This window comes from Chelonia mydas, chromosome 1, assembly GCF_015237465.2.
Source record: "Chelonia mydas isolate rCheMyd1 chromosome 1, rCheMyd1.pri.v2, whole genome shotgun sequence".
Lineage (NCBI taxonomy): Eukaryota > Metazoa > Chordata > Testudines > Cheloniidae > Chelonia > Chelonia mydas.
Window position 1 is genome coordinate 4946711 of NC_057849.1, and position 72089 is coordinate 5018799.

Genomic DNA, 72089 nt, shown 5'->3' on the forward strand with positions numbered 1-72089 from the left:
TTTCTAAAAGAACTTTTGGCAGCTACAAACTCATCATCTCTGCCATGTATCTGGACCTCAAGAATTGAACTCAAGTCTGTATGTATATTGATCTTTCAACCAACGCTCTCTCTCTTTTCTTTTTTAATAAATTGTTGTTTAATTAATAAGAATTGGCTCGAAGTGTGTATTTTGGGTAAGATCTAAGTTATAATTTGACTTGGGTGTGTGGCCGATCCTTTGGGATTGGGAGAACCTTTTCTGTCATATGATGAGAAAAGATTTTCAGAAATGATCATCATCCATTTGACAGGTGTGCCTGGATGGAGGTCTGAGTCTGGGTACTTTAAGAGAACTGTGTTGTTTGGACTTCTGAGTAACCAGTGGAATACGGAAGCTATTTTGTGCTGGCTTGGTAAATCTAAATATTGGAATAGCCACCAGCTTTTGGGTTTGTCCTTCCCATCCTGTGTGCAGTTCACCCTGTTTGAGTCACCTCAGCTGGCTCCCACGGGCACCACTGTTACAACTGGGCCCAGCCGTGTCCCCATTATGAGGACTTTGCCAGCCTGGAGAGTGGAAGGTGAGTCCTTGAGGTCAGGCAGCCTTCTGGGTAACGGGAGTGGGAATGTTACTTTGGGGAACACACTTTCTGTGTAAGGTGAATTTAACATCACTGCATGATATGGCTTGCCAAAGACTGGTATCATATAAACCCTTTTTACTGTACTATTTTAGTATGGGGTTAGAGCAGTAAACCGGGCATTGTGTATTTGCCCTTTCGAACATCATAAGAAATGAAAGCTGGGTCAAGGAATTGACTACACTTGTGATCACCCACCAGTATGAATAACTCCTTTTTCACAGGCTATGTCTACACTGCTGCTTTCAGCGCTAAAACATTTGTCCCTATGCGGTGTAAAATGAAAACCCTGAGTGACAAAAGTTTCAGAACTAAAATGTGCCAGTGTAGACAGAAAAAGCTTCCACTCCTCATTCGGGGTGGTTTGCCTGTAAGGTGAGCTGTGTAGACATAGCCTCCAATTTCAGTTTCTCGACACAATTGAGGCACCCATAGAAATATGCCATTGAAACTTATGAGCCTTTAACATTAAAGAAATTAAGGAACATTTTAGTTTTCTTTTTCTCATTGTGCTCCAAAGAAAGATTCTGGAAATGGTCAATTCTGTTTCAAAACTGCTACAATGCAAAGACACTGACCTTTCCAAAGCAGCAGGATTACTTCCCAAAGCCACTGAACTTATAGCTACATTTCAAATTGAGTTCAAAGAAGCCAAACATTCAGCCAGTCAATTGTCAGAAAAAGGGGCAGACAAATCAAGTCTGAAGAGAAGTGCTTGAGAAAAGCAAAAAGGCAGGGGAGCAGATCAGGGAGATGAGCCGACCTGCTACTGACAGCTCCAGGGGAGATGAGCTGAGGGAAGGCAGAATCTCCCCCTGAACAGCTGCCCAGAGGTCCCTCCCTGTGCGAAGGGAGGGCCAACTGCAGGGACATCCTGAGAGGGAAGCATTCATCTCTCATACATACACTGGGCTTGACTGATCCCCTTTATTTGCTGTTTGGACACAGCATGGGAGAGACCTTGGACTGAGCTGGCCCTTGGAGATTGTGCCATACCCCAGGAAGAGGCACTTGCTGCCCCCCCAAAAGGAGAAATGTCTTCTTACATGCAGCCACCAGAAGGTGCCTTGGAGGTGATCAAACACCCTTCGTGCTGCCTTACCCCAGAAGGAGGCTGTGATGGGTTCAGTCACAGAGACCCCCATTGGGACTGTCACTTGATGTGCTCAAATTATCACTGAGCCCATTTTTCCTGGTAGCCTGGGCCCCCAGAATCCTGTCTTCTTGAGACAGACACACTAGCCTGCTATGACACAGACCCACCGTCTGGGCCTCGCCCCCAAAGCTGCAGCCCTAACCTGAAAACAGCCCAGGAAGGTACCTGTCTCCAGCTCTCAGGCCCCCAGCCCCAATGATGTCTAAACCCCAGAAAAATTCACCTAACACTGTATACAGTTTTAAAGAAGGTAAATTCATTAGTTTTTGCCCTCTTTGTCACTGAAAGAGAGAGATGCACAAACCGTTAGCCCCCTTAAGTAACAATTACTTACACTGGGTTTCAGCCCCCTTAGCTGAGTTACTCCAGCATCAGCAGGCTCAGCAGCAAGAGGAGTCCCACAGCTGGGCCAAGGGTAGGAACCAGACATCGACCAAGGAGCAAAGGCATATAAATGCCATAGGCAATTAAGTGGTGCAATGGCCAGAGAAGGAGAGAAAGTGAACGAGGGACACTAGAATCAGCAAAGTTGGGTCTCGGTCTTTCACATTGACATTGGAATATTACAAGACATTTTCATTTTTTGAGTACAGTAAGCAGGCAGATGCAGTTTTCTGCTTTCCTTGCAGACAGTTTTCCAGTGGTTTGAGAGACTTTCCATGTGGCAAAAATGGAATTAGACATTGGAAAAATATAAGAAAAAAGCTTTAGAAACATATACAATCTCCCACACACAAACACTGTTCTGAAAGGTGGCATTTTTTTCAAACAGTCAAAGGAAGTGGGCTCTATAGTGGCACCATTATCAAATTCTCAGAAGATGCTGTTACATAAAAAGAGAGACTACGCTGCAAGAATCACTAGTGTACTTCTTGAGCTGGCTAAGCAAGGAATTGCACTGCAGGGGCAGGATGCAAGAGAAAAATCAGCAAAAGGGGGAAACTTTCTGGGATTAAGCAGTTTGTTTTCACTGTATGATGAAATAATTGCAAAAAGAAATAAATCAATCAATAAAACCCCAGGAAACCCTAAGTGATCCTTTCAATCTCACAAGCCGCTCAACTCAAAATGAGCTTTTAGAAATGACTGCTGATATTGTGAAAAGCAGAATCATTCAGAAAGTTCAGGAAAATGGATTCTGTACTGTTCTTGGTTAGAAAGAATGCAGGTTTAACCAAGAAGAAGTGACAGTCTGTTTGAGACACCAGAAAATCTGCAAAACAACGAGGAGTCCTGTGGCACATTAAAGACTATCACATTTATTTGGGCATAAGCTTTCGTGGGCTGGAGCCCACTTCCTTAGAGGCATGAAGTGGAAGCTTCAGATTGTCAGGTATATATACACGTGCAAAGATGGGTGTGTTACATTACTATTTGGAGGACCAGTGCTAATTCAATCAGGTTGGATGTGGCCCACTCCCAACAGTTGATGAGAAGTTGTGAATATCAATATATATATCAATATCTATATCTATATATCTATATATATATATGCCATTACATGGTATGATTGAATGGAACTCTTTTTCATTTGACTGTTTCTCATCAGATCCTACCCACATTTTGTCATATTCCATCCTTTCCTTCTTATTAGGATAGAGAGAATCTCCATTAATAGATGTATGGTATGCTCTCCTTGAAACAGACTGGGAACTATTAAGATGTCTTTGTCAGGGTTCTACATACAATAGCTCCAAGATTTCACTCTGTGAAACGCTTTCTGAAAATCCAGACAAGACAGAGCTCTGGCCTGGGCTCCAGCAAAGCGTGAAGCTGAGGTGCAAGACAAGGAGGAGCATAAGAGAGTTATACATGAGATAGCCTCAGATTCCCCCTTCTGGTACCATCACCCAGCCTGGCATCCACCAGAGACTGGAAGGGGATACTCAAAATGCTATCATTTCTGCATTTGGCCTTTAGTTATTTCTGGGCAGCGTGGGACAATTGATGTGGCCCTGTACATTCTATCGGGATGTTGCCCCAGCAGCCCAGTGAAGATCATTGACCTTGTGAGCTATTCCGTTGTTAAAGATGGAGGGGTGGGGGAGTTTGTAGAATGACGATATCCACAAGCTACTGCTCGTGGCACCCAAGTTCTACAGAGGGGCAGCAGAGCCCACAGAGCTCCGAGGCAGCATCTGATCCCTCGGGCTGTTCACTGTCAGCGATAGGTTACTGAGCTAGACCGACTCTGATCTGATCCACTAGAGCAGGGTTATTACGTGAACATTTTAAAAGTGGGAAGTGCTCTCTGCAGGGGGGGTAAGTTGTGTATTAAGCCGTTACATTCCTGCTGAGCCCAATTTAAACCAGTGCCTTAGAGGTGAAAAGCTGAAAATAGTATCACCAGCCCTGTGAGAGACCAGGTCGATCTTGGGGGATAGAATATAAATTTCTTTTACAAATCCTATCAAATATTTAATTAAAGAGAATATCTCAGGCAAATGTCTGATACAGATAAATACGTAGGTGGAAAGTAACGAGAGGAAGAGGAACATTCACAGCTGCAGATTCTCTGGGGAGATCAGGAAAGCCTGCGGGGAACTGGGGAGTTATGTGTATATCACATATACTGCCACATGAGCCTGAGACAGACAGTTCCTGCACTTCGGCTGTCACATTTGTTTCTCTCCAGGACATAATTCCAGTAAGTGGCTTGACTCTGGGCACTCATAGTGATGATAATGGGAAGGGACTGGGTTACCAAGAAGTGGTTTAAAAGGCTGAGTTATTCCTATCTGTGAATTATCTGACCCTGTACAGAGTAAACACACACACACACACACACGCAATCTGGGAAAGTCCCCTGCTCTGTGTAAAAAAATCACCAGATTGCTCACTGGGTCACTGTACATATGATAAAGGCCTTCAGCATTGTAGTGTCATTTCTCCTTGGCCATCTGAAAGTGTAGCTTCTGTTCATCAAAAAACTCAAGAACCCTGTTCACATATGGACAAATGGAAAGCCACCTCACATCAGAAAACTGCGATATCTTCTGGTAGTTATGGAAAGGCCGAATGACAGCATTTGTGGGGCTGGGGCCTGATGGGTGACAATGAAAGAGGTCAGGTGATGGTCAGAGAGAGGGAACTGGAGAGAGAGCAGTGCTTGGTGATGGAGTGATAAGACAATAGGTGTGAGGAACTTCTCAGACTGTGAACATCCACACTACTCAGCTCAGCCAAACTGGGACAGAGCATCCTTGGTTAACAAGGAGATATCCTTTCCAATTCTTGCCACACAGGTTTAAATTCAGTGGCCCCCAGTAATCACCTTCTGTAGGTGTATTTGCCTCTTTGCCATAATACTCTTTGGTTTTGACCCCATAAATGATAGGGTTGAGCAGGGGCGGGGCTGGGGGAGGGGCGGGGTAGGAAATAGAAGCTGTTCAGGATTAAGTGAACGTGGGGAGTGATTCCCTGACCAAACCAGTGTGTCATGTAGGAGAAGGGGGCTGGAGGATAAGGCATCAACATTGTTTTCAGACTCCACCGGTGTGGTGCTCTGCTCTGTTCAATGTTGATAACAGCTGGCTGTGTGTGTGTGTTCCCTCTGTGTGCTGCCCCGGCTCTGCAGACAGCTGGCACAGCAGATCCAGAGAGAACCAATGACCACAGACTCTGATAAGGTATGAAGGCAGAAATTTCTTTGTTAGGGGAGTCCAGTCATGTTATAGAGAAAACCCCAAAGGTTCCTATGTTGATTCATTTGCTCAAACTGGTTTTCCATGCACACTTTCACTGGGTCTACAAGCCGAATGAAAAATTCAATTTTAAACTTGACTTCTGGTTTGTTAACTGTTTCATCTTCACATTTGTAATTGAATTGACACTTTTTATGATGGACTTGTGTGGCTGTAAAGTGTAAAGACTATCAACATCAAGATAATTAACAGTTGTCAGAGCTCCTTCATACCTGCCTTCCCCATATTTTATGATATAGTCAGGACAGGCATTTATAAAGTTTGTGTCTGCAACAATGTCAATGTTTTTCTCACACTGTATGCTTTTGCTCATGACATTGATTTGAAAGAGGATATCATACCACACCACATTGTAGACAAGAAACTTAAATTCATATGCCAGGGTGAGGGCTTCATGACAGACACCAGCGTCTGCTTGCTCCGATTCAGCCAATGTGATGAGGGCATCATGGACTTCAGCTGTTTGGTATCAATAGTGATCTGTCACCTCCCTGGAAAGTATGCATTGCAAATGTGCTTTCATTACTTCCTCCTAGTAAACCCACCAAACCCAAGAAGTTCCCATTGTTCACCATGAAGCCTTGGAAAACCGTATTATTTTTAGTAAATCAAGTGTTGTTGTCATGAACCTCTTCATAATGTTCTCCCACTATTTTGTCTCTTGGTTCATCACACACTGAAGCTCCACGTAGATGCATGTTTTATCCTTTGCTCTGCTTTAACCCAGGTTTGGAAGAAATTGAAATGACTATGTGACTTTTCATGACACATGAGAATTTGAGACGTGATTCCAATCATTTGACCCCTCAAATGCTAAGGATGATTTTGGATTCAATTTGAAGAGCTTGCAGAAACCAGAAACCTCATAAAGCAGCCAGCACCACTTCAGAACTTCACCATTTTCAAGCTCTCTGTATAAAAAACATAATAGAAAAATGGCAATTCTGTTTCTCCAGAGGAAAATCCATGTCCTTTACTTTTGGTGGCCTGTTGGCCAGTAGCAGATCTTGATTTTGGGGCATTCGATTGGGCCATAAAGCAGGATCAGAAATAGCATCACCAACACCTATAACGAGAATGGTTCCATCTCTATCACTAATGAAATCAACATTATTCTGGTCTAGATAAAGAATTTCTGTTTTGTTTGGGTCACTTTATTTCTCTTGCAATGATTCTTGCTACTACTGCACAGGTTGACATTAGCAGCTTTCAAGTATCTTTTCATTCTGCCTGCACCTTTCTTCATTGCTGTCATTACCTCAGCTTTTCTTTTCCTGTTCTACACACCTGGCATGTTCTTTTTATGTACTAATGACATTTTGTTTCCTTCCAAGTTTCCATAAATACCACAAGAAAAAAACCAAACCCCAAAGAACTACTAAGTTACCACACTTTTGTCACATTCTGGCATGTATTTGTGTTTTAACATCTCTGAATCTCAATTTCTAGTGTCATGAAAAATATTATCTGACCTCCCCCTATAATTTCCCCAAAATGTGAAAATTAAAAATTATAAAACTACAAAAAAGCTGGAAAACAAACAGTCGATATTACCTGTCAGTTATAAAAAATATAGAACCAGAATTCTGCTAAGCCTATTTGTAAGACACCAGAGTAACAGGGTGGGGAGGAGGTGAGGGCAGAGTCTGTCGCCACTAGAGTTATCTCCCTTTGAAGGGCCTGAAACCCGTAAATCACAACCCCACTAGTCCCGAAACTAGCAGCAGGAACCCCAGCCACTTCCAGAGGAGAACAGAGGTTTGGAGGGTGTGGGATTAAGTCAGAGATAGGAATAAAGAAAGGAGCTTGTTTATTGTTGCTACAATATAGAAATGTATACAACACTTTGCCCCACAGAAACTCTTGAACCAGGAGTTTCTGTGTTCTTTTAACTAAAACTGGTGGCAACAGAAACGGTTACAAACGGAAAGCCGGAGGGTGGGGATAGGCGATCAGGGATTGAAAGAAAGGGAGATGGGTTTCAAGGAGGTCACAGCAGGCAGGCGGCACCGACCTAATGGTTAATCTGCCATTGTTGGTTACATCCCTAAAACAGGGCACAGTGCCGTGAGTCAGCAAGCTACTCCCCTACCGCCTGTGGTCCCTGTGATAAATGATGGGGGGGAGCACCCTTTTATGCACACCCAGCCAGCCAGTTAGCTATAAAAATCCTTCTTAGTAGCTGTTCTCTACTTGCCTTGCCTCTAAAGGTTAAGAAGTCTCATTGAAATGCTTAGGTAAGAAGAAATCTGTTGGCACCTGGCCAAAGGATCCAATGGGAAGACTAGAAACTTTTAAAATTGAGAAAAAAACTTCCCCCTTTTCTGTGTGTTGTTGTTCTCTCTGCTGGAGAGACACAGAGCAGCAGGTATGCTACGAAGCTTGGGTCAGGTATGAAAAATCATCAGCATTATACCTAGAAATTACTCATTTGGAACCACAGATATGTAAGTAGAACAGGAAATGTTTAGTTAGACGTGATCAGGTTTATCTCTTTATTTTAGGTTTGTGGATTCCTCTGTGCTAAACACTGCTGTTTTTGTAACTTTTAAGCTGGAACCCAAGAAAGCCATTCTTGGTGTTTAATCTTTTCAGTTGCTCTTTTAAAATCTAGCATCACTCTGATTTTCCAGGTGTGTTTTCTTAATTTTTTAAAATAAAATTTACCTTTTTAAAGAACATAATTGGATTTCTGTGTCTTAAGAAGTCTGTGCATATATTTTTCAGTTAGCTACTAAGAGGAATTCAGCTGGTGAAAACAGCTGTTTCTTTTTCTTCCATTTTCTCGGCTCTTCCCCGGAGGAGGGGTGAAAGAGCTTGGGGGTACCACACAGGAAGGAATTCCCAAGTGCCCCTTCCTGGGCTCTCCAAGGGGGTTTTCACTTGGGTGGTGGCAGCATTTACCAACCCAAGACCAGGGATCTGTAACCTTGGGAGTTTAATACAAGCCTGGAGTGGCAAGTATTCATTCTTAGGGTCCTTGCAGGCCCCCACCTTCTTCACAGAGTGGGGAATCAGCCTTGACAGCCCCCATTCCTACTCCTCTTCACATGTCGGGGAGGCACATGCGGGAGCTGATCCTACACACATTTATCTCCTGTGCACCCTCCTGCCTGAATTTGGGGAGGCAGTCCCTGGGACCTAGAGGGGGAAACTTCTGATCCAGGAAGCAGGGATGACCCTTACCTGCTGATGGCGGGAGGGCACACTTTCAAGATTCCCCCTCGACAGCTCCAGTCATGCCCCACTGCCCAGCCAGCCTCCTACCTCTCCCTGTGGAGCTAAAGCAGCAGCTTCTCCCTGCAGCTCCAGCTATTTGGTACATGTGCTGTTTGTTTACCACTCTTGGTCCCTGGCTCCAGCAAGCTGTGTGCAGCGTGGGGGGGCTCATCAGACAAACCCTGGCAAAAAACGTTGGGGGTTATACGACCCTGCATGCCCACTCATGCGTTACCTCTCTGTAGCGGAGGGATGGGAGCAGGCTGCAGCCCCCCGGAGTTAGTGTGGTGATCACCTGTGTAGAACGACATGTGTACTCTGCTACCTGCCAGGAGTGCCAGGGAAAGACCAAGCTCTTTCCTGGGCAAGTGCAGGACTCATGGGATGATAGTGCAGGCCCACCCTCCAACCTAGATAGGAGGGAGGCTCCAAGCCCCCAGATGGGCTGTTGGGGGTAGAAATTGAGAGAGAGGGAGGGATCAACTCTGGAGGCAGGACCATTCAGTCTAGATCGCCGGTTATTGCATTAGAGTTATAACAAACTTGCAAGCTGTACTGCCCATTCCCCTCCTCCCTAAACCTGAGGAGTGAAGCCAAGGTTTGTTTGCATTCCCCTCTATTGTAAGCATTAGCCCTCCCCCTACCCAGGTGGGCAGTTCTGGTCTTGGTCTTAGCCCAATAATCATCCTCTAATTACCGTACTAAATTCTCTGTCCTTGTTTACTGTTTATCACTGCCATGACGTTTTGCTGCCTTACAGGGGTTGTTTTTGAGCACTTGAGTCCAGTAGCTTTTGCGTGTTTCTGTGTGCTTGCATCACAGAACTTTCCATATGTGTGTCTGTCAGGTCTTACGAGACAGATTCGAGCATTTAGCTGTTTAACAACTGCAAGCTTGTGGTTTCGGGGCTTCTGTTTGCAGGTCTACCAGATAGATTCAATGTCCGATAGATCCAGTCCCCAAAACGGGACACAGAGCTGCTGGCATACACACCCCTCCTCCTCCTTTCCCCCTCCAACCGCAGCTGCCCATCCCAGAGATCAGATTGGGAGACTCTTCCAACCCAGCCCCACTCCAGGCATGGCTTCTAATGCAGACATCCCTCTGTCCTGGGAGAATGCAGAGACCTGAGCACCTCTGATCCCACTGGAGGAGTGACCTGGCTGAGTGCCTGCCTGGTCAAGCTGCAGCTTGGGTCCACCTTTTCCAGTGCTGTGTGTCTCTCACCTGGCTGACTGGTTGCCTGCCGCCATATGCCAGCTGGCTCTTGGTCAGCAGATGACATCATGTGGGAGGTACCAAACCATGCCCCCTACAACACTTCAATATAAGACATCACCATCATAGAAGGCCAGCCCTGGGTTTTACCCCCAGTCTTATTTTGATCACTTAGGACACAGTGACCCACTCCGGGTGCTTTATCTGCACCAGCCTCTTCCCTGACCCGCTGATCACTGCATGATGTTAAAACCACATACCATTTATTTTAAAAAAATAAATGGAAAAGGTTAAGGGAAACAAGGAACCCCACTCTGTGGGCACAGGGACACGTTACCCGAAATTGGGCCAGCTAGTAAGCTTAGGGAGGATTAATGACCCACCAGAGTTTGGCAGAAAGCAGCACGTTTATTATATTGATAGCTAAGCTCCAAAGAAGAAAAGCGGGCGGGGGGTGTCACACTCACAACCGCATACTCACGCTCCCAGGGCAGGTGTCAGGATCCTTCAGGGTAAGTGTTCCACAGAGCAGCAATGGATGGTGTGATGAAGGTAAGTCTTCCCAAGGCACGATCGATGCAACGCAACAGACCACTGGCCAGGTAGTCCGGGCGAAGGGCCTTCACGGGAGGTAAAAGCTTGTGAGTCCACCCTTGAGCACATGGCCCCTTCCCCTTTTCAGGACCTGCTCCTCATGGTCTGCGACTAGAGATGACTTGGCCGCATCTCGTTGGTCACACTCCACCTCAGGCAGTGTCCATGCAGTGTCCATGCATTGGGTGTGTGATCACTGCCTAATCAGATTTCAGAGTAACAGCCGTGTTAGTCTGTATTCGCAAAAAGAAAAGGAGGACTTGTGGCACCTTAGAGACTAACCAATTTATTTGAGCATGAGCTTTCGTGAGCTACAGCTCACTTCATCGGATGCATACTGTGGAAATCGCAGAAGACATTATATACACAGACACCATGAAACAATACCTCCTCCCACCCCACTCTCCTGCTGGTAATAGCTTATCTAAAGTGATCATCAAGTTGGGCCATTTCCAGCACAAATCCAGGTTTTCTCACCCTCCGCCCTCCCACAAACAAACTCACTCTCTTGCTGGTAATAGCCCATCCAAAGTGACCACTGTCTTCACAATGTGTATGATAATCAAGGTGGGCCATTTCCTGCAGAAATCCAGGTTCTCTCACCCCCTCACCCCCCTCCAAAAACCACACACACAAACTCACTCTCCTGCTGGTAATAGCCTATCCAAAGTGACCACTCTCCTTACAACCTGCATGAAAATCAAAGTGGGCCATTTCCAGCACAAATCCAGGTTTTCTCACTCCCCCACCCCCATATTCATTGCAAATGAATTCCAATTCAGCAGTTTCTCGCTGGACTCTGGATTTGAAGTTTTTTTGTTGTAAGATTGCGACCTTCATGTCTGTGATTGCGTGACCAGAGAGATTGAAGTGTTCTCCAACTGGTTTATGAATGTTATAATTCTTGACATCTGATTTGTGTCCATTTATTCTTTTACGTAGAGACTGTCCAGTTTGACCAATGTACATGGCAGAGGGGCATTGCTGGCACATGATGGCATATATCACATTGGTGGATGTGCAGGTGAATGAGCCTCTGATAGTGTGGCTGAAACTGCTGAATTGGAATTCATTTGCAAATTGGATACTATTAATTTAGGCTTAAATAGAGACTGGGAGTGGTTAAGTCATTATGCAAGGTAGCCTATTTCCCCTTGTTTTTTCCTCCGCCCCCCCCCCTCCCCCCCCCGACGTTCTGGTTAAACTTGGATTTATGCTGGAAGTGGCCCACCTTGATTGTCATGCACAGTGTGGGGAGAGTGGTCAGTTTGGATGAGCTATTGCCAGCAGGAGAGTGAGTTTGTGTGTGTGGGGGGGGGGTGAGAAAACCTGGATTTGTGCTGGAAATGGCCCACCTTGATTATCATGCACATTGTAGGGGGAGTGGTCACTTCGGATGAGCTATTACCAGCAGGAGAGTGAGTTTGTGTGTGTGGTTTTTGGAGGGGGGTGAGGGGGTGAGAGAACCTGGATTTCTGCAGGAAATGGCCCACCTTGATTATCATACGCATTGTGAAGACAGTGGTCACTTTGGATGGGCTATTACCAGCAAGAGAGTGAGTTTGTTTGTGGGAGGGCGGAGGGTGAGAAAACCTGGATTTGTGCTGGAAATGGCCCAACTTGATGATCACTTTAGATAAGCTATTACCAGCAGGAGAGTGGGGTGGGAGGAGGTATTGTTTCATGGTGTCTGTGTATATAATGTCTTCTGCGATTTCCACAGTATGCATCCGATGAAGTGAGCTGTAGCTCACGAAAGCTCATGCTCAAATAAATTGGTTAGTCTCTAAGGTGCCACAAGTCCTCCTTTTCTTTTTGCCTAATCAGAGTCCCAGACACCTTGTCTACCTTGGAGCTCTTCCGAAGCAGCCCATTCATCCCACAAGCATTCCAGGAGGGAGGGGGAGGGAGAAAGCCACTTCACAGGTATTCAAAGAGGGAGAGGAGACAAAAGGGGGGTGGGGTGTAACAGACCTTTTGAGCATAGAAGTTATACATAGCATAGTCATACAGAGCATAGAGACCACTGCTGCTCCTACAACACCTAGTACAGATTTGATTTAAAAAAAAAAAAGAAAACTACAAGCCCCAGGAGGAGTTTATCCTCATAAGCAACACACATATGAGATAAAAGTCAAATTCAAAATCAAAACCTCAGTTCTGGTACTTGTATCCTGATTGAGGGTTGGCAGATGTTTCAATCAAAAAATGGCGAACGACGATGTAAAAAAGAGCCCAAAGTAGCCTAACATGTATGCAGTGGGAAAGGAACAATAACATTATTGTATTGTTTATTTCTACTTGCATTCAGTGATAGCAGACAATGACCATATTTGGAGTTTAATTAATTTGTTACTGTTTGTCTCTAAAAGGCAACATTTCACACACACAGTCTTCATCGGAAGTAGAATGCTTCTGCTGCTAGTCATACATATCAACTGTGATGAGTGCAATCATTTATTTCATTCATGCAAACCCTTCAAAACAGATTTTGTGTCATTACATGCGTGACGTTGCACTCTATATGATTTTATAAAGATATGTTAATGAGTGTGAATATAATGTAACTGGAATATGTTTCATGCGAAAGGTCTCTTGTAGGGTATCAATACAAAGTTTATAATCTACTGAGTGTGGTCATCCTATTTGTATAAATGTATCACTCTTGTATCTGAAACTAGAAATATAAAATATAACTCTGAGGTCCCATTGTAGTTATGCAAAGTGCAGGCCATTAATGGTGGTTTGGAATCTTGATGGCTCCCGTCAACCAGGACAACTGACTGTGGATGGCTCTGTTTGCAGGCAGGCCTTCCTGTGAGTCAGGCTGGGAGGAATGAGGGTTTGGAGACTTACAGTGACATGTGACCATGTCACCTGACCTGGAATCAATCTTTTACCTGGTGCTTTTCTATTTAGACGGAGGGGTGGGAACCCAAAGACGAACAGAAGGTTCCCGGCTTGTGCAAAAGATATATAAGGGGGTGGAACAGAACAAAGGTGGCTGCAATCATGAGAAATCCCCTAGTTACCACCTGAGCTGGAACAAGGGTTGTACCAGGGGAAAGGATTGTGCCCAGACTAGGAAGGCGTCCAGTCTGTGATAGAAGCTTATTGAAACATCTCTGAGGGTGACATTTTATCTGTATTCAGTTTTCTTAACGTATTAGGCTTAGACTTGCGTGTTTTATTTTATTTTGCTTGGTAATTCACTTTGTTCTGTCTGTTATTACTTGGAACCACTTAAATCCTACTTTTTTGTATTTTATAAAATCACTTTTTACTTATTAATTAACCCAGAGTATGTATTATTAATACCTGGGGGGTGGGGGGGGGACAGCTGTGCATATCTCTCTCTCAGTGTTATAGAGGGCAAACCATTTATGAGTTTACCCTGTATAAGCTTTATACAGAGTAAAACGGATTTATTTGGGGTTTGGACCCCATTGGGAGCTGGGCATCTCAGTGTTGGAGACAGGAACACTTCTTAAGCTGTTTTCAGTTAAGCCTGCAGCTTTTGGGGGACGTTGTTCAGACCTGGGTCTGTGTTTGTAGCAGGCTAGCATGTCTGGCACAACCAGGCAGGGTTCTGGAGTCCCAAGCTGCCAGGGAAAATGGGCTCAGAGGTAGTCTTGGCACATCAGTTGGCAGTCCCAAGGGGTTTTCTGTGATCCAACCTGTCACAGCATGCACACCCTAACAGGAAGAATGTTTTGTAAAAGTTTCTATTGCATTTTGTTGCATCTGAGTACACAGTCTTTCAAGTGCAGTGTTGCTAAAAGGTAGCAACACCAATGGAAGAGCAAACAAGCCACGTTCACTAAAGTCTTTGTCCCCAACGTTATCCATGTGTTCGAGACCTTCAACCCAAATCTGCTCTACTTGGTTGTCCTGAGAATGTGACCAGTGAACCATAGGCAAAACTCTCCACCGCTGCTGCAACAGTCCAAGGTCTCCAGAAAACGGTGGCAAAAATGTGATATCACCCAATCTAGTTTGTGAAGGACTGAGTACTGCAAGCGATTCAGTCACCTGGACATTTGGTGGCAATCTCTGTTTCACAAACACCAAGATGAAATCGAGACACCTACTTTTGAAGTCTTCGACAATGGGAATGGTTAGTGCGTATTTTTGAAATTTCCAGGTGAAAGCAACTACAAAATTGACTGTGCGAAGCGGTAAGTTATTGGATGCCAAAGCGATGTCCTAGTTTAAGAACCCAGAGCAGGGGCAACTTAACTATTTCACTCCAGGCAGTTTCAGGAAAAAATCATTGGGAACATAGTAATTTTGTCTGATCAAGGATTAAATGCAATTAATCATGCTCTTGTCTAACTATGCACTTTATTAGATATAAGCACACACAGACATAAGCAATAGGTTTAAACATCCCAGATATTTACCTAACATCTAGAATGATATTGAGCAATTAACTTCAGGTTCACAGTGACCAGTTGTTCCCTGGCTGGGTAGACAAGGTGTTAGTAAAAAAATGTCTCCAAAGATGGCTACAGAGAACTACTTCAAAGTGCACTGTTTAAGCTAATCCTTTATAACTTTTACAAAACACAGAGGTCATAATGATCACTAGTGGATCATCACTTTTCCTAACCTTCAATAAACTTCTGACATCAGAGGCATCTAGACTCAAGGTTTTCATCCTTTTTTCTTCTTTCATTCTCACTTATTTACTTATCTGTCTTATTTACCCACTCCTCCCATTCTGATTAGCAGAAACTGCCTGCTAGATTTTGACCTTGCCTCTAAAAACCTGCTTTCCAATAAACTGTTAACTATGGAGTATTCTGTTTTATGAATTCATAGTGGCTCATTGCACATCATATGCTTGCAATTGTCTTGATCACATTCTGAAGCACACACACTTCCAATCCAGGGTAATGAGTCCAGTTCTCAAAAACCCCTTGTGATGGGTTCGGTCACATAGATCCCTTTGGGACTGTCACCTGATGTGCTGAAATCACCTAGGAGCTAGTTTTCCCTGCTAGCTTAGGACTTCAAGAACCCTGTCTTCTAACACAGACCCAGGGTCTGGGCCACGCTCCCAAAGCTGCAGGCTTAAGCTGAAAACTGCTCAGCAGGTTACGTGCCTCCAGCACCCAGACACCCAGTTCCCAATGGGATCCAAACCCCAAATAAATCTGTTGTACTCTGTGTAAAGCTTATACAGGGCAAATTCATAAATTGTCCTCCTTCTATAACACAGATAGAGCTGTCATAGAGCACAGTTGTCTGCTCCCCCAGGTATTAATCACTTACTCTGGGTTTATTAATAAACAAAAGTGATTTTATTAAGTATAAACAGTAGGATGTAAATGGTTTCAAGTAATAGACAGAACAAAGTAAGTCACAAAACAAAATGAAACAAAATACGCAAGTCTAAGCCTAATACATTAAGAAGGTTGATGACAAAGAGATAACTGATTACAAGTAACTTCTCAACCTCAAAGATGTTCCAATAAGCTTACTTCACAGACTGAACTCTTTCCTAGGGCCCAATCCTTTCGCCTGGTACAGGCCTTGTTAGTTCCAGCATGCATCTCAGATAGTAAACAGGGGTTTCCTCATGACTGGCAGCCTCCTTTGTCCTGCTCCACCTCCTTTTATATATTTGACACAAGACAAGAACCTTTTGTCTGTGCTTGTCCCACCCCTGACTCCTCCATGGAAAAATACAAGGATTCAGATGGATTCCAGTGTCATGTGACAGGGTCACATGTCTCTGAGACCTCTAGTCTCCGTAATACCTGGGTTGGCCCTCATGTACACAGAAAGGCTTGCAAGTAAACAGAGTCATTCACAGTTCATTGATTCTGAAGCACCCATAATGGCTTCCACATAATATGTTTACATCAGTGATATAAGTTTATGTCTTATTCTCCTAACTCCAGATATAGAAATAATACATGGAAACAAATGGGATGAACACACTTAGTAGATTACAACCTTTCTAATGGCACCATATGTAACAAAGCAGCCTCTGACAGGACACTGTTGAGAGTATCAGTTTAGGACAAATTGCTTAGAGCAGGGCAGCCACAGCCCAAGACTGTGTGTCCTTTACTATTAAGGCATATCAAACCAGCCAAACAGAGAGGATTTCAGTTTTACCCCACTGGATAACCAGAAGTCATACAAGCAATTCCCTCAGATACTAGGGTTGCCTTATATCACCACCAGCACCACTCCTTATGGGGATGAATGGTGATGAAAACCAATACCCCAGTAAAAGAAAAAAGGTTCTCCCGATCCCAAAGGACCAAGCCCCAGAACCAGGTCAATATACATGTCAGATCTTACCCACAAATCACACTATTGCCAATCCTTTAGAATCTAAAATCTAAAGGTTTATTCATAAAAACAAAGAAATATAGATGAGAGTTAAAATTGGTTGAATGGAATTAATTACATACAGTAATGGCAAAGTTCTTGGTCCAGGCTTATAGCAGTGATAGAATAAACTGTTGGCTTAAGTCAAGTCTCTGGAGAACATCCACAGCTTGGATGGGTCATTCAGTCCTTTGGTCAGAGCTTCAGTCTAGCAAAGTTCCTCCGAAGGTAAGAAGCAGGATTGAAGACAAAATGGAGGGGTTTCCAGGGCCTTTTATATCCTCTGCCATGTGGAAGGAAACCCCTTTGGTCTTACTGTGGAAAATCACAGCAGCAAGATGGAGTTTGGAGTCACATGGGCAAGTCACATGTCCATGCATGACTCAGTTTGCAGGCAGCAGCCATTGCTCACATGCTACCTTGACCATTCCCAGAAAGTCTCCTCAGATGTGGATTGGTGTCTCCCAAGGTCCTTTTTCAGTTAAGTGTTTCTTGATTGGGCACTTACTCAGAATAGTCCTTTCTCAAGAAGCTGACCAAATGCTTCACTGAGGCTACTTAGAATCAAACACATTGAGATATAAGTACATAGCTAAAATTCATAACTTCAAATACACAAATGATACACGCATACAGACAGCATTATCATAACCAGAAAATTACAACCTTTTCACAGACATCTTAATCTCATTTGTACAAATTTTTTTGCAACTATTGGACCTTCATTGCAACAATGATCTATACGGTCAATATATGTCAATAACGTCCCACCATACAAGAGACCTTCTGCATAAAGCATATTACAGTTACATCATATTCACATTCATAAGCATATTTCCATAAAGCATATGGAGTGCAATGTCACACCCCTTTTGTCAGGCCGGGTTAAAGTAAGTTGTCCCAGGTGAGCATATTCTGTAGGTGTATTTGACAACTTTGTCACGAAGTTCTTTGGTTTTAACACCATAAATGATAGGGTTGAGCATGGGGGGAATGACAAAATAGACATTGGCCAAGATGATGTGAACCTGGGGAGCAAAGTCATGGCCAAACCGGTGTACCAGAGTGGAGAAGAATCCAACAGGATAAGCCAGCATCATCACACAGATGTGGGCTGTGCAGGTTTTGAGGGCTTTCTGGTGAGCTTCCTTAGAGTTGATTCTGAGGACAGCCCTGATGATCAGACTGTAAGACAGGGCAATGATTGTCAGGTCAAACCCCATGACTACAAATGCCATTACCAAACCATAAATCCTGTTGATTGTGATGTCCCCACATGATATCTTTGCTACAGCCATGTGGTCACAGTATGTATGGGGGATAATGCGGCTGGCACAGAATGGAAGCCTGATTAGGAGCATGGGCAGGGGCAGAATGAAGAGAACAGCTCTTATCAAACCCACTAGCCCTAGCTTAGCTATTCGTGAATTGGTGAGGAAAGTGGTGTATCTCAGAGGGTTACATATAGCAACGTAACGATCGATGGCCATTGTCACAAGGACAGCTGAGTGCATAATAGAAACCGCATGAAGGAAGAACATTTGTATGAGACAGCCACCCACAGTAATGTCTTTCAAATTGAACCAAAATATCAACAGTGCTTTTGGAATGACGAAGGTAGACGTAGTGATATCTGTGAGTGCCAGCATGCAGAGCAGCAGGTACATCGGCTTGTGCAGGCTCTGCTCTTTCCCTACAAGAAAGAGAAGCATGAAATTTCCCAACAGGCAGATAATGTAGAACACAGAGAAAGGGATGGAAATCCAGACGTGGGCAGCTTCCATACCAGGGATGCCCATTAGAATAAATGTTGAAAAGTCAGTGGGGGTGAGGTTGAAATCTGCCATGCAATGGTGGAAGCGTTGATTGGGCTCAGTAAAGCTCAAGGTGCCTGTGAAGGAGAAAAAGGAAAGTGAGGAGGGTTACACACTTTATAACAAATAGTGCATTGAATATTTTATAGTGATTACCAATTTAGAAAGAGGGGTTGAGCAGTGATGTGGCAACATTTACAGATGACTCCAGATTACTTAGGTGATAGTCAAGTCCAGAGGACAACTTAGAGGGAGCAAACCAAGCCAGGACAATGGGCAGCATGATGGCAGGTGAATGTCAATGTCAATAGCTGGAGGGAAAAGCTTGAACTCCTCAAACACCTTACAAGGTTCGAATTTAACTATCTGAACTCAGGTCAGGGACCTGGGCGTCACGGTACACAGCTCTGTGAAACCCTGCTCACAGTGAAAGCATGGACAGAAACTAAGCAAAACATTGGGATCCAGAAGGAGTCGGGTGGGAAATCGTACAGAAAATACAACGCCATGAGATCTGACAGTCAATGTTTCACCCTCATCTGGACTCCTCTGTGTAGTACTGGGCACCCTTCTCACACAGGACTCTGCAAAACTAAATGGGTTCAGGCAAGGCTGACAAGAATGATCAAGGGCTCAGGAAAACTCTCATACAAAGAGAGGCTGAAAAAACTTGGATAGTTACACTACAAGGGATATGAATAAGAGGGGTTATGAAAAAGTCTATAAAATACTGAAGATAGAAAGATAGTTGAGGCCATGAACAAAGCAAGAATCAGGATCAGTTTAGACATTTACATGGATCGTGAGACTATCCAGTTATGATAGTTACATCTTCATAAATATTTTGGAAAGCCTATATCTCAATGTGTTTTAGGGAGCAAGCCAATCTGTTAGACATAGGGTGACACCCATATCATAGTCAAATCACAAACACCCCATCTATCTACTACTGGGTTTCTTACACCGCTACTCCCCTCAGGGCATGCTGTCCAGAGAAAGCCTAAATACAGGGTTGATACTGAGGTCTCTAGTCATTTAACCCTCTTTAAAGAAGGGAAGAAGGAGAATGTGGGGAGCTACATCATCACGCCAGTCCCTGGAAAAATCACAAAATGTAGGTCCTCAAGGAATCCATTTTGAAGCACTTGGAGGAGGTGAAGGTGATCAGGAACAGTTAAAGTGGATTCACCAAGGACAAGTCATGCCTTACCAACATGATGGCCTTCTATATTGAGATAACTGGCTCTGTGGATATGGAGAAAGCAGTAGATGTGATATACCTTGACTTTAGCAAAGCTTTTTATATGGTCTTCCAGAGTATTCTTGCCAGCAAGTTAAAAAAGTATGGATTGGATGAATTGACTATAAGGTGGTTAGAAAACTGGCTAGATCATTGGGCTCAACAGGTCTAGTTCAATGGCTCAATGTCTAGTTGGCAACCAGTATCAAGCAGAGTGCCCCAGGGGTCCATCCTGCCACTAGTTTCCTTCAACATCTACATTAATGATCTGTATGATGGGATGGATTACACCCTCAGCAAGTTTCTGGAGGAAACTAAACTGTGGGGAGAGGTAGATACACTGGAGGGTAGGGATAGGGTCCTGCACATAGAATGGAAGAATCCCAGGCACTGCTACAGGCTGGAGACCAACTGCTAAATGGCAGTTCTACAGAAAAGGATTTGGGGATTACAGTGAACGAGAAGATGAACATGAGTCAGCAGTGTGCCCTTGTTGCCAAGAATACTAATAGAGTATTGGCTTGCATTAGTAGGAGCACTGCCAGCAGATTGAGGGAAATGAGTATTCCCCTCTATTCAGTACTGGTGAGGCCACATCTGGAGTACTGCATCCAGTTTTGGGCCCTCCAGTAGAAAAAAGATGAGGACAAATTGGAGAGCGTTTAGCAGAGAGCAACAAAAATTATTAGGAGGCTGGAGCACATGACTTACGAGGTGAGGCTGGGGGAACTGGGCTTATTTAGTCTGCAGAAGAGAAATGTAAGGGGGGATTTGATAGCAGACTTCAGCTACCTGAAGGGGGGTTCCAAAGAGCATTGAGCTTGGCTGTTCTCTGTGGTGGCAGATGACAGAACAAGGAGCAATGGTCTCAAGTTGTAGTGGGGAATGTCTAGGTTGAATATTAGGAAACACTATTTCACTAGGAAGGTGGTGAAGCACTGGAATGGGTTACCTACGGAGGTGGTGGAATCTCCATCCTTAGAGGTTTTTAAGGCCCGGCTTGACAAAGCCCTGGCTGGGATGATTTATTTGGTATTCGTGCTGCTTTGAGCAGGGGGTTGGACTAGATGACCTCCTGAGGTCTCTTCCAACCCTAATCTTCTATGATTCTATGATTCTATCCCGGGATTAACATCAGTGTCCCAGTGGCCCACTGTTTCAAGCAGCTGCTAGCAGCTTCTACACATGAAAACTGTATTTATCGAGGCCCTCTGTGACAGAAGGACAGTTCCAATGCCCTGGAACTGCTTGGTATAAAGCAAGCCAGGACTATCTGTAGCACGATTTCCCTCAGGGCACGCTGTCCCGGACAAGGACCCTGATTGTCTTTTCTGGTATAACCCCGGAGCATTCAACATCCATATTCCCACCATATACCTCCCCTTGGTGGGGGAAGACAGAGGGCCCTGCACCCCAATTCTGCACTCAGCAGTGACTCTCAGCCAGCACTTGGTTCACACACTCATTTATGGTAAAACTACAGACATCCCGAGATGTAGTCCAGAGTTAAGTGGCCCTTATAGATTCATAGTGTCCATTATTTATAGAGCATCTGGAGCGTTCTCAGGAAGCCTCACCAGGTGGGAGATAAATTTCTCCTAAGGCCTATTGTTTTCTCTAATGGCTCATTGCCTAGAATAGCTATCTAGACAGAAAGAATCTATGCTCTTGGGCATTACCCAGATATAACTACGTTTGAAGTAAACATATGTATTCAATATTCATAACTTCAAATACAAAAATGATACATACATACAAATAGGATGATCATATTCAACAAATGATAACTTTTCCAATGACATCTTACATGACCCATCGTGCATAAAATGTATCATATTTATGCTCTAATCATGTAATGATAATATAATAACATCTCTCTGAACAATATGGGTTGCAGTGTCACATAAATATCAATAAAAAGAAAAGGAGGACTTGTGGCACCTTAGAGATGAACAAATTTATTTGAGCATAAGCTTTTGTGCTGTAGCTCACGAAAGCTTATGATCAAATAAATTTGTTCATCTCTAAAGTGCCACAAGTACTCCTTTTCTTTTTGTGAATACAGATTAACACGGCTGCTACTCTGAAACCTGTCATAAAGATCCATGTTTTTTTTCTACCAGCGAAAGGCCTAAAGTAACATAACAGCATCAAGAACAACAACTGGAAAAAAAACCTGAGTAATGGTTGTGACACCCAGACTGCAGTTCTGTGGCTTCTCATGGCAAAGACACCCTGAGACTCCTGCAAATGCATTTGGCGCCAGGAAAGGTCCCAGCACTGGCCTTGAACCAACATTCATAAAGAAAAAATTAATTTCAGCAATGCTGCCCACCTGTCCGTATACATGCTGCTCCCTGCCACACAACCACCATCACTGCCCGTCTGTCCCTGTACACCCCCTCCTGCCCCCACATCCCCTGGCACTACTCACCCCCCTATGTACACCTAATTCTCTGCCCCACAACCCCGAGTGCTGGTGACTTGTCCATGTAGGTCCCCATCCCCAGAACTTCCATCCCTGTCACATAGTGATACCCCTCACCCAGGACCAAAACCACATGACAGACCCCACAGCGACAGCTCACAGAAATACCAGCACAGACTAGGTTAAACTCCGTGTCTGCCTGCACCAGGGAAAAGGGGGAGATCAGCATGAACTGCCTTTCTGGGGGTGAAGGGAGCCCCAGCAGCAGCTCTGTCTGTGCAGGAAAGCAGAGGGACAGACTTGGTGGGAGGGAGAGAGAACGTGGACACGAAAAGGAGCCAGTGTGGATGTCCATTCCCTCATTCACAGTTTCAGGGCTCTGTGGCACTGTAATATGGATACTCCATGACCCTCTCTCCCCTGCCACACACACATATTGTGATTTCTTGCACCTCCCTGGTGAGATTTCCAACACTGCCTGGTTTACTCTAAGCCAGAGACATGCTCTTATCTTTACAGCCTTTTGGTGGTTCCCATCCTTTCCAGAACCAGAGATGCAGGGGCACAGAGAGAGCATACCCCTTTCCCCACCTAAAAAAAATGTTACCCTCATTGTTTGAACCTTTAAGCCAGTGAGTTTGAGATTTCATCAACTCTCCTGTCAGTTCTTCTTTGGTCCAAACGAGCTCACCTCCATAGAAGCCACACCACGACTCCAGTTGAAATCACTGGAGGCTCATGGCCAGTGTAAATCAGGTGGATTTAGGGTGAACTCCTGGCCATGTTGGGAGTTTTAACATGGATCTTTCAGCTCCTGGGTCTGAAAATCAGGGCTTTGGGTCTGGCTACAGAAAGCACTATTCTATTAGGGTGCTGAAAAAGTCTGAAGGAAACCCCCAGCTCATGTGGTGTTCTGAGACCGGGCATGAAAGATCAGGGTTTCAAAACACAGCAACCATGATTTTCTTCACTGGAAGGCCAGAGTGAATTCTTAGTGGCGCACTGAAGGCAGAATGTGAGACCAGAATCTGGCCAGTGTGTGACCCTTTCTTCTTGTGAACAGTCTGGTAACGTGGATACCCACTGCAGAGGCTTTGGCTGAACTTCCTAACAGGACAATGGCATTGCTGATTTGGAAAACTTGAGCAAACCAGAGGAAAAACCACACAGCTGAAAAAATGAATCTACTCACACAGATAGAAGGACACAGTAAGAGACAAGGAACAGATCTTAAAAAGAAGAATTTCTCTAAACTATTTCCAGTACATGTGTAGTTCCAAATTTACCAGGTAAATCCCTTGATGTTTCTAACAATACTAAAAAGATCAAGTTGCCGTGATGGTGAATTCCTGCCCAGATAATTCTTGACTTGAACCCTGGGACCCTTCCTGAGCCCTCAGCACTAACTTTAATGCAGAAACAGGCAACTCACCAAAATCCCACTCAGCAGAGAGAGGAAATCTCCTTACAGTGACATGAAGGCAGAGCCCTGAGAATCAGTGTATGAATCTCAAATATCTGAGACTCAGCATGCCGGACAACGACCTTTATGATTCGCCTGAACAGACCCTGTGGATTCTCAGGTTGGCCAGGACTCACTTACAACTCCCTCAGCCCCCTGAGCAGAGAGTGGGAAGAGAAGAAAATAGACCCTGGAAAACTTCAGCTTGAGAGCCTCCCCTGGGAGTGAAATGATTTGCCAATTCCCAGGGCTCAGATTCTCAGGGGAAACTTAGTCTTCCAAACCGTTCAGCCTAACAACTGACGATTGTTTTCTTTTCTGTGTGTAATGTACTGACATCTGCACTATGCGTGGAAATGCTGCCACAACACAGAAGACCAAAAATCATTTTCAGCTGATCACAGCAGAGTATCAGTGCATACCATCAAGGCACTGGTAACATCCATTCCATTAGACTCTGAAATTCACTGCCACCCTGTGGAGGCCAAAAGATGTGATCCTGAATTGATGCAAGCCAAATGGCATGGAAAAGGCTTTCTTCTCCTAGGATTATGGCATCAGAGTTACTTGCCAGTATCCCTTTGTGAGGTCTAAAGTGGATATACATATGGCAGCTCCCAGCTGTTCTAATAGTTCGTCTACTCTCTGCATCAAATAAGCATAAAATTTCATTAGTGTGTTGATCTTTCAGAAATCCAGGCAGAAACGGGTTGTGCTAACCTGTGTCAGAAGTAGTACCAGGGGACTTCTCCACTCACTGTGTGATTCCTTTACCACTCCCAGAGCCAGAATGACCTGGAGTTCCTCTCACATTTTGTCCCACATTGTATGAAAGAACAGCCTTGGAATTTCACTAATCTGTTGTCCTATGGTGGTAGTTTAGGTAGCTGTGCCCTGCCAGGGTGAGAACATGGTGGGAAAGGAGTCAAACAACTGCGACATCTGGATCTTTTGTTTGGGATAAAGACCCTCCCCTGTGCTTGTGTCACAGGTGCCTGGAGGCTTAATGTGGGTTCCGAAGAGTATGAGTGTGACACATTTTCACCCTCAGGGTGCAGTCTGAGAGCCGAGGGAACTGCTGCACCCCTCTAGCCACCCAGCTAGGTTGGCCCTTTTTCACACTGCTTTGTTCACACAGTTTTTTCACACTGCAGCCGATGAAGTGAGCTGTAGCTCACGAAAGCTTATGCTCAGATAAATTGGTTAGTCTCTAAGGTGCCACAAGTCCTCCTTTTCTTCTTACTGATTTGTTAGTGATTCATCCTCTCCCGACCCTGTTATCACCCAACACGACAGCAGATGGCACCACACACCCAAATGAGCTATCTGAGGGCTTACCTAAGCCACCAAAACACAAAAAGTAGACACCAGCCAATTTGCCAGCTCCCCAGGCTCACATCTCTGACTGAAGTATAAACGCAGAATTATACTGTCTTGCATTTGTAGCCCACAGTCCAGTGTGCTTCAACTGCAGCCCTGGGAACTACAAGTTTTGGACTACAAACTGCAGCATGCTGTGAGAACTTCCTGGTTCCTGTCAGGATGTACCTCTGCCCCAGCCTGGGGTCTCAGAATTGACTGGGCCAGGAGCACATAGCAGCCAAGCTGAGAGGAGGCTGCTGGACTGTGATCCTGTTCTATGTTCTTTACAGAATAAAGCCATTTCCTGGTGGTTTACCTGAATGGGTCTGGTCTGAGGTGAACACAAATTGACACACAACGCAGAGCACACAAATGAGCCTCAAGCCCAGTTCCCTAAAGTTGTGTAAAAAGTCACAAGCAGGCTTCCCCTATCTCGAAGAACCTCATACTGGGCCAGTGAGGAGGAGTGGGGGCTACACGTTGTACAGGAATCTGTACAATGTAAGCTCATGAATAGAGTTTTCCCTCCCCTCAATGTGGGAAGGATATGCAACAAGCCTGTGTTAACCAAGCTGAGATTTTCCCCAGACACTTCTCTCAACAGATGACTGATTTAGATAAAACCAAAACAAGTTTAAATACAGAAAGAGAGATTGTAAGTAACGATAATTGATAGCAAACAGATCAAAGCAGACTACCTAGTAAATAAACCAAACAGCAATCTAAGCCTAAAAGGCTACCTAGATTGAATATGAATTAGTAATTTCTCACCCTGGCTGGTGATACAAGCAGTCTACCAGATTTCCACACACAGGCTAGAATCCATTTAGCCTTGGACCAGCACTTCCCCCAGTTCAGTCTTTGTTCCTCAGCTGTTTCCAGGAGTTCTTTTGTGTGGGGAGTGAGGCCACTGGATTTTGTCACACCCCACCTTATATAGATTTAACATATGGGGGGAATCCTTTGATCCAAACCAAGTTCCCAGTCCAATTTGTGGAACAATACAGATACCTAAAATGAAGTTCGGTGTCGTGCTTTGGTCACATTGCCTTGCATGCGCTGCTGAGTGTTAGTGGCCATTATCCATAGGCTGTCTGGAGCGTTCTCAGGAAGCCTCATCGGTAAGGAGATAAATTTCTCCTAAGGTCTATTGTTTCCTCTAATAGCCCATTAACCAGAATAGGCCTTCCAAACCCCTTCAGACTGAAAGCGTTTTGGCTAGTGGGTGTCACTCTGGTGTAACTGCATTTGAAATACTGATACATAGTCAACAGCTGTCAGTAGTAGCCGTGTTAGTCTGTATCAGCAAAACAACCGAGGAGTCCTTTTGGCACCTTAGAGACTAACAAATTTATTCAGGCATAAGCTTTTGTGGGCTAGAACCCACTGCATCAGATGTATGATGAAGTGGGTTCTAGCCCACAAAACCTTATGCCCAAATAAATTTGTTAGTCTCTAAGGTGCCACAAGGACTCCTCGGTTTTTTTATAGTCAACAGCAAATCATAACTTTTCCAATGACAGCTTATAAGACATATCTTGTACAAAATGTATTATATATGTCAGAATTATATCATAATCATACAAATAAGAAGAATATGGGGTGCAGTGCCACACAGTGGGGTTATGAGGAGGATCCCCTCTGTGGCTTTTAAAGATTCAAATGATAGCAATAAAGCACATTAGAAAACACGATCCCAGTTATGCATACAACATGATAGGATGTAAATTAGCTGTTACCACTCAAGCAAGAGATCTTGGGGTCATCGTAGATAGTTTTCTGGAAACATCTGCTCAGTGTGCAGCAGCTCTCACAAATGTAACAGAATGTAAGGAACCATTAGGAAAGGGATAGATAAGAACACAGAACATATGATGATGCCAGTATATAAATATAACACACCATGCATACTGTATGCAGTTCTGGTCACCTCATCTGAAAAAATAATCTTAGAAATGGAAAAGGTACAGAGAAGAGGAACAAAAATGACTAGGGTTATGGAAAAGTTTCCATCTGAGGAGAGATTAAAGAGAATGGGATTTTTCAGCTTGAAAAAGAAACAAGTAAAATGGGATAAGATACAGATCCATAAACTCATGAATGGTGTGGAGAAAGTGAATATGGCAGTGTTGTTTACTCCTTCACCCAAGGAAATTAATAGGTAGCAGGATTATAACAAAGAAAAGGAAGTAGCACACATAACAGACAGTCAACCTGTGGAACTCTCAGGGGATGTTGTGAAGGTCAAAAGAGTAATGGGGGTAAAGTAAAAGAACTAGAGAAGTTCATTGAGGATAGGTCCATCAATGGCTGTTAACCAAGATGTTCTGGGATGCCACCTCCTGTTCTGTGTGTCCCTACCCTCTGACTGCCAGAATATGGGAGTGGATGACAGGAGATTGATCCCTTCATAATAACCCTCTTCACAGAGTCTTGTGGCCATTTCTTAATTGAAGAATGTATTGGAGTATGTCCATCGCCAGGGGTCTTTGTTCTTCAATGTTTCTCCAAGCAGGTCTAGAAAGCCTGGAGGCTGCTTCCCAGACAGCACTTCAAAGGGGGAAAACTTGGAGGCATGAGGCACCTTCCTGATAGCAAAAAGCAGGTTGTGGAAGAGTCGGTCCCAATATTTGGAATCTGAGGCTACACACTTCTTTAGTGTCACCACTAAAGTTCTGTGAAATCACTCTACCAACCCACCAGTTTGGAGACGGTAGATGAACATTCTTAATGTCTTTACCCTCAGTAGTCCTTGATCAATATGTATTTTGGGGGCATCACTACTCAGGAATAGAATTTCATAAGCTCATTTGGTTCATACCCAGGGTGCTAGGACTATGACAAGAGGGCAATAAACCTGGCTGGGTGCTATGGGAGGCGCATATCAAAGGCAAGGGAAGGCATTGCCTTTCCACACGGCTTTGCTGGGGCTATGATGGCTCTGCCTCTTCCCCTCCCTGCCTTCCACACTTTGGATGTTTTTATTATAGTTAATGCAGATTGTGGGGTAGCTGGGAAGGCTGAGTAGCAGGTAGTGAGTGGCAGCTCACATTTCAGTCAGGTACACTTTCCCAGCTGCTGGCCTCTTTCTCATCCCCCGTCCCAGCTCCTTGGATTGGCTAAATGGGCTTTTTCCTCGCTTCCCCCCCTGCCCTCTCCCTGCTTGGGTGGCCCCAGCCCCAGCTAGTGAGTCCCCTGTCTCTGCTCAACTTCCCCCCTGATTGCTTTGTGTGAGGTTTCCTCTTCTCCCCTCCCTCATTCTCCCAGCCCAGCTGCTGCTCTCTGGCAGCAGATAGGGACTTAATTAGCCCATGCCTCATTTTCTCCATCCAAAAAACAGGGATAATAATACATGCCTGCCTCACAGGAGTTTGTGTAAATTCTTTTTTTTTTTTTTTTTTTTTTTGGTTAGGTGCTTTGAGGTCATCAGATGGAAAATGCTTAGAAGTGAAATTTTGCAAAGTGTTTTTGACAATTCCAAAACCTTTATGCTTCATTCATACAGTAGGCACTCCTCCTGCATCACAGGAGAATTTCAATTTTGGACTTTATGGGACTCTTCCTCCTCCCACTTGTGTGATACTGGAGCAACTTACCAGAAGGGGGTGGGGGAGCAGGGCCTGCCCCCATCAACACTTGCAGGAGGGCTAGACAAAGATGCAGGTAGGCCAGCCAGCCTTCTGCGCTGTGTGCAGTCAGTCAGGGTGCTGCAGGGAGGGCCAGATCACTTGTGGTAGCAGGCACCCTATGCTGCAGCTGAAAAACAAATGGCCTGGAGGAATGGAGCCCCCCCACACCTGGGCCAGAGCGCTTCAAAGCGTTCCCACGGGGAAGCAGTGGGACTGGGGCAATTAGGATTTTTTACTTGTTCAAATTTTGCACTGGGCGAGCAGGGGGACCCCTTGGCGAGGAGAGCTTGAGCAGCGGGAGACTGCGGGGAGAGGGGTATGGCGGGAAGGAAGGGGGGCACAGGGAGGAGGGATGTGGAGGCGGTGACAGGGAGGAAAGGAGGCATTGGTTGGATAAGACTCAATTCTTTTCTGTGGATGGGAGATTACATTTGCCTGATGGCCAGTTTCTCATGCAAGTGGGGCTGGAGATTTGGTTCCTTCACCTCTGGGGATATAGGGTCTGCCGGTCTGGTACCTAAAGCTGGCAGTGTCACCATCATGCTGCCTCAGTAGTGGGGCTTTTTGCCTTCTTGTTTCTGTGAGCTGAGTGGGTATTATTTTTGTTAAAGTAGCAGCCAGTCTTTATTTTACTGCCAGATGGCATGTCCCTTGGCAGTTCTTCTTCCTTGCCTGAGGTGCTTACTGCTGCTGAAACAAAAAACACAGGACGCGTTCCAGCTTAGTTTGTGTGAAGAAATGAAAATGAGGTGGCAGCTTTTGCAGTCTGATTCCAGCCATTTTCTTCCTGTCAGGGTGCAAATGCCAGCTGAGGGTGAGGCCTGACCCCCTTTTTTTACTGTGTGAAGAAAGGAGAGAGTTTTGTCAATTAGCTTTAACTGCTACCTGTCACTATATGTACCCCAGGATCAATGAGAAGGGGTCTCAGGGCACTTTTAAAGGCCTTTTTGGAGCCTGACTGCATGTCAGCTATCAGGGTATATCAAAAAAAAACCTGGCTGGCATTTTTTTTATTCCCAAATGTAGTGCTTTTAATTAGGTACCTTCTGCATGTCCAGTCTTCACAAACAACATCTTGCACACAGTGGAACACATGCTCCATTTTCTTTAGATAGAAATTGCAGAAAAGTGGAGGGTTTTTTCAAATATAATTTGCTTCGGTTCCGGGATTTGGCTGGAAGATGATTCACACGTGGTGAGCGGGGGGAGCAGGGACAGTATGTTTGTTACTGAACCGTTCCTGTCGTCATTCTTTATGAGCAACATCGAGGTCTGCTGAATGAGCAGGCTGCCTTGTCTGTGAATACTGATAACACTGGAGCTCCAAGGACGGAAGCACTGAGCAGCCAATACAGCGTTACTGAGGCAACGACATTCCAGCCTTCAGCACGAAACAACGGCCGGCTGACACTCTGAGCCCAGGGGTGAAGAACTCTACGGTCTGGAGCAAGTCAGGGACTGTTGTGCCTCCTGCCCAAAATTTTGCCACTGCCTCAGTCACTGGGGTTCCACCACTTCCCCGTTCACCGCAGCATGTTGTTCAAAGGCCTGAGTAAGGATAAGATTATATCACGGAAGTCATGGATTCCGTGCCTTTCAGAGACCTCCCTCACATTTTCCACATTAGCTACAGCAGATGGTGGGCTGGAGGGCCTTCCCCCATCCTGAAGCGGAACCTCCCTTGCCTCGCTAAACCCTCGCTAAATTTTATGTTGTATGCTTTTCTCCCATTGTCACAAAATGATCCATTTCTAATGTAAGCTTTTCCCACTGTAAGTGTGCTGCTGGTAATCTTTTACGTTTGTTTTAAATACTTGCAGGGAAACCACACGACCCACACAACAGACATCTGATGTGTCACAGTGACTAAAAGAGCCCTGTGCAGAACTAGAGCAGAGCCTCACAGTGCCCTATGTGGTTGCAGCTCCTGCTGTCAGCCTGGACTCCCGTGGGCACCCTATGATGACTGGGGCTCCAGCTGTCCCATTTACCCCCTCTCCAGGGTCTATACATCCCTTCTGCGTGAGTTGCCCTGCAGCAGCCTTTGACTGACAGCCAGGGCTCCTAAAATGAAACCAAACCAAACCACACAGCTTGTGCCTCCCTTTACACATTCCTGCACATCCCATAGTTTGAGAACCACTGCTGTAAACAGATCTGAATGAAAGCAACTCTCCGGGAAAAGCATGAGAAATATCTGTTGGAAACACTGGCCAGGTTTTCAGCTCCTTCATACTGATCCTCTGCACTTGCAGAATTAAGTGTATTTTGCTGAATGGCACTGAATTGAGGAGCTCCCCGCTGCAAGCTTTGAAAGCAATTGGAAAGTTGTGCATTTATTATACCGAGACACCTGTAAATCATGTTAACTTTGAAAAAAAAACTTTCTGAGTCAGCAAGTCTTTCACCTTGTGATAGCCATTGCTCAGGGTTGGTTGTCAGGAGAATGCTATTTAGTGGTCAGGACGTAAGCCTGTGATGTGCAGGGGGATTATTGGTAGAGGAGCCCCTGCCTTCCCACTCCACTGGGCTTTGACACAGAGACCTTTGTAGTCTATCAGTGCTCTGACTGCCGGGGATGAGAAGGCAGAATGGATGGGTGTGTGACTGTGGAATATGGGGAGACTGGGCCAAGTGCCAGAATCTCCCCCGGCATGCAGATCGAGGCCCCACCCCCTATTCCATCCCCCTTTCCCCATGTCCCCCGCAGCCCACCACTCTCGGAGTCCCTCCTGTCCTCCACCACCCTTTCCCCGTGCCCCCACACCTGCTGTTCACCGAGTCCATCCACCCTCTCCCAGGACCCCCACCATTTGCCGAGTCTCTCCATCCCCATGTGAGCAAGTGTTAAATTGATTGAAAGGGCACTTGCATATTTACTGAGCAGTCCATCAATGCCCTCTGGATCACATTTTAGCCATGCATCTACCCTTTTAGCTGTGTCCATTGACTAGGATGAAAACCTGTGATTCCATTCACCTAATAGTGCATCCCACGCAGGAAAATACAACGGTCTGCCCTATTTATCTTTAGCACTCTCATTTTTGTCTGGCTGATATTCACATTGTCCGAGTGTGCTTGTAATAACTGAACAGATAAGGAAGGCTGTTTTTTTCACAGGTTGTTTGTGAGCACAGTCTTCCTCTGTGCTGGGATAAGAAGGACATCATGCAGCTTACAGTACTTCTGGGCTTCCTCCCAAAGAGCTTCCAACTTGGCCTCATTGCAACTGATCCTCCACTTGGTAAGGTAACTCCCATCTTTTCATGTGATAGTATATTTATACCTGCCTACTGTAACTTCCACTTCATGTATCTGACGAAGTGGGTTTTAGCCCACGAAAGCTTAAGCCCAAATACATTTGTTAGTCTCTAAGGTACCACAGGACTCCTCAATGTTTCTACATAGCGATGGTTTGCATACTCTCTAACACTTGGACAGTTCCCTGCTCTCTAAAACTTGGAAAGCCCCTGGCAGGCTGGGCTGGTTTGTTTACCTGCCGTGTCTGCAGGTTCGGCAGATTGCAGCTCCCAGTGGCCACGGTTCCCTGCTCCAGGCCAATGGGAGCTGCTGGAAGCGGCACAGCCCGTGGGACGTGAAAGGTAAACAAACCAGCCCGGCCTGCCAGGGGCTTTCCCTGCACAAGTGGTGGAACAAGTTTGGGAACCACTGATCTAGACTGTTCTCAGTGGTGGCAGATGACAGAAGAAGGAGCAATGGTCTCAAGTTGCAGCTGGGGAGGTTTAGGTTGGATATTAGGAAAAAAACTTTTTCACTAGGAGGGTGGTGAAGCACTGGAATGGGTTACCTAGGGAGGTGGTGGAATCACCTTCCTTTGAGGTTTTTAAGGTCAGGCTTGACAAAGCCCTGGCTGGGATGATTTAGTTGGGGATTGGTCTTGCTTTGAGCAGGGGGTTGGACTAGATGACCTCCTGAGGTCCCTTCCAACCCTGGTATTCTATGATGCTATGATTTCTGCAAAAGTGAACAATGCTTTTTGTCTCATTAAATCCCTGTATGGTCTTAACTCCAGCCGGAAGACCAAACAGGTTCTCAATCTGTGTACCCAACAAAGAATAAATGGCACCTGTATCTAATAAAAAATTCTGTCCATATCCCTCTCCTTCAAAGTTCACATAAAACATGAACCTCCCCGACCCATCGGTGCGAAATGTGCCACTGTTGGGAGAGTTGGGGTGCCTGGCCTCCCTATAGGGAAGCAAATGGCTGTGGTAGCAGAGCACTGGGGTTTTCCTGTATGCTCAGCCAAACTTAACAAAATGTCTAGGGTGGACAAGGCTTATGGGCTGTCTCCAAATTTCCACCCATCAGAGATCAAGAACTTTGACTTGACCCTTGAAGAGCCTGTCTTCATTCACTTTCCCTTTTTGCTCTCCTTTAAAATCTTATTTAGGAGTAGCCATGGCTTCAAAAATGATTGCTTCATGAAGAAACAAACTTTTCAGTCTTTGGGCCCAATCCTTCTTTTGCTAATTTATTGCTTTTCTCAAAACTGTTTCCCAGGCCCTAATCAGTATTGCCTGGAAACCATATCTTCAAAGTCAGTAAATACTTTCAAGGGAGAGAGGAGGAGGGAGAGAGTGGGGGGAAGAGAAAAAGTGCAGAGAGAAAAAGTGGTGAGTAGGGGAGAGAAGAGAAGAAGCAGGGAGATGGGGGAGAAGAAGTGGAGACAGGAGGAGTGAGAATAGAATGAATTAGGAAGAAAGGAAGCCTAAGCCGAGGAAAGTACAAATAACAACCACAAATCTACAGGTAGGGATCTGGGGTCCAGAGCACCTGGAGCCCCCACCCAAGCCCCTATCCTGGTTTCAACAGGAGAGTGGGAGTTGCTGCCACATCCACTGGTGTGAGACCAGCGGTGCCAACTATCTTTGCCAGACATTCCAAGCTTGTGCTCCAGATTAACAGCCAACCAATTTTCCTACAGCTCTGGTCTGGTCAGGGGTGAAGAGCCTGACCTCTACCCATTCTTCCCCTCCTGGGTTACCCCCCTGGGAATCAATCTCGCTTTCCATGGGGGCTATGGGCATCTGCAGCTCTTCCAGAATTTCAAGCAACGAACCATGTAGGGACTGCCCAGAAGAATTCAAGAGAAAGATACTAGTAGAGATCAAGTTCTGACTCACCCTCCCTTGTAAGGCTACGACTCCCACAAATTGTAACCACTGTTCCCTTCTGCTCTCCCCACATGGTTTGAGCACACAACTTTTATTCTTACATTCACTGAGATCTGCCTAGATCTTATCCTGGAATTCCTTTGGTAAGGCTGTAACAGCAGATTCACTCTCGGTTTTTTGTTGTTTCAGTCCAGACACTACCAGCTCCAACCTGTTATTCTCAATCTCCCAGTAACACTCCTGCATCTGCAGTACCACTGTCTGAGCTACCCTCAGTCTGCATATATCTTTGTCTTTCTAAATGTTCTCTATTTTTGCCTTTAACTCCATTATCTGCTTAGCTGCCAACACCATTACCATATGCTTACAGAGCTGCAGGAATGCTCAGGGATAGATAAATCTCTGAGGTTTCCAAACACCATTGTTACGCACCTCCATGAAATCTGCCAAGTTCTTATACAAATCTTCTAGCTTTTATTTTTCTCCAAGTGTTCCCTGTCCTTCTGAAATATCTTTTTACCCTATACAGCTCCTGGCTAGCTCACCAAAATCTGTTACCCATGGTTTTCAGAACCCACAGGAGGGGCAACTTAACTATTTCACTCCAGGCAGTGTCAGGAATAAATCAGTTCTGTCTGATCAAGGATTAAATACAAGTAAGCATACTCGTGTCTAACACTGCAGTTTATTATATTTAAGTACATACAGACATAAGCAATAGGTTTAGAACATCCTAGATATTTACCTATCATCTGGAATGATATTGAGTAATTAACAGCAGGTTCACAATGGTCAGGTGCTCACAAGCTGGATAGACAGGGTGTCAGGAAAACCATCTCTCAAGATGTCTTCAGAGGATTACCTCAAAGCACACTGTATTAGCTGATCTTTTATAACTTCTACAAAACACATAGGTCATAATGACCCCTACACTATCATCACTTTTCCTAACTTTCAATAAACTTCCAATATCAGAGCCTTGTATACTCAGGGTTTACATCCACTTATCTTCTTTCATTCTCATTTATTTACATGTCTGTCCACTCTTCCCATTCTGATTAGCACAAATTGACAGCTAGATTTTGACCTTTCATCTAAAAGCCTTCTTTCCAATTAGCCCTTAACTATGTGGTGTTCTATTTTATTAATTGATAGTGGCTGAGTGCACATCTTGTGGTTGCAATTGGCTTCATCACATTCTGGGGTACACACCCCTCAAATCCTAGGAAACACAGACCATTCCTCAAAAACCCATAGTTTCACAACTCTGACCAACAAGCTCTAGTACAATATCTTCAATTCCTGTGGCATCTTTCCTGTTTGAGCACTTTCCAACTGAAATATAAATATTTGGTTTATCCTCCAGGCTTGTTGAAGGATTGGATGTAGAAAAATCAGGTACATTTTGCTCTCCGGATCACTGTATATATGATAAAGAAGTTCAGTATTGCAGTTGCTTTTTTTTTCTTTTGCTATCAAAAAGTATAGCTTCTGTTATCTTCTTTTGGTCACGGAAAGGCCGAGTGACAGGGTGTGTGGATGTGGGGGCTGATGGGTGACACTAAAAGAGGTCAGGTGATGGTCAGAGAGAAGTTAGTAACGGAGAGAGCAGTGCTTGGTGATGGAGTGATAAGAAATTAGGTGTGAGGAACTTCTCAGAAGCTGAACTTCCACAATGTTGAGTTAGCCAAATTAGGACAGACCACCCTTGATTAATGAGGAGATATCCTTTCACACTCCTGTCATACAAGTTAAAGTCAGTGGCCCCAGGTTATCACCTTATACAGGTGTATTTGCCCACTTTGTCACGAAGCTCTTTGGTTTTGACCCCATAAATGATAGGATTGAATGTGGGGAGGAGGAGGAAATAGAGGTTGGCCAAGATGATGTGAACATGTGGAGCAATACCCTGACCAAACCGATGTGTCAGAGTGGAAAAGAGGAAGGTAGGATAAGAAATCAGCATCACAAAGACGTGGGCTGTGCAGGTGTTCAGGGCTTTCTGGTGGGCTTTCTTAGAAGGGATTCTGAGGACAGCTCTAATTATCAGTCCGTAGGATAGGGCAATGAGTGTGAGATCTAACCCAATGATTACAAACACTAGCACCACGCCGTACATCTTGTTGATTGTAATGTCCCCACATGACATCTTTGCCACAGCCATGTGCTCGCAGTACGTATGGGGGATAATGCGGCTGGCACAGAATGGCTGCCTGCTCAGGAGCAGGGGCAGGGGCAGAACAAAGAGAAAAGCTCTCATTAAACACACTAGCCCTAGCTTAGCTATTCGTGCGTTGGTGAGGATGGTGGCATATCTCAGGGGGTTACATATGGCAACATAGCGATCAAAGGCCATTGTCATAAGAACAGCTGAGTGCATCATAGAACCCATGTAAAGGAAGAACATCTGGGTGAGGCAGCCACCCAAAGTAATGCTTTTCAAATTGAACCAAAATATACACAGTGCCTTTGGCATGATGGAAGTAGATGTGGCAATGTCTGTAAGTGCCAGCATGCAGAGCAGCAGGTACATCGGCTTGTGCAGGGTATGCTCTTTGCCTACAACAAACAGAAGTGTGAAATTTCCCAAAAGACCAAAAATGTAAAATGTAGAGAAAGGGATGGAAATCCAGATGTGGGCAGTTTCCAGGTCAGGGATGCCTTTTAGGATGAATGATGAGGGGTCAAAGGGGGTGAGATTGAAAGCTTCCATGAGGTTGTTTATGCATCGATCGAGTTCAGGAATGCTCAAGGTGCCTGTAAAGGGAGAGAAGCACAGTGAAGGGGGTTAAACACTCTATAACAAATAGTATGGTATATATTTTACAGTTATCACTAATCTAGAAATGGGGCTGAGCAGTGAGGTGGCAACATTTACAGATGGCACCAGATTATTTAGGTCAGAGTCAAGTCCAGAGAAGCCCTCAGAGGGAGCTAACCAAGCCAGGCAAACGGGCAGCATGATGGCAGATGAACTTCCATGTTAATAATTGCCACATATATGCCCACTGGAGGGAAAAGTGTGAACTCCTCAAACATCCAGCAAGGTTCTAATTTTACTCTATGAACTCAGGACAGGGACCTGGGAATCATGGTACACAGCTCTGTGAAACTCTACTCTCAGTGCAAGCATGGACAGAAACTCAGCAAAATATTGGGATCCAGGAGGAATGAGATGGGAAATCATACAGAAAATACAACGCCACAAGATCAGTCTGTCAATATTTCACCCTTTTATAGATGCCTCTGTGTAGTACTGGGCACCCTTTTCACACTGGGTATTGGAGAACTAGAGGGGTTCAGGGAGAGGCAAAGAGAATGATCAAGGGCCTGGTGAAACTGTAATACAGAGTGAGGTTGAAAAGACTGGGATTCTTACCTTACAAAGGAGATGAATTGGAGGGGACATGAGAAAATTCTATAAAATATTTACTGGTGGAGAGAAGATCAAGAATGTGTTCTTCCGATTTCATAACACAAGATCTAGAGGACATTCAATTAAACTGAAATGTGGCAAATTCAAAATAGATTTTAAAATAATGCTTTTTTTGCTCAATGCCCAATTAGACTTAGGAACTCATTGCCCCAAGATGTAGTTGAGGCCAAGAGACAAGTAAGAACCAGGAAGAATTTGAACATTTACATGGATAGTGAGACTATCCAGTTATGATTGTTATGGCTGAATACATATTTTGCAAAGCCTTTACGCACTCAGGACAGTTAGATCATCCCCCACATACACCTACTCCTGGGTTTCTTACACCTTCTTCTGCAGACCCTGGGGTTGTCACTGTCAGAGAGAGGACGCTGGACTAGATAGACCATGGGTATGATCCATGATGCAATTCTTATGTTGAAAAGGAGCCAAGTTTCCCCCATGGAAACAGACATTATTATGTTGGCCTATGACTTTGTGTTCAACAGAATTGGCACAAAGGGCACAAGGGTCAGACACTTTCTTGCGGGCACCCAGCTTGTCTGAGACATAAGTTACAGGTGTTAACTGACAAGTGTTGGCATGGACACTTCTCATGCCTGAATATTTATACAGTTTGCAGATGACCCAAAACTTGGTGGATCGTAAATAATGAAGAGCACAGGTCACTGATTCAGAGCAATCTGGATTGGTTAGTAAACTGGGTCGAAGCAAAAAATATGTGTTCTAACATAGCCATGTAGATATCTACAGCTAAGATCAAATAATGTAGCCAATGCTTACACGACGAGGGACTGCCGTAGCAAGTGCAACGACTCTGAACAAGATTTGGGGGAGTGAAGGGATAACTAGCAAAACATGAGCTCCCAGTGTGACCATGTGGCCAAAAGAAACAATGTTATTCTTGGATGATAACAAGGGAATCTCAAGGAGAAGTAGAGAAGTTATTTTACCTCTATATTTTACACTGGAATGATGGCTGTTTGAATCCAGTATCTAGTTCTGGTGTCCACGATTAAAGATGGATTTTGGTATACTGAAGAGGGTTCAGAGAAGAATCACAAGAGTTATTACAAGATTAGAAAACCTGCAGGGATAGACTCAAAGAGCTCAATCTGTTTAGTTTAACAAAGATGGTTAAGGGGTGACTTGATAGCAGTCTGTAAGTATCTACATGGGGAACCGATATTTTATAATAGGCTTTTCAGGCTAGCACACAGAGGTGTAACAGGATCCAATGGCTGGAAGTTGAAGTTAAAGAAATTCTGACTGGAAATAAGGTGTACGTTTTTTAAACAGTGAGAATATTTAATCATTGGAGCAATTTACCAAGGGTCTTGGTGGATTCTTCATCAGTTAGAAGTTTTAAATCAAGGTTGGATGTTTCTTTAAATGATCTGCTCTAGGAATAATTTTGGGGAAATTTTCTGGCCTGTGTTATACAAATTTTCTGGCAAGTGTTAACAGATTAGATGATCACCATGGTTCCTTCTGACCTTGGAAGCCCCAAACATGTCCCCAGGAGTCAGTTGGAGGGATTTTGCTTGCAAGCTCATTCCTGACCTTACTGAAGGCGTTTTGTTTCTATTCGTGACCGGGTTGAATTTAGCCCCATTGTGAGAAATTCTCATATGACTGCAACACCTTGGAAACATTACACGAGGTGTGTATTTCATGAGGCTGAGGGATCCCGTGAGGCACTGCATGGGTGAACATTTTAGGTGGGAAAAATAATGACTTGAGCCCATCAAATCTCCACACTGAGGAATGAATGTAGAACCCTCACCATTGACTAACCGAGCTGGCTTGCAAATGGTCCCAGAGCATCCTGGGTTTAACGTCTGTGTCCCAGTGGCCGACTGTTTCAGGCAGCTGCCAGTGTCTCAGTCACGTGGCAGCTGTACTTATCTAGACGCTCACCTGCCCCAGAGTTGCCTGCTAATATTATATAATGTATGTATGGGTCTATCACACAGGTGGTCAAACTATGGCCCGCGGGCCACATCTGGCTCATGGGACCATCCTGTCCAGCCTTTGAGCTCCCCGCTGGGGAGGCTAGCCCCCGCCCCTCCTGCATTGTCCCCCAGTGTGCTTTTGGAAGTGGGGCACCCTCGTATGGGGAAGGAGAGTAGGGACAGGGGTCAGAGTATGATGGGAAATTGAACCAACTGAGGAGGAAAGATCAGGCATTTCACTGGTGGAAAGAACCATTGAAGTTACATCATTAACATTCAACAACAACCTTTGGAAACAGAACTGAGTAAAGGTTGTGACACTGATGCTGAAGTTTTGTGTCTTGGCAGGGCAGAAAGACCCTGTGACCCCACTCCACCACTCAAACACACAAGGGCCAGGAAAGGTTCTCAGCCCTGCCTAGGACCAACAATCACAAACAACAATAGAATTTCAACCGCACCGCCCAGCTGCATGTGTACATGCCACTCAGTCCCCCCACAGCACCCAGTGCTGCTCAGCTGTCCCTGTACACCCCTGCCTGCCCACTACCATCAGCGCTGCCCACCTGCCCCCTTTACACCTGGCTCCCCACGCATATAACCCTCAGGGTTGCCCTCCAGCCTGTGTTCATTCCACACACTGCCCCACAACCCCCACCACTGGCCACTTGTCCATGTACACTCCTCTACCACCACAATTTACCATCCTGCCACACACAGATACCCCTCACCCAGGACCAAAACCAAGTGCCAAACCCCACAGAAATATCTCCTCAAACTAGGTTAAACTCAGTGTCTGCCTGCACTGGGGAAAAGGGGGAGATCAGCCTGGACTGCCTTTCTGGGGGTGAAGGGAACCCCAGCAGCAGCTCAGCCTGTGCAGGGAAGGAGAGAGGGACAGGCCCAGAAGAAGGGAGACAGGGTGAGGAAACTAAAAGGAACCCTTCCAGAAAAGAAATTGTTATCTTAATTGTTTTGAACCTCTAAGCTTGTGAGTTTGAGATTTCAGTAACTCTCCTGTCAGTTCACCATTGGTCCAAATGAGCTCACCCATCCTTAGAGGTGACAGGATGACTACAGTTGAAGTTACTGGAAGTTCATGGATGGTATAAATCAGGCCATTTATTTAAGTCCCTACAGATGGATTGAGGTTGAATTCCTGGCCGTGTCTGTAGTTTTACCACTGATCTCAGTGGAACCACATTCCCCCTTATTGTTTAAATTTCAGCTCCAAACTGCTCCAGGTCCTGCTACAGAGAGCACACTTCTGCTAGGGCACTGAGAGAATCTGAAGGAAACCCCCAATTTACGCGGCATTTTGAGACCGGGCATGAAAGATGGGGATTCCAAAACACACAGGGGCCCTGATTTTGCTCTTAGGGAGGGCAGCGTCAATCTGGAGTGACCCAGTGAAGGCAGAATGTGAGAGCAGAATCTGGAGAGTGTGTGACCCATTCTTGTTGTGAACCCTCTGGTAACGCCAATGCCCATGGCAGAGGCTTTGGCTGTACCAGATAACACCACAGTGAAGTTGCTGAATTGGAAAAATTGAACGAACCAGGGGAAAAAACACACAGCCCAAAAAAGGAAGCTACTGAATCAGACAGAAGGACACAGTAAGAGACAAGGAACTGATCTTAAAAACAAATATTTTTCTAAACTATTTCCAAAGCATTTGTAGTTCCAGTTTTACTAGGTAAATCCCTTGGTGTTTCTGACAATACTGAACAGTTCAAGTCTCCGTGCTGATGAATTTCTGCCCAGATTATTCTTGACTTGAACCCTGGAAGCCCTCCCGAGCCCTTAGCACTAACTTTTATGCCGAAACAAGCAACTCACCGAAATCCCTTGCAGAAGAGAGAGGGAATCTCCTTACAGTGTCCTTACAGTGACAGGAAGGCAGAGCTCTGAGAATCAGTGTATGAATCTCCTGTGTCTGAGACTCGGCGTGCTAAACAGCAACCTTTATGATTCCCTTGTACAGTCCCTGCGGACTCTCAGGTTGGCAGGACTCCCAGACAGTTCCCTCTGCTCCATAGCCAGTGGGAAGAGCAGGAAACAGACCCTGGAGAACTTCTGCCTGAGAGCCTCCCCCAGAACTGAAGAAATTATTTGCTAATACCAAGGGGTTCAGATTATCAGGGCAAACTGAGTCTTGGAGTCTGTGCAGCCTAGCAATTGGTGATGGCTTTCTTTTTTGTGTGTAATCTACTGCCATGTGCCCTATGTGGGGGAATGCTGCCACAAGATACGGGACCAAAAACCATTTTCAATAGATGGTAGAAGCTTAGAGCTGCATACACCCATGCAGTTGTAATGTCCAATCCATTACGCTCGGAAAAGTCACTGCCACCATGTGGAACCCAAATGATGTGATCCTTAATTAATACAGGCCAAAGGGCATGGAAAAGTCTTTTTTCTCCCAGGATTCTGGCATCAAAGGATTTGCCAGTAACCCTTTGTGAGGTCTAAAGTGGATATATTTCTGGCAGCTTCCAATTGTTATGATAGTTCATCTACTCTCTGCATCAGGGAAGTATCCAATTTCAATAGTGTTGGTCTTTCAGAAATCGATGCAGAAACAGGTTGCATTGTCCTGCATCAGAACTGTTACTATGGGATTTCTCCACTCACTTTTCGATTCCTTCACCATGCCCAGTACCAAAATGACCTGAAGTTCATCTCATATGGTATCCCACATTTCATGAGGGAACAGCCATAGGGTTTCCCTGATCTGGTGCCCTGGGACCATTTCACTATGGTGGTATTTTAGATAGGTGTGCCCTGCTGGGGTGAGAACACAGTGGTAAAGAATCAAACTACTGCAACCTCTGTTTTTTTTCCATCTACAGCCATTCCCCCATGCCTGGTGCCAGGTGCCTGGTGGACTAACTTGGGCTCTGGTTGGTATGAGTGTGACACGAAGCCTGTCTTAACCAAGCCGAGATCTTCCACAGACACTTCACTCAAAGGCACGCAGGTTTAGATAAAACAAAAAATAAATGTAACTACAAAAAGATAAGATTTTAAGTGATTATAAGTGATAGCAAACATATCAAAGCAGAATATCTAGCAAATAAACAAAGCCGCACACTAAGTCTAAGATATTAAATAGATTGGATATGAATTATCAGTTTTTTACCCTGGCTGGTGATACAAGCAGTCCACCAGGTTTCAATACACAGACTAGAAATCCTTTTAGCCTGGGACCAGCACTTCCCCCAGTTCAGTTTTTGTTCCTCCTGTTGCCAGGAGTTCTCTTGTGAGGGGAGTGAGGCCATTAGGTGATGTCACACCCCACATTATATAGCTTTAACATATGGCGGAAATCTTTTCTTCCAAAAACAGTTCCCAGACCAGTTTGTGGAAAAATATAGGTACCCAAAAATGGAGTTGAGTGTCATGTGGTCTGGTCACATGACCTTGCATGACCTGCAAAGTCATAGCAGCCATAAGAATGGCCATACTGGGTCAGACAAAAGGTCCATCTAGACCAGTATCTTGTCTTCCGACAGGTGCCCCAGAGGGAATGAACAGAACAGGTCATCAACAAGTGATGCATTTCCTGTCACCCATTCCCAGCTTCTGGCACACAGAGGCTAGGGACACCATCTCTGACCATGCTGGCTAATAGCCACTGATGGACCTCTCCTCCATGAACACATCTAGTTCTTTTTTTAAATCCTTTTATAGGCTTAGTCTTCACAACATCCTCTGGCAAGGAATTCCACAGGTTCACTGTGTGTTGTGTGAATAAATACTTCCTTTTGTTTGTTTTCAATCTGCTGCCTATTAATTTCATTTGGGGACCCCTAGTGCTTCCCTTATGAGAAAAAGTAATTAACAATTTCTTATTTACCTTCTCCATACCAGACATGATTTTACAGATCTCTATCATATTCCCCATTAGTCATCTCTTTTCCAAGCTGAAAAGTCCCTGTCTTATTAATCTCTCCTCATATGGAAGCCGTTCCATCCACATAATCATTTTTGTTGCCCTTTCTGAACCTTTTCCAATTCCAATATATCTTTTTTTAAGAGGGGCAACCGTATCTGAATGCAGTATTCCAAATATGGGCACACCATGGATTTATGCAGAGGCAAGATGATGTTTTCTGTATTATTATCTATCCCTTTCTTAATGATTGCAAACATTCTGTTCTCTTTTTTGACGGCCGCTGCACATTGAGTGGGGGTTTTCAGAAAGACTCACATCTGAAGTGCAGTCCAATATCACAGAATAGTACTTGTCACTCCTTAATCTTTTAATAATGACTTACAGGACTTCTTCACCAATAATTCAAGTATCTCATTCTGGATTCTTTTTTCTGCTGTAGCGATATGACACCTCCCTGGAAAGTATGCGTTACAAATGTCCCTTCATTACTTCATCGTACTTGCCTAGTAATTCCATGAAACCGAGGAAGTTCCCATTGTTTACCATAAAGAGCCTGTCAGATAAGCCTTGGAAAGCCATGTTACTTTTAGAAAGATAAAGTGTTATTGTCCTGAGCCTCTTTATAACGTTCTCCCACTGTTTTATCTCTTGCTTAATCACACATTGATGCTCCATGTTGATACAATTATTTTGTTTTCTCCTTTGCTCTGCTTTGACGCACATTTGGAAGGAATTGAAATGACTATAAAAGCGGCAAAAAGTCCTGTGGCACCTTATGGACTAACAGACGTATTGGAGCGTACGCTTTTGTGGGTAAATACGCACTTCTTCAGATGCATGTAGTGGAAATTTCCAGAAACAGGTATAAATATGCAAACAAGAATCAGGCTAGGGGTAAAGAGGTTAGTTCAATCAGGGAGGATGAGGCCCTCTTCTAGCAGTTGAGGTGTGAACACCAAGGGAGGAGAAACTGCTTTTGTCGTTGGCAAGCCAGTCACAGTCTTTGTTTCATCCTGAGCTGATGGTGTCAAATTTGCAAATGAACTGAAGCTCAGCAGTTTCTCTTTGAAGTCTTTTTGCTGCAGGATGGCTACCTTTACATATGCTATTGTGTGTCCAGGGAGGTTGAAGTGTTCTCCTACAGGTTTTTGTATATTGCCATTCCTAATATCTGATTTGTGTCCATTTATCCTTTTACATAGGGACTGTCTAGTTTGGCTGATGTACATAACAGAGGGGCATTGCTGGCACATGATGGCATATATCACATTGGTGGACGTGCAGGTGAATGAACCATAGGATAGGTGAATGTAGCACAGGTAGAGAAGGGGCTTGAGTGGACAAGAGCTCAGGAAGCGTTGCTGACATTAGATTGGGCCATAAGTCAGGTTAAGAAATGGCATCACCGATGCCTATAATGGGAATCATTTTATCTCTATCACCAGTGACATCAGAATTATTCTGGTCTAGAACATTATTCTGGAACAAATTGATAAATTATACAGCAATAAGTCACCAGGACCAGATGGTATTCGGCCAAGATCTCTGAAGGAATTCAAATGTGAAATTGCAGAACTACTAACTGTAGTCTGTAACCTATCATTTAAATCAGCTTCTGTACCAAATGACTGGAGGATAGCTAACGTGACACTAATTTTTCAAAAGGGCTCCAGAGGTGATCCTGGCAATTACAGGCCTGTAAGCCTGACTTCAATACCAGGCAAACTGGTTCAAACTGTAATAAATAAAAATATTGTCAGACATATAGATGAACATAATTTCTTGAGCAAGAGTCAACATGCTTTTAGTAAAGGGAAATCATGCCTCACCAATCTACTAGAATTCTTTGCGGGGGGGTCATCAAGCATGTGGACCAAGGGAGTCCAGTGGATATAGTGTACTTTAGATTTTCAGAAAGCCTTTGACAAGGTCCCTCACCAAAGGCTCTTAAGCAAGGTAAGCTGCCACGGGATAAGAGGGAAAGTGCTCTCATGGACTGGTAACTGGTTGAAAGATAGGAAACAAACAGTAGGTATAAATGATCAGTTTTCAGAAGGGAGAGAGGTAAATAGTGGTGTCATAGAATCATAGAATATCAGGGTTGGAAGGGACCTCAGGAGGTCATCTAGTCCAACCCCCTGCTCAAAGCAGGACCAATCCATAACTAAATCATCACAAACAGGGCTTTGTCAAGCCTGACCTTAAAAACTTCCAAGGAAGGAGATTCTACCACCTCCCTAGGTAACGCATTCCAGTGTTTCACCACCCTCCGAGTGAAAAAGTTTTTCCTAATATCCAACCTAAACCTCCCCCACTGCAACTTGAGACCATCACTCCTTGTTCTGTCATCTGCTACCACTGAGAACAGTCTAGAGCCATCTTCTCTGGAACCCCCTTTCAGGTAGTTGAAAGCAGCGATCAAATCCCCCCTCATTCTTCCCTTCTGCAGACTAAACAATCCCAGTTCCCTCAGCCTCTCCTCATAAGTCATGTGTTCCAGTCCCCTAATCATTTGTGTTGCCCTCCGCTGGATGCTTTCCAATTTTTCCACATCCTTCTTGTCATGGTGGGGCCCAAAATTGGACACAGTACTCCAGAAGAGGCCTCACCAGTGTCAAATAGAGGGGAACGATCACGTCCCTGGATCTGCTGGCAATGCCCCTACTTCTACATCCCAAAATTCCATTGGCCTTCTTGGCAACAACGGCACACTGCTGACTCATATCCAGCTTCTTGTTGACTGTAATCCCCAGGTCCTTTTCTACAGAACTGCTGCCGAACCATTCGGTCCCTAGTCTGTAGTGATGCATGGGATCCTTCCGTCCTAAGTGGAGGACTCTGCACTTGTCCTTGTTGAACCTCATCAGACTTCTTTTGGCCCAATCCTCTAATTTGTCTAGGTCCCTCGGTATCCTGTCCGTACCCTCCAGTATATCTACCTCTCCTTCTAGCTTAGTATCATCTGCAAACTTTCTGAGGGTGCAATCCACATCATCTTCCAGCTCATTTATGAAGATATTGAACAAAACCGGCCTCAGGACCGACCCTTGGGGCACTCCACTTGATACCGGCTGTTCCCAGGGGTCTGTTCTGGGACCAGTCCTATTCAACATAATCATAAATGATTTGGAAAGAGGGGTAAACAGTGATGTGGTAAAATATGCAGATGATACATCATTACTAAAGATAATTAAGACCCAGGCTGACTGTGAATAGCTACAAAAGGATCTCTCAAAACTGGGTGACTAGGCAAGAAAATGGCAGATGAAATTTACTGTTGATAAATGCAAAAAAATGCACATTGGAAAGCATAATCCCAACTATACGTATCAAATGATGGGGTCTAAATTAGCTGTTATCACTCAAGAAAGAGATCTTGTAGTCACTGTGGATAGTTCTCTGAAAACATCCACTCAAAGTGCAGTGGCAGTCAAAAAAGCAAACAGAATGCTCGGAATAATTAAGAAAGGGACAGATAATAGAACAGAAAATATAATGTTGCCTGTATAAAAATCCATTGTATGCCCACATCTTGTATACTGTGTGCAGAGGTGGTCACCCCATCTCAAAAAAGATATATTGGAATTGGAAAAGTTTCAGAAAAGAGCAACAAAACTGATTAGGGGTATGGAACAGCTTCCGTGTGAGGAGAGATTAATAAGACTGGGACTTTTCAGCTTGGAAAAAAGATGGCTAAGGGGAGATATGATTGAGGTCTATAAAATCATGACTGGTGTAGAGAAAGTAGATAAGGAAGTGTTGTTTACTACTTCTCATAACCCAAAAACTAGGGGTCACCAAATTGAATTAATAGGCAGAAAGTTTAAAATAAATAAAAGGAAGTAACAGCCGTGTTAGTCTGTATTGGCAAAAAGAAAAGACTAACAAATTGGTTAGTCGCTAAGGTGCCACAAGTACTCCTTTTCTTTTTGTAAAAGGAAGTATTTCTTCACACAATGCACTGTCAACCTGTGGAACTCCTTGCCAAAGGATGTTGTAAAGGCCAAGACCATAACAGGGTTAAAAAAAGAACTAGATAAATTCATGGAGGTTGGGTCCATCAATGGCTATTAGCCAGGAAGGGCAGGGATGGTGTCCCTCACCTCTGTTTGCCAGAACCTGGGAATGAGAGACAGGGGATGGATCACTTGCTGATTCCCTGTTCTGTTCACTCCCTCAGCGGGGCACCTGGCATTGGCCGCTGTCGGAAAACAGGATACTGGTCTAGATGGACCTTTGGTCTGACCCAGAAGGGTCATTCTTATGTTCTAATGTTCTTATGTAGATAAAGAATTTCCGTTTTGTTTTGGTCTCTCTATTTCACTGGCAATGATTCTTGAATGTTGAATTGTGGATCACCTACGCATTTCTCCTTTGATGTCTCCGCTGTGACCATCTCGCTACTGCTGCAGAGGTTGCTCTTAACAGATTTCTAGTATTTTTTCATGGTATCTGCACCTTTCTTCCTTGCAGTCTTTACCTCAGCATTTTTGTTTCCTGTTCTGCGCACCTGACATCTTCTTTTTAGGTCCTGGTGACATTTTTTTGCCTTCCAAGTTTCCTGAAATACTCCCCAAAAAACACAGTGAATCCCTAAGTTACAAGACATTTGTCACACTATACCACAGGTGTGTGTTTTAGCAGCTTTAAGGCTTGAACTCCTGGAGGCTCAACCTCTACTGTCATTAAAAATTATCTGCCCTCCCCCATAATTTCCCACTACTGTGAAAAATAAAAATTATGAAAATCCAAAAAAGCTTACAAATAAACCATTGATATTACCCATCAGTTATAAAAAACTAAAAAAAACCTGAATCCTGCCTATTGACAAGCCACTAGAGCACCCGGGTTGAAGCGTGGCGGGGAGAAGGGCAGAGCCTATCCCCACTCGAGGTATCTCCCAGTTTAAAGACCTGAAACGTCTAAGTCACAATCCCACACTGTCCTCACACTAACAGCAGGAATGCCAATGCCTTCCAGAGGACGGATGAGGTTTGCAGGATATGGGATTAAATCGGAGATGGGCGTAAAGGAAGGAGTTTCTTTATTCTTGATGCAGTATAGAAATGTGCCCAGCGCTTTGCCCAGTAGTGTCCCCAAGGCCTGAGAAAACAGAAACAGAAAGCCTGAGGGTGGGGATAGGCACCGTGCAGCGAGTGAGCATCCTAGTCCCCTACCCAGTGTGGCCCCCATTCTCGCTCCAGTTCAGCTGGGGCGGGGGGTGGCACATGGGGAAGCTGACCTCACATCCATTCATCTCCTGTGCATCCTCCTGCCTGATTTTGGGGAGGCAGCCCCTGGGATCAAGCTAATGAAGCTTCTGAGCCAGGGGAACAGAGAGGACCTTTACCAGCTGATAGTGGGGAATGTGCAATTTTAAGGTGTCCCCCCCAACAGCTTCAGTCAGGCCCCTTCAGGCAGCCTGTCCCTTACCCTCATTGACCCGCTGGGAAAGCAGCTGTTCCTCCCCTACCTCTCCCTGCGGAGCTAAAGCAGCAGCCCCATCGCACGTCTCCCAGCTCTTTGGTGCAGGTGCTGTTTGTTTACTGCTCCTGGCCAGGGGCTCCATCACACACTGGCGGAGGGAGTGGGGCTTGGCACGCAACCCATGCAGGTACTGTGCAAGGAGGGAGGGGCTGGCAGCCAAACTCTGGAAGAAAACTCACGGGGGGGGGGGGGGGGGTAGGGTTTGTGATCCTGCATTCCCCTACCCCCATATATCACTCATATGCAGGGGAGGAATGGGAGCAGGCTGCATCACCCCTGGTTAGCATGGGGCTCACCTGAGTGGAGACAAGCGTGTGCTCCTCTACCTGCTGGGAGTGCTGGATGAAAGAGGAAGCCATTTCCTGGGCAAGTGTGGGTTTCTTAGGGGAGGAGAGTGCAGGGCCACCCCACCACAGCCTAGATAGCGGAGAGACTCGAAGCCCCAGCCAGGACACAGAGCTGCTGGCACGCACACTCCTCTTCTTTCTTACCCACCACCAACCTCCGACTCCCATCCCAGAGATCAGATCAGGAGCATCTTCAGGTCAGCCCCACTCTAGGCAAGGCTTCTAATGCAGGGAGCCTTATGTCCCAGGCGAGTGGGGAGCCCTGGGCACTGCTGCTCCCACTGAAGGAGTTACTTGGCAGAGTGCCTGCCTGGTCAAGCTGCAGCTTGGGTCCACCCTCTCCAGCACTGTGTTTCTCACCTGGCTGGCTCATGGCCTGCCTCCATAAGCCCAGCTGGCTCTCCGTCAGCAGGTCAGGTCACATGGTAGGTATCAAACAGAGTCCCCTTCAGTACATCGCTCTGGGCCATCACCTGGATTGCCCACGTCAGTGTCCGGCCCTGGGTTTGACCCCCAGTCTCATCCTTATCACTTAGGACAGGGGCTAGGGTGTCCCCACCCGGGGGCACTCTCTCCGCACCAGCCTCCTCCCTGACATGATGATCACTGCATTACGTTAAAACCACATACAATTTATCAAACACCAACTGTAACAAAAGCAAGGAACAAATGGAAACGATTAAGGGAAACAAGGAACCCTGTCTATGGGCAGGGGATAGACCAGAAACAGCCATCTCTTGGATGTGAGGAAAATTCACAGTCTGTTCCTCACACATCCGAGGTTTCCCTCCCAGGCCCTGACAGCGCTGCGGTGATACCACAGGTAAGACACCTGTTCTGGTAATGGCCACACTCCCTGAGGCACTAGGTGTCAGGACCCTTCTTCCCAGCATCTGCCCTCCCATCATGTTCACGTCCCCTCTCCTGAGTCCAGCCTTCAAAGCCCTCCTGTCGAGCAACGTCTCCCTGCACTGGGCCCTCTACCCATGGCCCCACCTCGCTCTCCCCAGCTGCTCCTTGTGCTTGGCTGCCGTGTTACTAGTCGCACGGTTGGCGTCCACTATACTGGCTCTGTGCCCACAGCTCCCTGCAGTAGCTCTGCCCTGGCTCCCCAGCGGTGCAGCTGGTCTGCGCTGCCCCAGCTCCTGGCTCTGGTCTGCTCCAGCCCCCAGCTCCGACTCTTCTGGGCTCTGGTTGACAGATTTCTACTGCAATAATAGCCCCAAGCCACTTAATAAAAAAAAAAAACCCTTTGTTTCAATAAATAGATTGGACTACTTTGGGGTTAGTTTTTAACATGTTGGCCTATACATCAAGTAAGTAATGAAAGCTTTTGTGAGATACCAGGTGCCGATTTTATTTTAAAATAAAAAGGTACAAGCCCCAGCAGGAGTTTGTCCACATTACCAACTAAGCAACATGCAAATCAAATTCACATTCAGAACCCCAACACTAGTACTTCTATCCAAATTCAGGGTTGGCAAATGTTTCAAACAAAACATGGCAATTGACAATATTAAAAATAGCTCAAGAGTAGCCCAAAATGTATGTCATGCAAAAACAAAAATAACATGGTTGTATTATTTATTTCTAATGCATTCCTTGATGGTCGTCAATGTCCATACTTTGTGTTGAATTAGTTTGTTACCGTTAATCTCTGAAAGGCAATGTTTCATCACTGCCTTTGTCAGAAGTAGAATGCTTCTGCTGCTGGTCATACATCAGCAGTGACCAGTGCAATCATTCCTTTCATTTCTGTAAACTGTTCACAACAGATTTTGTGTTCTTGCATGTACGCCCTAACATGAAGAATATTTGCTAGAATTTCCTCCTCCATCGAGCTGTGCAGTTTCGTTTTTATCAAGTCCATCTGAGAAAACAATCTTTCAACTGCAGTGTTGCTAAAAGTAGTGAAAGCAACAAAAGAGCAAACAAGACAAGTTCATTCAAGACTTTCTCCTCAGTGGAGTCTGTGTGTTTGAAAACTTCAACCCGAAACTGCTCAGCTTAGTTTTCCTCAGTATGAGGCCAGTCGCAAAGCTCTCCACTGCTGCTCCAACTGTCCAAAGTCTCCACAAAAGAATGACAAAAAATGAGATATCAACCAATCTCCGTTGTGCAGGGCTGATCACAATGGAAGGACTTAGCACTGCAAACAATTCAAACACCTAGATGTTTGGTGGAAATCACTGTTTCCCCTCTTTCACAAACTCGAAAATGAATTCTCAACACCGAGTTTCACATCTTCAATAACAGGAACCGTTAGTGTGTATTTGAAAAGTTCCAACTGAAAAGCGACTCCAAAACCAACTCTGCAAAGTGGTAAGTTATTTGACTCAAAATTGATGTCACAGTTTAACACAGCAGCCCAGATCTCAAAAGCACACTGTTTCACAACTCTCAGCAACAAGCTCTAATAGAATGTCCTCAATTCCTGCAGCAGCTTTCCTGTATTTGCACACTCCAACTGACACGTTCCTGTATTTGCACATTCCAACTTTCCAGGCTTCCTGAAGGATTGGAAGTAGAAAAATCAGGTATATTTTGTTCACTGGATTAATGCACATATGATAAAGAAGTTCAGCATGGTAGTTTCTTTCTTTGTCTTTGGTTCTCTGAAAGTATAGCTTCCGTTCGTCCAAATTGATCCAGAACCCTATTCACACAGGGATTAATGGAAAGCCAACTTGCATCAGAAAGCGGCAGTAACTTTTGGTGGTCTGAAAGTCATGGAAAGGCCAACTGACAGGGTGTGTGGGTGTGGGGGCTGACGGTGACATCGAAAGCGGTCAGGTTATGGTCAGAGAGAAGGAAACAGGAACAGAGATAGCAGTTCACAGCAGTTCACTTGGTCACAGAGTGATAAGACATTAGGTGTGAGGAACTTCTCAGACTGTGAACTTCCAAAATACCGAGCTCAGCCAAACTGGGACAGAACACCCTTGATTTATGAGGAGATGTCCGTACCCCCTCTTGTCACACAGGTTTAAGGTTAGTGGCCCCAGATGTATTTGCCCAATTTCTCACGAAGCTCTTTGGTTTTGACCCCATAAATGATAGGGTTGAGCATGGGGGGGGCAAGGGAATAGAGGTTGGCCAAGATGATGTGAACATGGGTAGCAATTCCCTGACCGAACCGGTGGGTAAGGCTGGAGAAGAGGCAGGAAGCATAAAATGTCAGCATCACACAGATGTGGGCTGTGCAGGTGTTGAGGGCTTTCTGGTGGGCTTTCTTGGAGGAGATTCTGAGGACAGCCCTGATGATCAGACCATAGGACAGGACAATGAGCATGAAGTCTAACCCGTTGACTACAAATGTTATCACCAAGCCATATGTTTTGTGAAATGTGATGTCCCCACATGATATCTTTGCCACAGCTATGTGCTCGCAGTACGTGTGTGGGATAATGTGGTTACCACAGTAGGGCAGCCTCCTCAGGAGCAGGGGCCCGGGCAGCATGAAGAGAACAGCTCTTGTCAAACCCAGGAACCCTAGCTTAGCTATTCGTGTGTTGGTGAGGATGGTGGCATATCTCAGAGGGTTACATATGGCAACATAACGATCGAAGGCCATTGTCACAAGGACGGCTGACTGTATAGCAACAAATGTGTGAAGGAAGAAGGTCTGGGTGAGGCAGCCATTCACAGTAATAGCTTTCAACTTGAACCAAAAAATACCCAGCGACTTCGGCACGACAGAGGTAGATATTCCGATGTCTGTGAGTGCCAACATGCAGAGAAGCAGGTACATTGGCTTGTACATGGTCTGCTCTTTGCCTACAACAAACAGAACCATGACATTTCCCAACAGGCCAATAAAGTACGACAGAGTGAAAGGGATGGAAATCCAGAGCTGAGCAGCTTCCAGACCAGGGATGCCCATTAGAATGAATGTTGAAGGGACAGAGGGGGTGAGGTTGAAAGCTCCCATGAGGTGGTCAATGTGTCGATCAGGCTCAGAAATACTCAAGGTGCCTGTGAAGGGAGAGAAGCACAGTGAGTGGGGTTACACACTTTATAAAAAATATTATGGTAAATATTTTAGAGTTATTACCAATCTAATAAGGGCAGGTGAGCAGTGAGGTGGCAATATTTGCAGATGGCTCCAGATTATTTATGTCATAGTCAGGTCCAGAAAAGACCTGAGAGGGGGCTAACCAAGCCACGTGAATGGCACCATGATGGAAGATGAAATTCAATATCAATAACTGCAACGTGTATGTCCATTGGAGGGAAAAACTCGACCTCATCAAACATCTTACAAGGTTCTAAATTAACTGCATGAATTCAGGACAGGGATCTGGGTGTCATGGTACACAGCTCTGCTCACAGTGCAAGCACAGACAAAAACTATGCAAAACATTGGGGTCCAGGAGGAGTGGGAAAGGGAATCCTAAAGAAAATACAATGCCATGAGATCAGTCAGTTAAAGTTTCACCCTCAATCTATTTAGTTTAACAAAAATGATTAAGTTGACTTGATAACAATCTGTAAGTATCCGAACATGGGACCAGTATTTAATAATAGGCTCTTCAGCCTAGCGTACAGAGGTGTAACAGGATCCGGTGGCTGGAAGCTGAAGTTAAAGAAATTCTGACTGGAAATAAGGCCTACATTTTTTAAAGGGTGAGAGTAATTTACCATTGGAACAATTTACCAAGGGTCCTAGTGGATTTTTCATTATTGAGAATGTTTAAATCAAAGTTGGATGTTTCTCTAAAAGATCTGCTCCAGGAAAAACTTTACAGAAATTCTCCAGCCTGTGTTATACAGACTAGATGATTACAATGGTCCCTTCTGGCTTTGGAATCTACAAACATGTCCCCAGGAATCAGCTGGTGTCATTTTGCCTGCAAGCTCTTACCTGAGCTTATGGAAGGCATTTTTTCTATTCCTGACTCTTGAATTTAGCCCTCTGGGGAGAAATTCTCATGTGAGTGCTGCCCCTTTCAAATGTTATACTAGGTGTGTATTTCATGAGGCTGGATGAACATTTTAGGTGAGAAAAATAATGACTTCAGCCCATGAAATCCAGTACAATCCTTGCATTAATGGGTAACGGAGCTGGATAGCAAATGGTCCCAGAGCATCCTCGATTTAACATCTGTTTCCTAGTAGCCCACTGTTTCAGGCACCCACCAGTGGTTCCTGCACATGGCAGCTGTATTGAGCTAGGCTCTCACATGTCCCAGAGTTGCCTGTTCTTATTATATAATGTGCATACTTCTCAGCTTGTGAGTTGTTCCTATGTAGCAGCCCCTGAAGCACCACACAGTTTGTATGGGTGTAACAAGAGAAGTCGCATTGGTGCCTTGGCATATGCCACTTATGGGAGAGATTTATCACCAGTGAGACACAGTCACTGATTACCCCCCAACCAAGGGAGTAGGTGTAATGCGAGGTACCTTACCCCCAACAGAGGAAGAATTATGGGGAGTTTGGGGCATCTCTGAGGTTGTGGGAGCCAGGGATGACTGGGGAGCATGGAGAAGACACTGGCAACCAGCGTGCTGTTGGAATCGGGGCAGCCTGAGATGGGGACGGAGAGTATGGAGTATTTTGTGAGACTGAAGCAGCTGAGGAGCAAAGTGTGACAGGTTGCCCCCGGGGTGACACCTGGAACTGGGGAACCACTGAGCCCTCTGACTCACCAGCCTGGGCTCCCTCTCTCAGTCTGCTGCTGTGACAAGCAGCAGACCTGATCCTGGTCCCACACCTCCACCACCATTCGCACAGGCAGGGACACACCTACCCTGGTCCAAACTCTGACCACCCCAAACAGCCTGGCCCCTGCCTCCTCTCTGCCCCCTCCCACTCCCCCCCCCCCCCCGACTGCCTCCCTCAGAATCCCCAACCCATCCAACCCCCCTTCTCCTTGTCCCCTGACCGCCCCCTCCTAAGACCCCCCAGCTTAACCGCCCCCCCCAGAACCCCACCCCCTATCATAAAATCATAGAATATCAGGGTTGGAAGAGACCTCAGGAGGTCATCTAGTCCAACCCCCTGCTCAAAGCAGGACCAATCCATAACTAAATCATCACAAACAGGGCTTTGTCAAGTCTGACCTTAAAAACTTCGAAGGATGGAGATTTCACCACCTCTCTAGGTAATGCATTCCAGTATTTCACCAGCCTCCTAGTGAAAAAGTTTTTCCTAATATCCAACCTAAACTTCCCCCACTGAAACTTGAGACCATTACTCCTTGTTCTGTCATCTGCTACCACTGAGAACAGTCTAGATCCATCCTCTTTGGAATCCCCTTTCAGGTAGTTGAAAGCAGCTATCAAATCCCCCCTCGTTCTTCTCTTCCACAGATGAAACAATCCCAGTTCCCTCAGCCTCTCCTCATAAGTCATGTGTTCCAGTCCCCTAATCATTTTTGTTGCCCTCCGCTGGACTCTTTCCAATTTTTCCACATCGTTCTTCTAGTGTGGGTCTCAAACTGGACACAGTACTCCAGATGAGGCCTCACCAATGTCGAATAGAGGGGAACGATCACGTCCCTCGATCTGCTGGCAATGCCCCTACATATACATCCCAAAATGCCATTGGCCTTCTTGGCAACAATGGCACACTGTTGACTCATATCCAGCTTCTCATCCAGTGTAACCCCTAGGTCCTTTTCTGCACAACTGCTGCCAAGCCATTCGGTCCCTAGTCTGTAGCGGTGCATGAGATTCTTCTGTCCTAAGTGTAGGACTCTGCACTTGTCCTTGTTGAACCTCATCAGATATCTTTTGGCCCAATCCTCTAATTTGTCTAGGTCCCTCTGTACCCTATCCCAACCCTCCAGCATATCTACCTCTCCTCCCAATTTAGTGTCATCTCCAAACTTGCTGAGGGTGCAATCCACACCATCCTCCAGATCATTTATGAAGATATTAAACAAAACCGGCCCCAGGACCGACCCTTGGGGCACTCCACTTGATACCAGCTGCCAACTAGACATGGAGCCATTGATCACTACCCGTTGAGCTCGACAATCTAGCCAACTTTCTATCCACCTTACAGTCCATTCATCCAGCCCATAATTCTTTAACTTGCTGGCGAGAATACTGTGGGAGACCATATCAAAAGCTTTGCTAAAGTCAAGAAACAACATGTCCACTGCTTTCCCTTCATCTACAGAACCAGTTATCTCATCATAGAAGGCAATTAGATTAGTCAGGCATGGCTTGCCCTTGGTGAATCCATGCTGACTGTTCCTGATCACTTTCCTCTCCTCTAAGTGCTTCAGAATTGATTCCTTGAGGACCTGCTCCATGATTTTTCCAGGGACTGAGGTGAGGCTGACTGGCCTGTAGTTCCCAGGATCCTCCTCCTTCCCTTTTTTAAAGATGGGCACTACATTAGCCTTTTTCCAGTCGTCCGGGACTTCCCCCGATCGCCATGAGTTTTCAAAGATAATGGCCAATGGCTCTGCAATCACAGCCGCCAACTCCTTTAGCACTCTCGGATGTAACGCATCCGGCCCCATAGACTTGTGCTCCTCCAGCTTTTCTAAATAGTCCCAAACCACTTCTTTCTCCACAGAGGGCTGGTCAGCTCCTCCCCATGCTGCGCTGCCCAGTGCAGCAGTCTGGGAGCTAACCTTGTTCATGAAGACAGAGGCAAAAAAAGCATTGAGTACATTAGGTTTTTCCACATCCTCTGTCACTAGATTGCTTCCCTCATTCAGGAAAGGGCCCACACTTTCCATGACTTTCTTCTTGTTGCTAACATACCTGAAGAAACCCTTCTTGTTACTCTTAACGTCTCTTGCTAGCTGCAACTCCAGGTGTGATTTGGCCTTCCTGATGCTCCTGCATGCCTGAGCAATATTTTTATACTCATTTGTCCAGTCTTCCACTTCTTGTAAGCTTCTTTTTTGTGTTTAAGGTCAGCAAGGATTTCACTGTGAAGCCAAGCTGGTTGCCTGCCATATTTACTATTCTTTCTACACACTGGGATGATTTGTCCCTGTAACCTCAATAAGGATTCCTTAAAATACAGCCAGCTCTCCTGGACTCCTTTCCCCCTCATAAAAAGAAAAGGAGTACTTGTGGCACCTTAGAGACTAACCAGTTTATATGAGCATGAGCTTTCGTGAGCTACAGCTCACTTCATCGGATGCATAGCATATCGTGGAAACTGCAGACGACATTATATACACACAGAGACCATGAAACAAAACTTACTCCCACCTCACTCCCCCGCTGGCAACAGCTTATCTAAAGTGATCCTCAAGTAGAGCCATTTCCAGCACAAATCCAGGTTTTCTCACCCTTCCCCCCCCCCCACACACACACATACAAACTCACTCTCCTGCTGGCAACAGCCCATCCCCCTTTGAAACCCCTCTTTATAATGCGCATGATAATCAAGGTGGGTCACCTCCAGCACTAATCCAGGTTTTCTCACCCCCCCCACACCCCCCCCTTTTCCAAAAACCATACACACAAACTCATTCTCCTGCTGGCAACAGCTCATCTTACAATGTGCACAGCAATAATCCAAGTTTAACCAGAGCGTCTTGGGGGGGGGTTGCAGGAAAAAAACAAGGGGAGACAGGCTACTTTGCATAATGACTTAGCCACTCCCAGTCTCTATTCAAGCCCAAATTAATAGTATCCAATTTGCAAATGAATTCCAATTCAGCAGTTTCTCGCTGGAGTCTGGATTTGAAGTTTTTTTGCTTTAAGATAGCGACCCTCATGTCTGTGATTGCGTGACCAGAGAGATTGAAGTGTTCTCCGACTGGTTTATGAATGTTATAATTCTTGACATCTGATTTGTGTCCATTTATTCTTTTACGTAGAGACTGTCCAGTTTGACCAATGTACATGGCAGAGGGGCATTGCTGGCACATGATGGCATATATCACATTGGTGGATGTGCAGGTGAACGAGCCTCTGATAGTGTGGCTGATGTTGTTAGGCCCTGTGATGGTGTCCCCTGAATAGATATGTGGACACAGTTGGCAACGGGCTTTGTTGCAAGGATAGGTTCCTGGGCTAGTGGTTCTGTTGTGTGGTATGTGGTCATCTGGACCCATGGAAAAGAAGCCCTTGAGGAATTCCACCATGATTTCAACAATTTCCATCCCACCATCAACCTCAGCCTGGTCCAGTCCACACAAGAGATCCACTTCCTGGACACTACAGTGCTAATAAACGATGGTCACATCAACACCACCCTATACCGGAAACCTACTGACCGCTATTCCTACCTACATGCCTCCAGCTTTCACCCTGACCACACCACACGATCCATCGTCTACAGCCAAGCTCTGCGATACAACCGCATTTGCTCCAACCCCTCAGACAGAGACAAACACCTACAAGATCTCTATCAAGCATTCTTACAACTACAATACCCACCTGCGGAAGTGAAGAAACAGATTGATAGAGCCAGAAGAGTTCCCAGAAGTCACCTACTACAGGACAGGCCTAACAAAGAAAATAACAGAACGCCACTAGCCGTCACCTTCAGCCCCCAACTAAAACCCCTCCAACGCATTATTAAGGATCTACAACCTATCCTGAAGGATGACCCAACACTCTCACAAATCTTGGGAGAAAGGCCAGTCCTTGCCTACAGACAGCCCCCCAACCTGAAGCAAATACTCACCAACAACCACATACCACACAACAGAACCACTAGCCCAGGAACCTATCCTTGCAACAAAGCCCGTTGCCAACTGTGTCCACATATCTATTCAGGGGACACCATCACAGGGCCTAACAACATCAGCCACACTATCAGAGGCTCGTTCACCTGCACATCCACCAATGTGATATATGCCATCATGTGCCAGCAATGCCCCTCTGCCATGTACATTGGTCAAACTGGACAGTCTCTACGTAAAAGAATAAATGGACACAAATCAGATGTCAAGAATTATAACATTCATAAACCAGTCGGAGAACACTTCAATCTCTCTGGTCACGCAATCACAGACATGAGGGTCGCTATCTTAAAGCAAAAAAACTTCAAATCCAGACTCCAGCGAGAAACTGCTGAATTGGAATTCATTTGCAAATTGGATACTATTAATTTGGGCTTGAATAGAGACTGGGAGTGGCTAAGTCATTATGCAAGGTAGCCTGTCTCCCCTTGTTTTTTTCCTGCAACCCCCCCCCCCCCAAGACGCTCTGGTTAAGCTTGGATTATTGCTGTGCACATTGTAAGATGAGCTGTTGCCAGCAGGAGAATGAGTTTGTGTGTGTGGTTTTTGGAAAAGGGGGGGGTGTGGGGGGGTGAGAAAACCTGGATTAGTGCTGGAGGTGACCCACCTTGATTATCATGCGCATTATAAAGAGGGGTTTCAAAGGGGGATGGGCTGTTGCCAGCAGGAGAGTGAGTTTGTATGTGGGGGGGGGGGGGGTGAGAAAACCTGGATTAGTGCTGGAGGTGACCCACCTTGATTATCACGCGCATTATAAAGAGGGGTTTCAAAGGGGGATGGGCTGTTGCCAGCAGGAGAGTGAGTTTGTATGTGTGTGGGGGGGGGGGGGAGGGGAGGGTGAGAAAACCTGGATTTGTGCTGGAAATGGCTCTACTTGAGGATCACTTTAGATAAGCTGTTGCCAGCAGGGGAGTGAGGTGGGAGTAAGTTTTGTTTCATGGTCTCTGTGTGTATATAATGTCTTCTGCAGTTTCCACGATATGCTATGCATCCGATGAAGTGAGCTGTAGCTCACGAAAGCTCATGCTCAAATAAACTGGTTAGTCTCTAAGGTGCCACAAGTACTCCTTTTCTTTTTACGAATACAGACTAACACGGCTGTTACTCTGAAACCTGTCATTATGCAAGGCACTGCATTTAGCCGCATGGAGTGGAAATCTATCAACTGCATGAAAAAACTTGTACAGATACAGACAGACATCATCTTCCTTTCCAAATGCAAACAGATGGACATCGTACCAAAAGGACTGAAGGTAAAAAATCCATTACAATCTACATACCACACAGACTATGCTGACAGCTTGTGCCACACGCTCTCAAAGAAACTGCGGAATCACCTGATCAACATCCTCTACAGCAAACAGGGGAAGATTAAGAATGAGCTCTCAAAAATGGATACTCTCATAAAAAACCAACCTTCCACACAAACTTCCTCGTGGCTGGATTTTACTAAAACTAGACAAGCCATTTACAACGCACACTTTACTTCTCTACAAAAGAAAAAGGACACTAAACTTTCTAAACTACTACATGCCACAAGAGGCCACAGCAATGGTTCCCTCAACCCACCCAGCAATATTGTTAATCTATCCAACTATACTCTCAGCCCAGCAGAAGCTGCTGTCCTATCTCGGGGTCTCTCCTTCTGCCCCTCCACCCCCTCGAACATGATACAGTTCTGTGGTGACCTAGAATCCTATTTTCGACGTCTCCGACTCAAGGAATATTTCCAAAATACCTCTGAACAACATAATGATCCACAGAGGCCTGCCTACCAACATTACAAAAAGAAGGATTCTAGGTGGACTCCTCCTGAAGGTCGAAACAGCAGACTGGACTTCTACATAGAGTGCTTCCGCCGACGTGCACGGGCTGAAATTGTGGAAAAGCAGCATCACTTGCCCCATAACCTCAGCCGTGCAGAACACAATGCCATCCACAGCCTCAGAAACAACTCTGACATCATAATCAAAAAGGCTGACAAAGGAGGTGCTGTTGTCATCATGAATAGGTCGGAATATGAACAAGAGGCTGCTCGGCAGCTCTCCAACACCACTTTCTACAAGCCATTACCCTCTGATCCCACTGAGAGTTACCAAAAGCATCTACAGCATTTGCTCAAGAAACTTCCTGAAAAAGCACAAGATCAAATCCGCACAGACACACCCCTGGAACCCCGACCTGGGATATTCTATCTACTACCCAAGATCCATAAACCTGGAAATCCTGGGCGCCCCATCATCTCAGGCATTGGCACCTTGACAGCAGGATTGTCCGGCTATGTAGACTCACTCCTCAGGCCCTACGCTACCAGCACTCCCAGCTACCTTCGAGACACCACTGACTTCCTGAGGAAACTACAATCCATTGGTGATCTTCCTGATAACACCATCCTGGCCACTATGGATGTAGAAGCCCTCTACACCAACATTCCACACAAAGATGGACTACAAGCCGTCAGGAACAGTATCCCCGATAATGTCACGGCTAACCTGGTGGCTGAACTTTGTGACTTTGTCCTTACCCATAACTATTTTACATTTGGGGACAATGTATACCTTCAGATCAGCGGCACTGCTATGCGTACCCGCATGGCCCCACAGTATGCCAACATTTTTATGGCTGATTTAGAACAACGCTTCCTCAGCTCTCGTCCCCTAACGCCCCTACTTTACTTGCGCTATATTGATGACATCTTCATCATCTGGACCCATGGAAAAGAAGCCCTTGAGGAATTCCACCATGATTTCAACAATTTCCATCCCACCATCAACCTCAGCCTGGTCCAGTCCACACAAGAGATCCACTTCCTGGACACTACAGTGCTAATAAACGATGGTCACATCAACACCACCCTATACCGGAAACCTACTGACCGCTATTCCTACCTACATGCCTCCAGCTTTCACCCTGACCACACCACACGATCCATCGTCTACAGCCAAGCTCTGCGATACAACCGCATTTGCTCCAACCCCTCAGACAGAGACAAACACCTACAAGATCTCTATCAAGCATTCTTACAACTACAATACCCACCTGCGGAAGTGAAGAAACAGATTGATAGAGCCAGAAGAGTTCCCAGAAGTCACCTACTACAGGACAGGCCTAACAAAGAAAATAACAGAACGCCACTAGCCGTCACCTTCAGCCCCCAACTAAAACCCCTCCAACGCATTATTAAGGATCTACAACCTATCCTGAAGGATGACCCAACACTCTCACAAATCTTGGGAGAAAGGCCAGTCCTTGCCTACAGACAGCCCCCCAACCTGAAGCAAATACTCACCAACAACCACATACCACACAACAGAACCACTAGCCCAGGAACCTATCCTTGCAACAAAGCCCGTTGCCAACTGTGTCCACATATCTATTCAGGGGACACCATCACAGGGCCTAACAACATCAGCCACACTATCAGAGGCTCGTTCACCTGCACATCCACCAATGTGATATATGCCATCATGTGCCAGCAATGCCCCTCTGCCATGTACATTGGTCAAACTGGACAGTCTCTACGTAAAAGAATAAATGGACACAAATCAGATGTCAAGAATTATAACATTCATAAACCAGTCGGAGAACACTTCAATCTCTCTGGTCACGCAATCACAGACATGAGGGTCGCTATCTTAAAGCAAAAAAACTTCAAATCCAGACTCCAGCGAGAAACTGCTGAATTGGAATTCATTTGCAAATTGGATACTATTAATTTGGGCTTGAATAGAGACTGGGAGTGGCTAAGTCATTATGCAAGGTAGCCTATCTCCCCTTGTTTTTTTCCTACAACCCCCCCCCCCCCCAAGACGTTCTGGTTAAACTTGGATTATTGCTGTGCACATTGTAAGATGAGCTATTGCCAGCAGGAGAGTGAGTTTGTGTGTGTGGTTTTTGGAGGGGGGTGTGGGGGGGGGGGGTGAGAAAACCTGGATTAGTGCTGGAAATGACCCACCTTGATTATCATGCGCATTATAAAGAGGGGTTTCAAAGGGGAATGGGCTGTTGCCAGCAGGAGAGTGAGTTTGTATGTGGGGGGGGGCGGGGGGGGAAGGGTGAGAAAACCTGGATTTGTGCTGGAAATGGCTCTACTTGAGGATCACTTTAGATAAGCTGTTGCCAGCGGGGGAGTGAGGTGGGAGTAAGTTTTGTTTCATGGTCTCTGTGTGTATATAATGTCTTCTGCAGTTTCCACGATATGCTATGCATCCGATGAAGTGAGCTGTAGCTCACGAAAGCTCATGCTCAAATAAACTGGTTAGTCTCTAAGGTGCCACAAGTACTCCTTTTCTTTTTACGAATACAGACTAACACGGCTGTTACTCTGAAACCTTTCCCCCTCATGTTATTCTCCCAGGGGATCCTGCTCATCAGTTCCCGGAGGGAGTCAAAGTCTGCTTTTCTGAAGTCCAGTGTCTGTATTCTGCTACTCCCCTTTCTTCCCTGTGTCAGGATCCTGAACTCCACCATCTCATGGTCACTGCCTCCCAGGTTCCCATCCACTTTTGCTTACCCTACTAATTCTTAATGGTCTGTGAGCAGCAGGTCAAGAAGAGCTCTGCCCCTAGTTGGTTCCTCCAGCACTTGCACCAGGAAATTGTCCCCTATGCTTTCCAAAAACTTCCTGGATTTTCTGTGCACCGCTGTATTGCTCTCCCAGCAGATATCAGGGTGATTGAAGTCTCCCATGAGAACCAGGGCCTGTGATCTAATAACTTCCGTTGGTTGCCGGAAGAAAGCTTCGTCTACCTCATCCCCCTGGTCCGGTGGTCTATAGCAGACTCCTACCACGACATCATCCTTGTTGGCCACGCTTCTAAACTTAATCCAGAGACTCTCAGGTTTTTCTGCAGTTTCATACCGGAGCTCTGAGCCGTCATACTGCTCTCTTTTATATACTGCTACTCCCCCACCTTTTCTGCCCTGCCTGTCCTTCCTGAACAGTTTGTATCCATCCATGACACTACTCCAGTAGTTATCCCATCAAGTCTCTGTTATCCCATCAAGTCTCTGTTATTCCAATCACATCCTAATTCCTTGACTATGCCAGGACTTCCAGTTCTCCCTGCTTGTTTCCCAGGCTTCTTGCATTTGTGTATAGTCACTTGAGATAACTTGCTGTTTGCCCTGCTTTCTTAGTATGAGGCAGGAGCCCTCCCCTCTCGCGCTCTGCTGCTCGTGCTTCCTCCCGGTATCCCATGTCCCCACTTACCTCAGGGCTTTGGTCTCCTTCCCCCGGTGAATCTAGTTTAAAGCCCTCCTCCCTAGGTTAGCCAGCCTGCTTGCGAAGATGCTCTTCCCTCTCTTCGTTAGGTGGAGCCCTTCTCTGCCTAGCACTCCTCCTTCTTGGAACACCATCCCATAGTCAAAGAATCCAAAGCCTTCTCTCCGACACCACCTGTGTAGCCATTCGTTGACTTCCACAATTCAACGGTCTCTACCCAGGCCTTTTCCTTCCACGAGGAGGATGGACGAGAACACCACTTGCACCTCAAACTCCTTTATCCTTCTTCCCAGAGCCACGTAGTCCGCAGTGATCTGCTCAAAGTCATTCTTGGCAGTATCATTGGTGGCCTTGTGGAGAAGCAGGAAGAGATAGCTGTTCGAGGGCTTGATGAGTCTCGGCAGTCTCTCCTTCACATCGTGAGTCCTAGCTCCTGGCAAGCAGGCTTCTGGGTTTTCCCAATCAGGGCGGCAGATAGATGACTCAGTCCCCCTGAGGAGAAAGTCCTCCTCCCACCCCCCTGCTCTCTGTCCCCTGACTGCCCCGACCCCCATCCACACCCCCGCCCCCTGACAGGCCCCCTGGGACTCCCATGCTTATCCAACTGCCCCTGTTCCCTGTCCTCTGACTGCCCCGCCCAGAACCTCTGCCCCATCCAGCTGCCCCCTGCTCCCTGTCCCAGGACTGCCCCCTGGGACTCCCTGCCCCTTATCCAACACCCTGCTTCCTGCCCCATACGTGCTGCCCAGAGCAGCATGTCTGGCAGCCACGCCGCCCGGCCGGAGACAGACACGCTGCAGCGATGCCCCACAGGAGCACACAGACCCGCTGTCCAGAGGGCTGCCTGCACTGTGGCATGGCTGTGGGGGGACAGCAGGGGAGGGGCCGGGGGCTAGACTCTCTAGCCGGGAGCTCAGGGGCCGGGCAGGACAGTCCCGCGGACTGGATGTGGCCCATGGGCTGTAGTTTGCCTACCTCTGACTTAAAGGCACCCTGCATTTAGATTAAAACATAAAACAAGTTTATTAACTACAACAGATGGATTTTAAGTGGTTACATAGGATAGCAAACAGATCACAGCAAATTACCTAGCAAATAAACAAAAATGCAAACTAAGCTTTACTATTTAGATTGACTATGACTTAGCAATTTCTCACCCAGATTGATGCTACAAGCTGTCTGGGGGATTCTCAAGACACAATCTGCATTTGCTTTGGAGTTTGGGTTTCTCAGGTTCCCATACAAAGGCTAGAAATCCCTATAGCCTGGGTCCAGCACTTCCGCCAGTTCAGTTTTTTTCCGTCAGATGTTTCCAGGAGTCCTCCTGTGTGGGGAGTGAAGAACCACTGACGATGTCCCTCCCGGTCTTATATAACTTTAGCATATGGAGGGAACCCTTTGTTTCAAAACTTGGTTCCCAGTCTAGTTTGTGAGAAAAGTGCAGACTCCCCAAAATGGAGACAAGAGTGATGTGGCTTGGTCACATGCCCTTGTAGAGTCAAAGCATCCATTACTTACAGGCTGAATAGAGGTTCTCAGGAAACCTCACCAGGTAGGTTTATCCTAAGGCCTATTGTTTTCCCTAATGGCTCATTGCCCTGAATATGTGCTCCCCATTCCTATTTAGAATGAAAGCATCTTGCCTAATGTGTGTTATCCAAGTAATTACATTTGAAATACAGATCTGAAGACAATATTCATCACTTCATTTTCCTAAATCATTTTCAGAAAATCCTAACTTTTCCAATGACATCTTGCATGACCCATCTTGCATAAAATATGTCATAATTATGCTATAATCATGTCATACTAATATCACAAGGAAGAATGTGGGGTGCAGTGTCACACAAGGGTCTATGGTTGTTTCCACAGGTGAAATGCCTGAATTTACATAACAACAATAACAGTTGGAAACAAAACTGAGTCAAGGTTTTGACACCCAGGCTGCAGTTCTGTGGCTTGTGAGGGCAAAGAGACACGGACATCAGCCCAAATGCACTGGAAAGGCCCCAGTGCTGGTCTTGGACCAAGAAACGAAAGAAAAAAATTATTTCAGCAGTGCTGCCCACCTATCAGTGTACACCCAGCTTCCTGTCCTCCAGTGCTGATCGCCTCTCAATGTACACCCTGCTGCCTCTTCCCACAACCATCAGCACGGCCTGATTATCTGTGTACACCGCCCTCCTTGCCCCCACAAGTACCAGCACTGTCCACCATCCATGTACATCCTCCTCCTCGCCCTCATAACCCTCAGTGCTGCCTGTCTGCCCATGTACATACTGACACCTGCCCCACAACCCCCGGTGCTACCCTCCTGCCCATGTATACCTCCCTGCCTGCCCCACAACCACCAGCACTGCCTGCCTGTCCATGTAGGTCTCCCACACCAACAACTTCCAGCCCTGACACACAGTGATACCCCTCACCCAGACCAAACCCAGGTGCCAGACCCCACAGCGACAGCTCACAGAAATACCTCCTCAGACGAGGTTAGAACCAAACCAAACTGTTGGGGACCAGAACTCATAGAATCATAGAATATCAGGGTTGGAAGGGACCTCCAGAGGTCATCTAGTCCAACCCCCTGCTCAAAGCAGGACCAATCCCCAATTTTTGCCCAGGATCCCTAAATGGCCCCTCAAGGATTGAACTCACAACCCTGGGTTTAGCAGGCCAATGCTCAAACCACTGAGCTATCCCTCCCCCCGGGTTGAACTCAGTGTTTGCCTGCACCGGTGAAAAGGGGGAGATCAGCCTGAACTGCCTTTCTGGGGGCGAAGGGAACCTGAGCAGCAGCTCAGCCTGTGCTGCAAACAAGAGAGGGACAGGCCAGGAGGGAGGCAGAGAGGACGTGGAGACTAAAAGGAGCCAGTGTGAGTAACTCTTCCTCAGAACGACACAAACGTTTACCTATTGAAGCCCATTAGAAATCTGGACACATCTTCCTAAGGCTGCTTTTCCGTGTTGGCAATTGCTGACGTTGCCAGGAGGCTGTCGTGGGGTTGTTCACAAGAGGAGGGATGATCCAGAAGGGGGAAGGTGTCAGAGACAGTCTGCTACAGTGTGGTCCGTGTTACATTACAGTGTGAGATCCCCCCTTCCCCCCCGCCTCAGGAGTCCTGGTTACACCTCTTCGGTCTGTGCCTGAGGCAGGATGTGCATTCCCTAAATCACCCGGTTTTAGGACTCCTTGCCACTGTGATCTGGAAACTGCACATCCCTACAAACACACACACACTGTTTTTTTTTTTCCTGGAGTGATTTCCAGCATCACCTGGCGTCCTCTATGTCAGAAACATGCTTCTATTTTTACTGCCTCTTGGTGCTTCTCATCCTCTCCAGACCCAGTGATGCCAGGGCACAGAGAGAGCAGACCCTTCTCCCTCCTTGAAAAAAATGTGATTCCAATTGTTCTGAACATTTAAAACTGTGAGTTTGAGATTTCAGCAACACTCCTGTCAGCTCTTTGGTCCAGATGAGCTCACCCTTCCCTTGAGGCCACAGGACGACTCCAGTTGAATTCACCTCAGGCTCTTGGCTGGGGTGAATCAGTACATTGATTTATGTCCCTACATGTGGATTTAGGGTGAAATCCTGGCCGTGCTGGGAGTTCTGGCATTGAACTCAATGTGGTCAAGATTTCACCTTTACTGTATAACTTCCAGTTCAGAGCTGCGAAAATCATGGCTTTACGTCCGGCTACAGAGAGCACTATTCTGTTAGGGTGACGAAAGAGTCTGAAGGAAACCCCCAGTTTATGTGGCGTTCTGAGACCAAGGTATGAAAGGTGGGGATTCCAAAACACAGGGATCCTGTATTTGTTCTCTGGGAGGCCAGTGTCAATTGAAGTGACCCACTGAAGGCAGCATGTGAGATCAGTGTGCAACTTATTCCTGTTGTGATCCCTCTGTAACACAGATACCCACTGCAGAGGCTCTGGCTACACTTCTTAACAGGGCAATGAAGTTGCAGAATTGGAAAACTTGAGCGATCCAGAGGAAAAACAACACAGACCAAGAAAAACAAAGCTACTGATACAGATAGAAGGACACAGTACAAGACAAGGAACTGATTGGAAAAAACAAATTAGTGTCTATACCCTTCCAATACATTTGTAGTTCCAATTTCACCAAGTAAATCTCTTTGTGTTTCTGATAATACTAAACGATTCCGTTCACTATGCTGGAGAATTCCAGCCCAGATGGTTCTTGACTTGAATCCTGGAAACCTTCCTGAGACCTTAGCACTAATTTTATTGTAAAAAGAAAAGGAGTACTTGTGTCACCTTAGAGACTAACCAATTTATTTGAGCATAAGCTTTCGTGAGCTACAGCTCACTTCATCGGATGCATAGTGTGGAAAGTACAGAAGATCTTTTTATACACACAAAGCATGAAAAAATGGGTGTTTATCACTACAAAAGGTTTTCTCTCCCCCCACCCCACTCTCCTGCTGGTAATAGCTTATCTAAAGTGATCACTCTCCTTACAATGTGTATGATAATCAAGTTGGGCCATTTCCAGCACAAATCCAGGTTTTCTCCCCCCCACCCCACAAACCCACTCTCCTGTTGGTAATAGCTTATCTAAAGTGCTCACTCTCCTTACAATGTGTTTGATAATCAAGGTGGGCCATTTCCAGCATAAATCCAGGGTTTAACAAGAACATCTGAGGATGGGGTGGGATAGGAAAAAAACAAGGGGAACCTATTTAGGGAATATTTAGGGAATAGGTTCCCCTTGTTTTTTCCTACCCCACCCCATCCTCATACGTTCTTGTTAAACCCTGGATTTGTGCTGGAAATGGCCCACCTTGATTATCATACACATTGTAAGGAGAGTGAGCACTTTAGATAAGCTATTACCAGCAGGAGAGTGGGATGGGGGGAGAGAAAACTCTTTGTAGTGGTAAACACCCATTTTTTCATGCTTTGTGTGTATAAAAAGATCTTTTGTACTTTCCACACTATGCATCCGATGAAGTGAGCTGTAGCTCACGAAAGCTCATGCTCAAATAAATTGGTTAGTCTCTAAGGTGACACAAGTACTCCTTTTCTTTTTGCGAATACAGACTAACACGGCTGTTACTCTGAATTTTATTGTAGAAACAGTCAACTCACCAAAATCCCACTCAGCAGAGGAAGGAAATCTCCAGACTGCGAAAGAAAGGCAGAGCTGTGATCATCAGTGTATGAATTTCACGTCTGACATTCAGTGTGCTGGATAGCGACCTTTATGATTCCCCTGTGCAGTCCCTGTGGACTCTCAGGTTGGCCTGGACTCCCCTACAATTCCCTCGGCATCTTGAGCAGCAAGAACAGCAGAAAATAGACCCTGGAGAACTTCAGGTAAGAGCCTCCCAGCAGAGTGAAGAAATGATTCTCTGATACCAGGGGCTCAGATTGTCAGGGAAAACTGTGTTTTGCAGACTTGTTAGAGTGGCCCAGCACTACTGAAACCCCAGAGAGAAAAATAAAGGGCAAGGCTTAGATGTACTCATTTATCTATCTGCATGTCCATGCTGCTGCCCATTGTCATAGAATCTGAGCATCTCCTCCTCTCCTCCCAGCGGACAAGCCCTGCACTGAATCCCTGACAATGCAACATGCACATTGAAAGGTTCTGGCAAATCCTTGTTTCAAACACAGAGTAATAGCCTCTCCCATATGATAGCCTGTCTCTGACCAAGGACTACACAGATTGCCCCTACTTAGTCATAAACCCGCCATAGTGCAGTATCATGCCATGGGCAGGAGCAGCTTCCTGAGTCCCTTCAGTGATCAGCATGTGCCCTGAAACCTGCGGACTGCTAGAATCACTGCACCAGCCGTAATTAGGATAGGGAGGGTTGAGGGAGATGTTCAGAAGCATAGATGTGAATTAGGTGCCCAGTGTCCATCAGCATTCAGTGGGATTCTGGTGCCTACTGCCTTCGTGCCTTTTTACAGACCTAAAAGTCACAATTCTTCAACAAAAAACCTTGAAAAACAGACTCCAACAAGAAACTGCAGAACTGGACTTTCACACTGGACACCATTAAATTAGGCTTGAATAAAGACTGGGAATGGATGGGTCATTACACAAACTAAAACTATTTCCCCATGCTAATTTTTCCCCTACTGTTACTCACACCTTCTTGTCAACTGTTTGAAAAGGGCCATTCTGATTATCACTACAAAAGTTTTTTTTTTTCTCCTGCTGATAATAGCTCACCTTAATTGATTTGTCTTGTTAGAGTTGGTATGGCAACCCCCATCTTATCATGTTCTATCTATCTATCTATCTATCTATCTATCTATCTATCTATCTATCTATCTATCTATCTATCTATCTATCTTCAGACTGTATTTTCCACTCCATGCATCTGATGAAGTGGTTTTTAGCCCATGAAAGCTTATGCCCAAATAAATTTGTTAGTCTCTAAGGTGCCACAAGTACTCATATTCTTTTTGCTGATATAAACTAACACGGCTACCGCTCTGAAACCAAGTAGCCTTCTTGTTACCACTGCTGTACATTTCAACAACTTTTTTGTCCCGTTAACTCATTGAGCTTCCTCTGAAAAAACTTGCCAGGTTTAGGTACTAAGGTAGGGTGACTTGTTTTGAGACGCTGACCTAGCTTGCCGGGCCACATATTGCTGTTTGCCCGTACTTCGCAACATACAACACATTGAGGCCTTGGTGCATCATTGGACCCACTCCATGCAAAGCCCAGTTTGAAATGAGCTGCATCATATTTTCAACTTCTGCATTTTGCTGGAACCTCTGCTGCTGCCTTCACTTTGGCTTGTGTTGTACGCTTTTCTCCCTTTGTCAGAAAAGGATTTATGTAAGCTGTGTTTCACTATAAACGCGCTGCTGATAATTGTTGTAAGATTCTTTTTAAGTACTTGGGGTGGAATCCACATAAGTGACAGATGACCTGTCACAGTTGCCAAGAGACCCTGCACGGGACGAGTGTAGAGCCCTGAAGAGCCCCTGAAGAACCCCTGAAGGGCTGCAGTGCTCACTGTCACCCCACACAGATTGAACCTCCCTTTACACATTCCCACACCTCCCATAGTCTGAGAACCGCTTCTCTAAGCAGATCTGAATGAAAGCCACTATCCAGGAAAAGAACAAGAAATGTGGTTTGGAACGATTGGCTAGTTTTTCAGCTCGTTCATACAAATCCTCATCACTTGCATAATTAAGCATATTTGTCTGAATGACGCTGAATTGATCGGCACCTACCTGTCAGCTTTGAAAGTGATTGGAAAGCTGTGCGTTTATTATCTTGAGACACCTGTAAAATGCGGTCATTTTGAAAAATATTTCTGAGTTGGCAAGTCGTTCACCTTTTGACGACTATTGTTCCAGTTGGTTGGCAGGGGAGTGCTGCCTAGGAGTCAGGGCTTAAGCCTGTGATGTGCAGACGCTTGTTGGTAGAGGAGGCCAGGCCCCTCCAGCGCACTGGGCTTTGACCCAGGGATCTTTGGGGGGCTATCAATACTCTGACAGCTGGGAATGGAAAGGCGGCATGGCTGGTGCATGGATCTGTCATTTGGAGAGGGTAGCCAAGCACTGGAAGCTCCCCTGGTGCCTGGATCATGGCTCCACCTCTGCCTCCTGTTCCACCTCCATTTTGTATGGCCCCCCTGCCTGCCTCTGCCAAGTCCCTCCCCTCCTCTATTTCCTGTCCCACGTGGTCCCATTGCCCACCAAATTCCTCCACCCCCCACAGCCAGGACCTCCACCGCTCACCATTAGCCGAGTCCCTACCTTCTCTCCTCAATCCCCTGTAACCCAAGGCCCACCGTCCAGTGCCCACCGAGTCCCTCCACACCTCCACACCTGAGACCCCACCAATCGCGAAGTCTCTCCAACTCTGTGTGAGGAAGTTTCGAATTGATTGAAAGGGCACTTGAATATTTACTGAGCAGTCCATCAATGCCTTCTGGATCACATTTTAGCCCTGCACCTACACTTTTAGCTATGTCCATTGACTGGGATGAAAACCTATGATTACAATCACGTAACAGTGCATCCAACACAGGAAAATACAGCTATCTTCCCCATTTTCCTTTAGCATTCTCATTTTTCACTGGCTGATATTCTCATTCTCTCAGTGTGCTTGTAAGAACTATACAGCCAAGAAAGG

General features: G+C 45.7%; 3 protein-coding genes across 3 annotated transcripts; all 3 read right to left on the bottom strand.

The window, feature by feature from the left end:
* Positions 1–17355: 17355 nt before the first annotated feature.
* On the bottom strand, positions 17356–19163 carry LOC114022534 (olfactory receptor 52N4-like). The gene has a single exon (XM_037889779.2). It carries the CDS (start codon positions 18706–18708, stop codon positions 17737–17739), a length of 972 nt encoding a protein of 323 aa, XP_037745707.1. The 5' UTR covers positions 18709–19163; the 3' UTR covers positions 17356–17736.
* A 15438-nt stretch (positions 19164–34601) lies between these two features.
* Positions 34602–41259, bottom strand: LOC114022535 (putative olfactory receptor 52P1). The gene is made up of 2 exons (XM_027834614.3): positions 41165–41259; positions 34602–36691 (listed from the first exon to the last, which is right to left on the bottom strand). Exon 2 carries the CDS (start codon positions 36645–36647, stop codon positions 35709–35711), a length of 939 nt encoding a protein of 312 aa, XP_027690415.2. The 5' UTR covers positions 36648–36691; positions 41165–41259; the 3' UTR covers positions 34602–35708.
* A 10790-nt stretch (positions 41260–52049) lies between these two features.
* LOC119565275 (olfactory receptor 52D1-like) lies at positions 52050–53940 on the bottom strand. Its single transcript, XM_037889780.1, has 2 exons — positions 53922–53940; positions 52050–53032 (listed from the first exon to the last, which is right to left on the bottom strand). Exons 1-2 carry the CDS (start codon positions 53938–53940, stop codon positions 52050–52052), a joined length of 1002 nt encoding a protein of 333 aa, XP_037745708.1.
* Between the last annotated feature and the right edge of the window lie 18149 nt (positions 53941–72089).

What these genes read in the sequence shown, in the direction of transcription:
- LOC114022535 (XM_027834614.3), bottom strand. Translation starts at nt 36,647, where the DNA reads ATGGAAGCTTTCAATCTCACCCCCTTTGACCCCTCATCATTCATCCTA.
- LOC114022534 (XM_037889779.2), bottom strand. Translation starts at nt 18,708, where the DNA reads ATGGCAGATTTCAACCTCACCCCCACTGACTTTTCAACATTTATTCTA.